The sequence below is a fragment of the Athene cunicularia genome (genome assembly GCF_003259725.1).
Source record: "Athene cunicularia isolate RWA chromosome 6 unlocalized genomic scaffold, athCun1 chr6_part1, whole genome shotgun sequence".
NCBI lineage: Eukaryota > Metazoa > Chordata > Aves > Strigiformes > Strigidae > Athene > Athene cunicularia.
Genome location: NW_020799105.1, coordinates 21,785,317 through 21,846,931, shown reverse-complemented (window position 1 = coordinate 21,846,931; position 61,615 = coordinate 21,785,317). Strand labels below are relative to the sequence as shown.

Genomic DNA, 61,615 nt, shown 5'->3' with positions numbered 1-61,615 from the left:
AAAAAAAAAAAAAAAAAAAAAAATTAAATCATTTTATTGTGATCAGCAACTGAAAATATTAAAGATTGAACAAAGCTCTTCCTTCTGGAAAGCAGATCTGAAATGTCTCTCAACGTTTAAATGACATTTTGCTGAGACCTGAAATGTCTCCTGGCTGAGATTCGATCTCTTGGATGAGATTTACAGTTTTGCCTGGCTTAGGATGTATGTCAATGGGAAGACTTCCAATTAATTTGACAAACCTTTAGATCAGATTGTGTGATTCAGCCTTAAATATTACAAGCAAAACACCTTTAACAGCTCAGTATCTTTTGAATTAGGATTTATTTAGTCTAGAGAAGTGAAAACTTAATGGAAAAAACATCAATCTTCAACTAGATAAACACACTTAAAGAGAAAGGGGAGAAAATTACTCCCATGGCCAGGAGGGACAGGGCAAGAGCTAATGGGCTTGACCAGCAGCAGTGAAAATTGAGGATAGACATTGTGAAAAGCCTTTTTTTCAGCAGTGGTGCTAATTTCAGTAGTGAGTCTCATTAAGCATGAGAAGAGGTTGCTTAGGCAAATTAGGGAAGAGTCCGTTGGGAAGCTGTTGGGCTGAGGTTGTGGTGCTGAGGGTGCGGGGGGAAGCTCCAGCTGATGTGATTTTGATGTTGTGGGTGAGCAGTAGTGCCCGTGGCCGAGGAGGAGGTGGCACAGGGGTGGCTGGCAGTTAGGATGGAGACAGCAGCAGTGACCTAGCAGCTCTGTGGAAAATGGGCTGCGGCGTTCATGGGGACAAGTGCTGCCACGTGGAGAGAAGAGACCAGGGTGAAATGCTAAGGCTTGGACAACAGACCCAAGCCAGTGTTGACCTATAGATGAATCCTGTATATTTTATAACTGATAACCACCGTGCTAGTAGGGACTGTACTAAGTTATAACAACCCACTTACGCTGATGTAAAAAGTGCTAAAGCATTAAAATACTGCAGCCTGAACAACGGGCCTGGCCAGGCTTTGGGTGGAATCCAACAGGAGAATGAAACCAGAAATTTTCCACTCAAAACAAAGGTGCCAGCTATTCTGGCTTGTCGATCAGTCACCGGACCCACTCACAGCGACTTTGGCAGCCTCACCTACGGGTGGACGCACCGCGTAGGATTTCCCACTTGCCGGGACGGGCTCTGCACATCCTCGCTGTAACTGGGGCTGCCCTATATCTGCGGATCTGGATGATGGTAATGTATGCAAGTGGTGATGGATCTTTCTTAATCACTATTCTCTCTCGTGTAGTAATGATTTGATGCATTACCCTGTATTCTCCTGTTTGTTGCTTTAGGTGCACTATTCTGCCTTTTCTTACTGCATGTCTTCTGTATCCAGTAAAATACACCTACTCTTTTCACTCTGGTGTCTGAGTTTAATTGGCATCCTTAATCAGCAAAACACAGGGTTACAGCAGAGATCTCAGGAGCAGGAGGCGTGTGTCATGAGGAGATAACAGACATGGAAGAAGAGCAAAAGAGCAACGGTAGTTACACTGAAATAGTTGGGGAACTTGTAGACCTCTCAGGGCGCAATGATTTCTGTGCTCTATTGATTCTCAGCTTTGCAAATGTGTCTAACATCAATGAGGAACCAAGGAGTCTTTCCAAGCCTTCCCTGTGAGGGTCGGACTTTTGTTTTACCTTTGCTGGTAGATTTTATTTTATTTTATACCCACCCTTTACAGTTTAATCTCTTAAAATGCCTTGCTGTAGCCACATACACAGAATGCACAGAGGTGTGCCCAACACTCATACAAAACAGAGGTACTTTACAACAAGGAGTGTTTCAAAATACAACTGATGGGCAGAAAGTCAAATACTGGAGGAAAAGCTTTCTCGCCAAGAACATGGAGAAACACACTGGCTGTAGAGGGCTGTTATTCCTCACTGGCATGTAGGGGAAGCTCCTCACCTTTGGCGATGCTGTGGGAACAGCAGTTGGACGTGCTAGAGTGGGAAAGGATGCTCTGGACTTGGACAGCCATCTGCTCTGGAGGGAACACAGGGGCTGGGGAAATGTAGATAGACAGGTCCTTACAAGTCCCCTGAACTATGTGGGTCATTTTGCTTTTGTGTGTGACACACAGGAGAAAGTAATGGAATACAAAAGAAAAGGCATTTCTGAATCAAGAGTCAGCAATCCGGCTTCCCGGGGCCAAGTATTTTCTGTAAATATGTACGTGCAGAAGGAAGAAGATTTAGCTCATTCCTTTTGAAGTCTACAGTAAGATATTTACAAATTCAGAAATTCCCTACGTAGTATTTCAGAAGCAGGGGCTCAGTTTGTCGCCTGGCAAATTTTTAATCCAACAGACCATGCTCTTCAACACAGTAAAACATTTGTTTGTATTTTAATCAGAGACATGAATTTGAAAGTAAAAATAGAATTATTGCTTTGTAAACATTCCTTCCTTTGATTTTAAATTACACTGCTCACATAACAGATTACTTCAGCCTGGAGATCTCGGCATTTTATAAATAAGCACAGTTTCAAAGAGAAATTTAGCATTAAAAGCCATGCTCAAAATAATTAGAATATTGTATAGCCACAATTCCAGATGCCATGGTAAGATCAATTTTTACATTTCCTTTCCAGTCATGACCTATTACTTCTCCCCAGATCAAATCTTCCTCCCTTATAATAAAGCTTGAAATATTTATCCATACCTCACTCATATTTTCTGTCCAGCTCACAACATTTCGAGGCATTAGATAAATGGTCTTAGGAGGGTGTGAGAAGAGAGTTAAAGAGGGGGAAAATGAGAAAATGGTTGTATCAAACAACCTGTGACATGAATGTGGAAAGTGTTTTTTAATCATTTAAGAGATGATAGGATTACAAAGTTATTCTAAAGCATTGTAACAGGCTAGAACTGATTGAAGATATCACAGCTTCTTACAAATGGCACATATGTGACTGTCGTCGGTGAGGTATTTTGGTCACTCATCATATGTGGCATTTGCTCTGCAGTCACTAGCAGACGGTGCTGACCTTTGATCTCACATTATCCCATGCGAAAGTATTTTCTTCGGTGCAAGTCTCGCAAGAAAACCAGCAAGAACAAAAACAACCACTGCCAGGATGGCGACAGCAGCCACGAATGGTGCGAGGGGATTGTCAGCAGCAGTGGAAGCCACCTGGGGAGGAGGCACAGAAGGGTCCAGCCCTGCGAGTGAAGGCAAGGGGGGGTTGGTCTCAGTGTATTAAAAGATAACGGCACAAAGAGCTGCTGCATTAAAAGGGGTGGTTCCCAGAGCAGAGTAGAAGTAAACAAACTTCTTAGAGAGTCATTGCTTTAAACTACATGACCAGGCTTTATAGCAGCAGGGATGACAACCTAACTATGCAAACTTCATAAGCAGAAGACAGCTGAGGGAAGGAAATGTTTCTCAAGAAGGTTGGGAGCTTGCTCCTAGTTGGCCATCACCTTACACAGGCAGACTGGGCCTAATTAGTTCAATTAGTAATTAGCAACCCACACTAAAATGGGTTACACGCTACCTGTCCCTTGGGACAGCCAAAGCAGTTGTATTTTTTTGCAGGTGAACGCAGGGAGCGTGCAAGGTGTTGAAAGAAGAAGAGATCTGTATAAATCCGGGTCAGCCAAACAATCCCTACCTTTTTATAGTGAAGTTAGCAAAAGCAGATTTCAGTGACAGAAGTCAGAAGCGCAGAGCTGTGGCTTTTTTTGAAGCCTGGAGTAGTCTTAGGGTCAATATGAGAGAAATTTATTTGACTTTACCAGTATTCCTACTCCGAGCACCCCCTCCTCGAAGCTGAAGTGGTCCGACAACCACATTCACTTTTTCCTCGGCAGAACTTGCATCTCTCTTGGACCGGGTAACGCAGCCCCGGTAGCAGCGGGAGGAGTAGTCCCCGAGCTGGCACACCACCAGCTCACACTGCAGGTAGACTAACGCGTGGCGGCTGATGAACTCGAAGGCATTAAAGCTGAACCGAGCAAAGTGGCTGTAGGGAGAGTAGTACGTGACATAGGAAGAATCTTTAACACATCTAGAAAAAGTAATAAAAAAGAGAATCAGTCTTCATGGATACACACATGTACAATCCTGCAAAAACACAATAGATTAAAAAAAAGATTATAGGCAACACAATTAAAACAAAATTATATTATAGACAGTGCTAAATACAATGGGATAAAAATGCAACTTTTATAGCATAGTATAGACTTAAAATATAGACTTATTTAAGTCCCCTGAAGCATCTAGAGCATTGGCAACTATTTTTTATCAAGAGGAAACTATAAGTGTATAATCTCTTAGTCTCTCTCTTACATATATAAGACTATAAGAAGAAGGGAGAACAGACTCTTACTAATGTCTGTGCTATACAAGGCACTAAAAAATGAGTCTAATGCTTAACCTGGCTTTACTAAAAAAGGACAGTAGATTCCTGCTGCCAGTTTTCACTATCTCATCTCATCTCATCTACCTCACTCCCACTACTTTGAATTTTGCATATCAGACAAGAATGAAGTACATGACATGAAATGATAGTAAGGTCTTAATGTCGTTTCTTATTTCCCAGTCATACAGTAAAAATAAAAAAACCCACAAATACCCCTTTTAACAGTCTGTTGATAATGAGATCTAAACCTATTCAAATTGACTCTATTATTTTAAATAAATGCAGAAAGGGTATTACAGCTATACTTCTAATGGCTTGAGAAAGCTCTTACCCATTCTTGATTATATCATAGGCCAGAGTATTAAAATCATGAGGATCAGGTGATGCCACGCATGTGTCCACAAACACCACCAAATTTGGGTCAGAGCTGTGAAGATAAGCCTGAAGGTACAAATTTTGGTTCAATTCAATGTAGTATGGAGAGTCGTGCACTGGCCGCAAGAACGATGAGGAATCATAAAAAGTGATGTTCAGGTCGTATCTTCCAAACTGATTTTCATTCACGTCTACAGTATCCTCAGCAACGTACATTATTTGCATCCAGGTGTTTTGTAGCATTTTGCAACTGATGTGTAAGTGAATATTCTTTTTCCTCTTGATTAAGTGCCCAGAAGATGTAACTTTGATCATGTTGGAATAGTTGACTGTATCATTGTTCTCCTGTTTAACACACAGTTTAAAACGAGGAATTACATTTTTGTCACGTACCATGTTCTAAGCTTTGATAGAGTAAAATGCAATTTTAAAATGTAGATCCATCTTAAACTCTTTAAATCAAGAAGCTTGATGTTGGTCTTTTCTGCTCACACATTGTAAATAAACTTGCTGAAGTATGTCATTAAACAGAAATCAGTGGAGAAAAACTGCTTGCTAAATCCAAGTCAGAGCTGACTCATTGAACATCTGTACTAAACCCCAATTGTGAGTACACAGTCATCCCAAACCTGCATTTACAAGACTTTGTCTACGTTAAACCACAAAAGTTCATATAACTTCCTCCCATGTTTTCCTCCCTAGAAGCTATTTTCTGTTAAGCATGGGGATTCCCTAAGGCATGGAAATCTAAAGCACCAAAAACCTCCCGGTCTTGTTGGTTGACTTCTTAGCACCACAGTGGCCCTTTCATGGCCCTTTCCAAAGTGGCTCCTGCAATTCAGTGTGCAAGCAGGGAACGTACCTCTCGTATCGTCCCACAGCCATTGTAGGGAATGTCGAATATCACTTCGTGCGACGTGACTGTTGGTTTACAGTAACTGTCGTTCAGGGTGACCATCTGCGCCGAGTAGCCTTGAGACTGGAGATAGTCTCTGCTAACCACTGCATGCATGTAGTCAGGCAAGCACAGAAGGGCTGGTAGAAGAAGAAGAAGAAAGAATATATTAGTGACTTCAGGAATTTGTTAATGATTAAAGTTTCTAACTGAACCAAATATTGATTATTTTTTTTTTCTTAATTTAGAAGATAGGTAGTTCACACACCAACCCATCTTATTTCACATACATCATCTCATTTCCCTAACATCTTTAAATATACTTTTTTTTTTTTTCATATAAAAGCAATAAACAGGCTTGTCCATTGACAAACATCGAGCAGGAACTTACTAGTGTTGTGATCTGCTGGAATGGAGGAGTAGTGAGCCTGAAACCCTCTGAAAGTGTATCTAGAATCGCTGTGAAAGCGAACGGTCATCATGTTTGAAGACGATATGTACGTGGGAAAGGAACCAGAACAAAGTCTCCCAAGAAGCGGGGAAGAGTGTGGAGGCCCATCATAGACTTCAACGTAGTCATACTGGCATCTGCTGCTTTGCATCCTGGTGAACAAACATCAGCACCTTGTCAAATGCATTTCAGAAACTCATTTAACTGCATAACACGTGATAAAATCTTTCAGCACTTAAAGTTTTCAGGGCAGAGGTATTATTCATTTTGTATCTAGCTGTAGCAGGAAATTTTGAGTAGAAAATACCAGTAAACCAGATTTTGTCCTTGTCTTCCAACTGCTGGATGTTATGGAAAGTATCTTCAAAACTAGGTAGGTTGTCTGTTTCAAATAAGTTTTCAAACTTCTCAGACAAGTTTTTTACTTTGTTATTTGCCCAGGGAATCAATGTTTTACTTACACAATATCTCTAAATGTGAGCATAACATGGAAATTGTTCTCTACTTGTATTTCCCACACGCAGTCAGCATTGTTTGGATAATTTCCAGGGTAGAAGGGACTCTGAAGCAACCCAGAGGAATTTGAGATTGAGCCACCACAAAAATAAGGTGCTGCAGAAAGAAATGGAAGACAATTTACTTATGATAACCTCTACAAAACTGTACATACAGCTGCTGGAAAGCAGGTCTCCCACTGACTGTAGGGGATATTCTGTATGACCCAAATCAAAACAAATATTTGTTTAATCTTTAGGTTTACTTTATTATTGGATTCAAGATTCCCTGTCACATCCATGGTGTCAGGCCACCCTCTTCAGGCCGGGCTGGTAACACTCTGATTTCTGCTCTGGTCTCTCCATTCTGCAACTGGAGTCTGATTCTGGGAGGTGTCATGACAGTCAAAATGGAAGTACCTCCCTGAACAGACAGCATCCCCTCAGTTACTCTGCTGCTTCTATTTATTCCCCTAAGGACTCTGGAGGATAAAAAGGTTGCAAGTCTTCTAGGAAACGCTGTAATTTTTGGTCTCAGACTGAAATAATCACTCCAGGCTGCTGGGCCAAGTCTTAAATATAGTTCATTTCTCCTATATGCATAGCATCAAAAAGCTTTCATGTCCCTGACAGCATGAATGACATATAACTCTTATATTAAACACACAGATAATCCTAAAATTTTCCTTATAGGAAGGTGAGCACAAACTCTGAACTTATATTCTACAAGATGTGACACATAAACCCAACACCCCCCATTTTATATTCCTGTACATGAACAACCCTCAGCGCAACACACTCCTCCCTGCCTCAGAATTTTGGGGTTCTCGGGCAATTCCAAACTTGGGAGCATCAACTGTACCCAGACACTGCACCTTCCTCTGATCAGACTGGATGGGCTATCAAGCACCTTCACTTTTGTACTGTTTTCTATTGTGAATGGTCAAGCTATAAATCTAAAATCTTTCGAAGTCAGAAATAGCAGGCTGAAGACCATAACTGCAGTAGTAAGCAGAAAAGACAAAAATTACACATGGAAATACTTGAACACCACCCTGCCAATACTGAAGTATGTGGTTAAAAGTTAGAGGTACAGACAACATTTCCTAAGCCTTGACCCAGTTGAATAGCCCAACAAGGAAACGGCTTGCCCACAGCCAGACAGCATAACTGCAAAATAAGCATCACTGAAAAGCAAGGGGATATCACAGTCTGTCTGAGATATATCATGCAAATTTAAAGTGACATTGCCATAGAATAGTCCTTCCAGTACTTAAAGAGGATCTACAGGAAAGATGGGGAGGGACTCTACCAGGGAGTGTAGGGATAGGATGAGGGGTAATGGCTTTAAAATGAAAGAGGAGAGATTTAGATTATCTATAAGAAGGATATTATTTCCTATGAGGGTGGTGAGGTACTGGAACAGCCTGACAGGAGAAGCTGTGGCTGCCCCCTCCCTGGAAGAGTTCAAGGACAGGTTGGACGGGGCTTTGGGCCACCTGGGCTAGTGGAAGGGTGTTGGGACTAGATGGTCTTTAAAGTCCATTCCAACCCAACCCATTCTATGCTTCTATGAAACAAAAATCAAATTAAACCCAGGCAAACAAGGAGACAGCCCACAGATTAAGAAGGCGAAAAGAGCCACAGAAGAGAATTACCTGAGGGAGGTGTCGGGGTGGCTGGAGGACCTGTGGGTGTGGAGAAAGAAGAGACACAAATGAGACATGTGGCTCAGGACAAATGTGCTGGGGCAGAGATATGAACTCACTGTGGGGAATAGGGTAACGTGGCAGGGATGGTGGTGAGGGGAGCATAGGGACACAGGGGACAAGGGACAGAGTGCCAGGAGCGTGATGGGAGACCTGAAACCACTGCTGCCCACGCACCTGCACAGATGACGCTGGCGTCCTCCACATGCCCGCAGTTGTGCACGCCCCAGCCCCTGTGCCTGCACATCTGGAGGGAGGGCTCGTCCCCGCGGCACTGCACGTCGTCCAGGAAGATGCGCCCGGAGCCGAGGCCGAAGCGCGCGCTGCCCGGGGCGGCCACGGCCTGGCCGCAGCCCAGCTGCCGGCACACCACCTGGGCATCCCTCAGGTCCCACATGTCGTCGCACACCGTCCCCCAGCTGCCTTCGCCGTTGTACAGCTCCACGCGGCCCTCGCAGCCGTTCCTCCCACCGGAGAGCCGCAGGCGGGGGCCTGGGACAGGGCACATGGCACTGGGTTAGGGCTCTCCAGCCTGGCACCCTGCCATCCCCAGGTGGGCCCCTACTGCAGGGAGCTTGCATGGTTGATGCAAGACCGGGGATGTGTCTGGTGGGCATGAATTACCTGTTGAATATGGCCAATCTCTGGTCGTCCTTTGAGCTACGGATTCAAATAAGAATTTGGTGTCAATGAGAAAGGCTCAGATCATAGTCAGGCACCTGTCATGCACCCCAGAGTCACCCATCTTCAAGGAACCCCTGTTCTATGACACTTCACAGCATACGGAGGTCTTTCATTCAATCGAAATGACCATCATTACTTCTCTGTTGCATGCAGCCATCTGCTCCCTGGGCAAGAACCACATGCCCATGGAGATCAAACTCGCATTGCAAAACATTTGATGCAGCAGCTTTGTCTTTTCCAGTCACATCCAAAGCCCAGAGCATGTCTAGGTAATAACTATGGAGGAACTGGAGGGGTGGAGGCAAAATGATCCCCTGTTGCAATTCCCCAGTTACAGTGAGAGGAAATCTCTCTCTGAACAGTTTCCTTCACTGGCAATGTTTACAGAGGTCCTGGCCTCAAGCCTAAGCCCCCCAGTTTACTGGCTCTTCTCCATGATCTGCTAGCATCCTCCGTGTGGACTTGGGTGACAGGAATGGCCTAACTGGAGTGGCCCAGGGATGGGAGACACCGCCCAGTGCCTTCAGTTCTGGGAAGGGAGATCAAGGGCACCAAGGAGACCAGTGAGAGTGGACAGAGTTACCTGGTGTGCTCCCCTCGGCTGTGGTAGCCGTTGCTGATGTGGTGGTCATCTCTGCTAGGGTGGTTTTCTCCGCTGTGGGGGCTGTTGGCGCAGTGGTGGTTGTCTCTGCCAGGGAGGATGTCTCCATTGGGAGGAACGTCTCTGCTAGGGTGGTCGTCTCTGTTGTAGTGGTCACCTCTGCTGGGGAGGATGTTTCTGCCGGGGAGGATGTCTCTGCTGGGGAGGATGTCTCTGCCGGGGAGGATGTCTCTGCCGGGGAGGATGTCTCTGCTGGGGAGGTTGTCTCTGCTGGGAAAGTTCTCTCTGTTATGGGGATCATTGGTGCTGTGGAGGTTGTCTCTGCTAGGGAGGTTGTCTCTACTGTGGGAGTCATTAATGCTGTTGTGGTCATCTCCACTAAGGAGGTCGTCTCTGCTATGAGGTTTGATGATGCTCTGATGTTTGTTGCTGCTAGAGAGGTCATTGGTTCTGTGGTGCCTGTCTCCGCTATGGAGGTTGTCTCCAGTGTTGAGATTATTGGCACTGTGAAGTTCATTGGCTCTGTAGTGGTGTTTCCTGTGGATACAGAGGAAAAACACACCCACATGAGTACCATGCTTGTGCAATGGGTACATCCATGTGTTAGCTACAAGCCCAGTTCCTCAAGGATGAAGTAAAACCAAGGCAAATTACTCTGATGGCATACTCCATCTTGACTGGGGTAAATGGAGAGAATGGAGGTGGGTAACAGCCAATTGAAAATTTTCTTGAAAGTAGTTACCAGGCGGTAACAGCAGGGAAAGGTACTGACTGATGTGGTGTCTGCTCCCAGCCATCACAGTCTATTTTGGCGCCCAACATGGGGCTGTGCTTCCACCCCTGGGGCAGTCGATTCCAGGTATACTGGACACCCCTCCACGTGAAAGCAAACTATTGGCCTGCACTCTTCTGCCAAAGGAATTGAAAAGAATGTATTGGCAATGTCGATTGTGGCGTACCAATTGGCTGCCTTTGACTCCAGTTCATATTGGAGCTCAAATATATCTGGTACAGCAGCACTCAGTGGTGGCGTCACTTCATTCAGGCCACGATAGTCTACTGTTCACCTCCACCCTCCATCAGACTAAATAGACTGTGATGGTTTGACTTTGGCTAAATGCCAGGTATCCACCAAGTTGCTCTATCACTTCCCCTTGCTTTTCCCCTTGTTTTCTCAACAAGGCAAAGAGGGGAAAGAAAATAAGATAGACCAACCCTTGTGGGTAAAACAAAAGCAAAGCGAAGCAAAGGTCCACGTGCGGAAGCAAAAGAAAACAGATTTATTCTCTACTTCCCATGGAGAGGAGATGTGGGACCTTCTCAGGATCAGGGCTCCTATACGTGGAGTGGTTGCCTCGGAGGACCAAGGGTGACTCCACCCCCTTCCTCCTTTCTCCCAGCTTTATACTGAGCAGACGTCATATGGTCTGGAATAGCCCTTGTGTCAGTTGGGGTCAGCTGTCCTGGCTGTGTCCCCTCGCAAGATCTTGCCCACCCCGTCCCACTGCAGGGGGGAAAATGTCGGAAGGAGCCTTGGTGCTGTGTAAGCACCACTCAGCAGTAGCCACCACACCAGGGTGCTACCAACACCCTGCCAGCTCCCAGTATAAACCACAGCACCATGAGGGCTGCTATAGGGGAAACCAATTCCAGCTCAGCCAGACCCCGTACATACAGAAAACTGAAATATATATAAAACACCTGAACAACCTGTTGCCGTCAGTGATATCCGAGTTCATGATGATCTGTTGTTAATACGGAAGAAAATACCTTACAAATGCACTACCTTTTCTTAAGAAATAAGGGGAAAGTAAAATCAGAAAACAGCAAAGTGACAGAGTACTAAAAATGGATGGCTATTTGTAAAAGAAAAGAATATTAACGGACCTAAACTTGAAGGAAGACTTGAAGAATACAGAAGCAGTGCAAAGTGAGTTGTCAGCTATGGCAGTTTAGGTTGTGCCTGTGAAATTAGTATTGCCCATAATGAATGCATTTGGGCTTGCGATGGGTTTCACCTAACCCTATTCCTCCCTGAGGAACATGACCTATCAGACATAGCTTTGCCTCTAATTTCAACTTATTTCCTTAATCTCTTTGTCACTGGAATAAAAATTCTACGTGTTGCAATGCGTATCTGATCCTTGGGGTTTTTGATTACTTTTCATGGAGTGAGCAAGCACAGTTTGTGTACTAACCTGTGAGAAAAACCTAAGTCCCATGCTGGCTCTGCAGGGTCATCAGAGTGAAAAGACAAGGCTTTTGGAAGATCAGACTCTGCTTCCTGAGAACAGGCCTTTTCAGAGGGAGTGTGCCCTTCCACAGATAGAAAATTCTTAATAATAAAGTAGAAAGCAAGATAGACATATGTCTGGTACAACTGGTATAGCTTTCAACCATATGACTTGAATGAATAAAATGTTATCTCAGGAGGAGAACGTCTGCATATCCCCATGCTGACACACGTATATTAAGTGCAATATATAGGGAAAATATTTAGAAAAGAAAAATGCGACAGCACCTGAACAGACAACACCAGCATCTTCGTAGTGGTTACAGTTGTGTATCCTCCATCCAGAGTGATTGCAGTGCAACAAGGAGACCTCACTTCCACTGCACTGCACGTTGTCCAGCAGGATAGCGCCTGAGCCTTGCCCAAAGTAAGCATGTCCTGGAGCTGCCATGGCCTGGCCACATCCCAGCTGCCTGCACACAACCTGGGCATCGGAAAGGTCCCAGAGATCGTCACAAACCGTCCCCGGCTGGCCTCTGTAGTAGAGCTCAACACGACCTTCACATCTGTGCCTTCCATTCACCAGCTGGAGACCGGTCGCTTTGGGAGAGAGGGAATTGAACACAAACGGTCAGATAAAGGAGCTGGAAGTGACCTTAAAAAGTCATCGGTTCTCTCCTCTTGCCCCATCGTTCCTACTAGGTGCTTGCCCAGCCCAACATTAAATGTCTGTGAGGACAGAGGTGATACCTTTTTTCTTCCTCTCTTCCAGATCTCAACATCAGCCACATACATTCTATGCAAGATTTCTACAGAAAACTTAGACATCAGGCTAAGCACAGTCCAATACAGCAAGAAGGGAAATTATTTAATAATAATAAAAAAAGCACAATAGGAAAGCAAAGGAGATACAATTAATTTCAGTCTCTGAATGAAATCTAAGTAAAACTGCATAAAGAAAATAGCACTTAATTTTTTCACTTTGTTAATAGGAAGAGAACGGTATGTTTTAAGAACACACTTCTTGTTTATGTATTTCTTTTATTAATTGCTCTCAGAACGTTTTATTAAAGAACAAGGAGATGCCGCAATTTGCATTGAATCCTACTGGAATTTAGGGTGTACAGCACACCTTCCCTGCCCTCCCCCTGTGTCTTACCAGAAGCATGTCTGTGTAGCACTCCTACGTGATGTACGAAGCCTCTGCTGACCTGGGTGCAGGGGGGCAGAGCAGAGCAGTGGCTCAAGCAGATCACTGAGGGACACAGCAAGATGCACCTTGGACAGCCAAGACCATGGCTCTTTCCTAAACTTCTGCTCACGGGGCAGCTACAGTGCTGCCATACAAAAATTACCAGGCAAATGAGTTGCAATTCGTGAGCTATTATGCTCTACTGAAGGACAACAAGCACTACTTTGCTTAAAATGATGCCAGAATTAGGCCAAACGAATCCTTCATAAAAACTATAGACTTTTAGAGAAAACAATAGCCATTCTTTATTTTTCTCTCCGGTTTATGTAATTTAATTAGAATTTCTCTTCTTGCTCTAAAATGTTGAGGAGAATTTTAAGAACCTAGAGTCCACACATCACAAACAAATCCTATAGTTTTTAAGAATAATTTTAGCTGAAGAATTCCGCTAAGTGTTCAACAGAACGGACAGTGGTCTCAACAGGATTATAAAAAAATTCAATAGGAATCCAGTGGCTTCATTTTTTTTTTATATGCCAGTAAAATGTTATTAGAGTTTTAAATAAAGAAACACCTAATAACCTATCACGTATCCATCTGACTACTGCATTCATTCTGATAAGGGCAATCTGCTTCCCTGTTTGATTGAGCTTGTTTAGACATTCTGCAGTGAGCAGTATAAAAATCCCGATTTTAGAGATTCATTTTTGATGAAGAAGTTTAGTAAAGACTTTACCACTAAGTGTAAGTGAGCAAATAAATGTTGTCATTTAAATTTGCAGTATTTTCACATCGGAAATTGGAACATGCGCAATGCATTTGTTATACTTTGCATTTCTGCCAAAAGCATGTTTAGCTTGTTGCTAAACACTGAAGAGGCATCCAAAGCAAAACATATTTGAGATGTTAACAGCTCTAGGATTTCTTCACCAAATCGAATTCTTTGTTGTTGGACTAGAAGAACAGTCAAACAAAAAACAGTGTCAAACCAAATTTGTCTCTATTTGTATGCATTTAACTGGCAGTTCAAAGGGAGAAGCTATGAAAGTGCCCCTTGGCTTATATCTAATTTGTTTCTTCAAATATCGACTTGGACATGCACATTTTTGAACCACACTTACAGGATTTTTGAGAAGTGAAACAGCAAACCTGGCAAAAAGTCAGAATGGGATTAGGAAATTAAAGCTGAGCTAAAACAGTTTTATTTGCTTTCATTCAGGGTCTGTCATCACTGTGAGAGCATAACCATCAGCTGGGCATGTAATTAGAGAGGTTGCGTCCTGCCTCACACTTTAAAGGTGTCAGAAAGACAAAAGCCTGTGATTAGACAAATACAGCACTTACTCTGACCCAGGAAACAGAGAGAAAAACTAGAGTGCCAGGGTGAGATGGTTTATCACCAGACAAGCAGAAGACAGATGAAGAAAAATGGATGAGGTGGCAGATGACAATATAAATTATCATAATGATGCTTAAACATCTAGTCAGAAAAATCATTTTAGGATACACATAGGACTATACACAGTCACCTAAGTCTATACATAGGACTATATGTAGTCACCTAAATAATTTAGGAGATAGAAACCAATCATACAAAAGAAAAAGCCAATGACCAAAAAAATAGTTGAACTAAAAGTGTTTCATGTCTTTCATTATTTTTAGAAGTCCCTCATTTATCCAGTGCTAAATTATGAAAACTAACTTCTTGTTATATTTTGTTAAATTGTACATAAGATTAAGAAGAATCAAATAATACAAGCAACATTGAACATATACCATATGTATGCATGCATATACCCTGGAATAAATATACATTAAAAAAAAAAAAACACGTTGTCCTGTAATTCTTAGAGCAGATTTCTGAAACTGGAAGAATTACTCATTCATAACGTACTCACAGACACAGTTCTCACAATGATACAAGGCACTAAGACAAGTACGACCGTGTGGCAGCAAAATGAGCTCCACTAAATGGTTTAAATCATTCTTATTATTCCCTATGATGATTGGTTCATAATTTTAGAACGAAACTGTCTTATCTCTTTCTTCCAATTTGCCCTTTAATCTTTCACCCAAACCGATATCAACATGACTGTGATTTTTATTTACAGAATCAACAGAGAGGACCCCAAGTAGTCTTTTTATATATATATATATATATATATATATATATATATATATATGCACTCTGGAACAAGTCAAAGTGCTTTACCTGATTTCACCTCCAGAATTGCTGGACCGAGCAAGAGTAGCCATGTCAAAATCTTTGTGGTACCCATGTCATCAAGTGGTGTTGACAGAAAGTACCGTCAGAATATATATAGTCTATTTCTGAAGGGGAGTGGCTGTATAGGTTTCTCTTTCTACAGGAGAACAATAAACCAACAAAAGTCCTATGATCCGAAACAAAAATATGTTTCATTTGTTCTTTAAGATTTTGTAACTTCCTGGCTTTTGCAGAAAGATAATATCTCAAGAGTAACATTTTCCACTGCCTTAAAGGAAATATTTATGCTACCATAGGTTTCACAATCATCTCATCTTCAAAGAAAATGAGCTCCTATCCAAAGATACCTTTCAATTCTGGTTGATTAATCTCAGTATTTTGCTTTTATGGGGAGATTCTTTGGCAGGTCTGGGGGAGCTAGTGGAATCTTGAAACTTAAATACACTTCCTCCAGCAAAGTAATAAAAAAATTCATAACTTGGTGCCAACTAGTGTGGCAAGTCTCCCTGGGGAGTCATATTCATTCTTAAAACTTTAAATGAAATAAGATAAGACCTGGTGGTCATGTTCATGACTAGGGAGTCTCCGAAGAACCTTGCTGTTGAAATCAAAACCTCCAGCTCTGTTCCTTTTTGGCACTTTTAAGTTCAGGTCAAAACTCTATTCACCGAGAGACTGTTAGACTGGAAGAAAGTGTCAAGAGAATGAGGGTCAGCTGGTAATATTTTGTGAAAACTGTGCAGAAAGATCAGTGGATTTTATGCATAGTTTAGTAAATTACACAGGCTGCGGCTTCACATTATTCTAAAATTTTCTTTGATCCTTTGAACCATTCAAAGGGGGAAATAAAGATTCAGATTTCGATTAAGAATTTTTCTTAATATATTCCTTGTTTAATTTTGCATAGTGACAATTACAGCTGCGCTATTCTTTAAAGAATGAACCCAGATCTTTTCCACGACATGAAATACTGCTTAATTATCATTCATCACTCTCTTGCCAGATTGGTTGCTTTTCTCTGTTTCTGTGTTCTAGCCATTTAATGAGAAAAAGTTGATGACCATCATAACAATGAAGAGCCAAAATATTGTTCTTGATTCCTACCTCTACAGCCATCAAGTCTTGGATGGCATTATCAGGAGTCAAAATTCATGGCACAATTGTTGCCATATATGTATTTACTGCCTCCAGGGACAGACATCAAGGATGAAGACTCAAGTCCAGAAGCCCAAGTGAAAAAAAAAGAATTACTAAGAAGGTCTTTCCACAAAGGTCAGAATTACTGGAATGGAAGAAGGAAGTACAAAACACAAGAGGCCAAAGAAAATGTTGGAAGCCTTGAAAGTGGACGTTGAGAAGGGTAAATATGTTTCATCTTTATTCAAACATCCAGATTCGCACATGAATGAGGAAATGTACGCAACACTTGGTATTCACTATTCATATTCTTCTGGTTTTGACATCTGGCAAGAAGCAGAAAAAATTCTGTATATTTGACTGACCAATCAAACACTGTAATCAGTGAAGCAAGAGTAAGTGATGGATAGCAATTCTTCTCCAAACTCTTGTAATAACTGGAAAGGGTGGGGAGGAAAGGGAACACGAAAGTGATTCCTAGGTGGTTCAAGTGAAAAAGACATGTCAAACTGCCCAGGGAAATGAACAAGACTTATTAATTAATCATTGACTACATTCTTCACTAATTAATTCTTTACTACAAAATATAAAGATCTATATATTTCTAGATATCTTGATCATCAGATAATCTCTGCACAGTAGGAATAGATAAATCCTAGAATCACAGAATGGTTTGGGTTGGAAGTGACCTTCAAGATCATCCAGTCCCACCCCCTGCCCCAGGCAGGGCCACCTTCCACCAGCCCCGGTTGCCCAAAGCCCCGTCCAACCTGGCCTTGGACCCTGCCAGGGAGGGGGCAGCCACAGCTTCTCTGGGCAACCTGTGCCAGGGCCTCACCCCCCTCACAAGGAGGAATTTCTTCCTCATACTTAATCTGAATCTCCCCTCTTTCAGTTTATACCCGTGACCCCTTGTCCTATCCCCACACCCCTGATCCAGAGTCCCTCCCCGCTTTCCCGCAGCCCCTTTCAGCCCTGGGAGGCCGCTCTAAGGTCTCCCCGCAGCCTTCTCTTCTCCAGCTGAACCCCCCAACTCTCTCAGGCTGTCCTCACAGGGGGGGCTCCAGCCCCCCCAGCATCTCCGTGGCCTCCTCTGGCCCCGCTCAAGCAGGTCCGTGTCCTTCTGCTGTTGGTGCCCCAGAGCTGGACCCAGCCCTGCAGGGGGGTCTCACAGAGCGGAGCAGAGGGGGAGAATCCCCCCCTCGTCCTGTGCCCACCCTGCTCTGGGTGCAGCCCAGCACACGGGGGCCTTTCTGGGCTGCCAGCGCACGTTGCTGGCTCACAGTCAGTTTTCCATCCACTGATACCCCCAAGTCCTTCTCCTTGGGGCTGCTCTCCAGCCACTCCTCGCCCAGCCTGGATTTGTGCTGGGGATTGCCCCGACCCATGGGCAGGACCTTGCCCTTGGCCTTGTCGAACTCCATGGGGTTTGCATGTCCCACCTCTCCAGCCTGTCCAGGTCCCTCTGGATGGCACATCCCTTCCCTCCAGCGTGTCACCGCACCACACAGCTCGGGGTCGTTGGTGAACTTGCTGAGGGTGCCTCGATCCCACTGTCCATGTCGCTGACAAAGATGTTAAACAGCGCCGATCCCAACACCCACCCCTGAGGAATGTCACTCATCACTTGTACGTTGTGACTAATTTGAATTAATTAATATAATGCAAATACCATGCACATGTTTTCATCTTTCCCATTAGCTAGCTATGTCTCTTGCAGTAATACTTTTTGTTCTCTAGGACGTCAGGCAGACTGAATTGTTTCTCAGCAAATTACTCTGAAAGCAGCTCCACTGAATTTTGAAAAGACTTTCTCTTCTGCTGACTATCGTTAGGAGACTTTTGCAGACATACTGGCTTTTGTGAGGTCCAGAGGAAAAACAGGGAAAGGACAAAGATTGATCAGCTTTCACCTGTGAACTCTCAGAAAGTTCCTACACTGAACTAAGGGTATCCACAGACTTCTGTGTAAAGGCATGATAATCTGAATTCATGTGTTCTGATGCAATGGGACAGTTTAGTCTAATTTACCGGGATCCTTGATGGTCTTTTGGGCTCTGTTGCCTGTGTCATGTGAAGCATATCATTGCAAATCGATTTGCATTTGGGGTGCAAGAGGATCAGAACTGTCTACTGCTGAGAGTTAAATCCACTGGTTATACTGGTAGATTTCCTGAATGTGGCGGGGAAGGAGGTTGGAAGGAAGGTTCTTGGTAGAGAGATCATCAGGCACTTGTACTTTAGAGCATGACCCTTTCCTCATCATCAAACCCAGTTTTCTTGAATCCTGCATTTCTATAATACTTACGAAGGAAGGTGGCAGGAAATGACAATGAATCTGAGACATCAACTACTTGAACAGTTTAGTGGTGCTTTCTATAGCAACATTTAATATGGAAACCACTGATCTTGGTACTTCCACCTTGCATTCTGATACAACCTGGGTATATCTCCATCTGGGATCCCTGGCACAGACATAGGATGGGAAGACTCAGCTCTGAATAGCATAGGCACATTACAGATTGGAGGCACCCACGTCCTAGGTCTAGGATTTTTCTGCTTGTGTGATCACAATAATATTTAGAGACTGGGAGAAGTGGAAAAAGTGCCATCAGGCTATGGCCTGAAAAATCGTGGGGTAGCAACACCACAGCAGCAAGGCCACAGCAGGAGCAGGGGCAGGAGAAAAACCAGCAGGTCTGGGAAGAGCAGAGGGGAAGGTCCTCTCCTAGAGAGGTAGGAAAGCCTGGGTCCAGGAAAGTCTTTACTGTGTTGTGCAGGTCCCTGGATCCCTCCAAACCTGGAGAATCTCTGCTCCACACAAACAGGACTAGATGAAAGTCAGGTCAGCCTCCTGGATTGCTCTGCTTTTCAATGTTGGCCATAGGCAGAGGAGAGGAGGACCCTCTATACTTGTTCCTCATGTGTAGACAACAAAATTCACTTCAGCTTTCCGTGTGCAATGCCTGTCCCTCCTCGTATAGTACCTTCTCCACAGCACAGCGGCAAGAGGCCTGCTTGGAGTCACCAGGAAAAGGCAGCTTGAAGGAAGAAATGGTACAGGATGTAATGATGATTCCTGTCAGAGCTGGCTGCATCCTCCTCGTCAGGTCAGGATGTCACCCTAGAGTAGAGCTCACCTTCCTCACACGTCACTACTTTGTCTCTGGCTCACCTGTGGCTCCTAATGAACTTCCCTCTTTCATAGCTGGCTAGAAAACAAGTAAATCTAAAGACCATTTCTCAATCAAATACCAATGACCTTTCCACCTGTAGGAAGTACCTTCTTCTAAAGAGATTCTTCCTTTACTATTGTTTTTATTTTGTTTTCGCATAGGGATAGGAGACAGGTCACCCTTACAGCAACTTACGTATATTCTTCCCCCTCTGCACCATTGCAGGTGTAGAAATGCGTAAGAACAAGAGCAGAAATCATTGACTGGCAAAGCCACTTTGTCAGAAGTCACGTTCTCCAACCTGATCATGCGCTAGCTGGGAGTTCAAACACATAGGTGGCATGCTTGCAAGTACACAAAAAAGCATTGCTCAAAAAAGTGCTTGCTTTTGTGCTTTTATTAATTACACATTTACGGAACAAATTTGGTTATGTTAATCCTCTGTCTTATAAATGGCCTACATTTTCTCAGAGAAACATGTAATTGTGAAGAACCATGCCCCCCAAAATAACAAATGCTGTACAGGAGGAATTCCTTACATGCATTTTCCCTTATGACTTGTTATGGAAATATTTTTACTGCAAAGAAACATTTTTCTTGGACTACTTTCCAGAGTATCACATGGTGCTACACGGGTGTTTTATCTTCATATCAGCAATGGCAAAAGAAGTCAGTTTTTCTTTCTCAAGACACCTAAATCAGTCTTCTCAGAAAAGACACTCAACCAGGAGCTCAAATGAGATGCTCTGAAATGTCCAGCACTGAAGACAGTAGGTTAACTGGATGCTGGGATGGAAGAATTAACCTTTCTTTAGACCTTAGGTGTGTTTGGACTTGAGGATTTTAAAGTCAGGCTCCTTTATAAGTTCAGTTCATGGTAACACCGGGTGCTATCTTGATATAGTACATTCTTCAAACAAGGTCTGCATGGTGGAAGAGTCAAGTAAGAGTTGCCCTCTACACAGATTGAAAAAAAAGCCCAGATGGCTGGTGAAAATATCCTTCCACCTGCAAGTCTTGGGTTGCCTCTCACATTATCTGGTACGGGATGGGTTCCTGCAGTTTACGCTTCAAAAGAAATCCTCCCACCGTGAGAACAGCAGCTACCAGCACCACGATGGTCACAGCCAGAGGAACGTGGGAGCTGGCAGCAGGCGCTGAGCTCTGAGACTCCCCTTTCTCCTGGATGTCAGACGCCAGCTCTGTACATAAATGAGAAAAAGAAAGGCTTACATTTGTTTTCCTGAGCTAGATAATCTCAAAGGTAATTAAGCAAAGAGAACTTGAATTAAAATCTGCGTCTGATCAGAAACCAGATTTTTATCACACATTGTTTCACAAATGATTCTGTGGCCATGCCAAACAAGTAAAGATTATGACAAGAAATTAAAGAGCAAGTAAGATTTTGTAATGATTACACTCTAAGATGATGTTTTGTGATAGGGCAAACAGCAGCTACAGGACCCTGGGTAACAACATTTCCAAGGGGACCTACAGATTGGTTGCTGATAAATAAGAGACATGCCAATCAGGCACAGACAGCTTTGAAAAATTAATATCAATCCTGCAGGGAGATGAGTTATATCTCATCCTTCTTCCCACGGAACTGAATCAATTGCCGTTTGACATGTGCAGAACAAATAATGGATCTAAACTATGATAGAAAGGACATAGCTTGTAAACCTTACGAAACAATTTTATTAAAAAAAAAATTTAAAAATCCACATAAGAATTATAGCAGTTATTAAACTCACAAAAGTATATTTCAGAGCTGGATTGCATGTCTGAACTGACGTGGAAACATACAGTAATATACTTAGTCTTATGTTACTTAAAACTTACCAGTGTTCCTGTTTTTAGCATAAGTTTCCCAAAGCTGGACAGGCCCAATAACAACATTCATGTTTTCCTGGGAAGAGCCTGCATTCCTCTTCAACCTGCTCACACAGCCCTGGTAGCAGCGGGAAGAGTAGTCACCGTACCTGCACACCACCAGCTCACACTGCAGGTAAACTGACGGGTGTCGATTAAGAAACGAAAAAGCATTAAATGCAAACCGAGCAACGTTGCTGCCTGGCGAATAGTAAGAAGAGTAGGTAGGGTCCTTAACACACCTGGAAAGATATAAAATTAACAGATTAGGTGTTGTGAATAGAAACACTATTACACTATCTCCGTGCAACATTTCCAGTTTAAACGGAAATCCTGAAGGTAAAACTATAAAAGAACTCGGAAGGTTTTTTTTTTTAAAAGTGTGGTTTTGGCAAGAAGAGAACTAGAGACAAAAATAAGCAAGAGTGGCAGTGTTCTCTACCGCAATAATGTGTACAGCACAGAAATTTCATAGATCAACAAATTTCATGTAAAGATGAATAGCTGAAAAACGTCTAGTGGATCTGCTGGCTTCTGTGTTTCAGGTGAGGATCTGTTTTGTACACACAAAAGTGTTCGTGTTCAAGGCCAAGCTGGACAGGGCTTTGAGCAGTTTGGTCTAGTGGAAGGTGTCCTTGCCCTTGGCAGGGGGTTGGGACTCCAGCTTAGCTGTAGGTTACCCCACTGCTAAGGTTACTGACGTGAACACCCTCCCACGAGGCAGAGAAATTCAGATGCCACCGAGCACAGAAGCAAAATAAACTCGTATGAGTCTTTTATTCCTGGAACAAAATGGGACACTGAGAGCTGCACTTTTATGCTCCTAGCTCCCTGTCTCTTTTGTATTCTTTACAAGAGTCCACAACTTTTCCATTTCAAACCAAAAGGCGCATTTTGTATCAAATTAAGCAAAATGTTTTAGATTGCTAGAATAGCAACGAAAGGCTAAGGATTTTCTCTTCTTTTTGAACAGACTGTTTTGGATTCTAGTTGTGATGATGCAAAACTCTAATTCTGATGCACTGAAAGGTAGAGCCATTGACATCCCTATATTTCATGCATCTAATTCAGAAAGAAATGCAGACCTGCGATTCTACACTGCCTTCTTGAATAAAATATCAGTGTTTGACTGCAACTTCTGAATGGCATTTCTCTGTCATATTATCTTTTATTCAGGCTTTACCAGAAGGTCTTTCACAGAAATGTATTTGTATCGAGAATTGCAACCAACATCTGCTGGCCTTAAATCACCTAAATTAAGCTTTCAGAACTATGCATACAGATACTTTTAAAGTAATTCTTTAGAAAGTTCTTACCCACTTCTGATCAATTCATAAGTCAGTGTTCTAAAATTGGTAGGATCAGGTGATGCCACGCATGTGTCCACAAACACCACCAGGTTCGGGTCAGAGCTGTGAAGAGAAGCCTGAAGGTACAAATTCTGATTCAGGTCCACGTAGTATGGAAAGTCATCCACTGGCCACAGGAAAGATGAGGAATTGTAGAATGTCAAGTTCACGTCGTATCTGCCGTACTGGGTTTCGCTGACATCAGTGACGTTATCAGCAATGTACATTACTTGTACCCAGGTGTCCTGGAGCATTTTGCAGTTGATATGCAAATAAAGGTCTTTTTGCCTCTTGATGATGTAACCAGAAGCAGGCACTTTTATCACATTGGAGTAGGTGATCGTTTCATTGTTGCTCTATTTGACACATGAGATGAGTACAAAATTATCACATGTAGACATGATCACAGGGTGTACTATGAACTTCTGTATACGTCAGATCCTAGTATTAGTCAGACAGAACATGTCATACTCAAAAATCCCAAGCATCCTGGATGGGATTATTTGCTTAACCCTCTCCTATACTTTGTTCTCTTGTACATCACTCTGAAATAGTTACAGGGATTACCTAAACCCTAGGAAGGATAAGTAAGAACGTTTAACAAACTTTAGCCTCCAGAAATACATGTCTCTCTTCTGTGTTTTGAATACATGTGGGCTACAACACTCTTTGCGATTCATGACAATTTTCTAAATGTCTGTTAAATTTCCATGCCCAGACATGGAGGGCCCTTGAAAATATGTTGACACCAACCTGTCTACGTGTACCACAGCCGTTGTATGGAACGTCGAATATAACCTCGGTTGAGGTAATTGTTGGTCTACAAGAGTCAGACAAGCTGATTCCCCACACCGAGTAGCCCTGTGACTGGAGATAGCTTCTGTTTAAAACTGCGCGCATGCAGGTTGGCAAGCACACAAGGGCTAGAGAAGAAAATATGAATTATTAGTGATTTCAGGTACTTGATAATGCTTGCATGTTTTGCATGTTACAACTTCAACAAATGTAATAGCTTCTACATTTGAAGTGAGAGAATTAATAAGCCAAACCAGTTATTTTTATACCTTAGACTTAGATATGAATAAGCAATAATCTCTGACAAACTTCAGCTGACCTTTGGTTACTCTCCCAACAAAAATATATAGCATACAACAGGCTTTTGCTGAGGCCTTGAGCCTGTATCACTCCTCACACAAAAATGCTAAGTGGGAGTTTTGCCTGAATAAGAATCCAAAAGCTGTTGGGAAAGGTGTAGAGGTAAGCATGCACCCTGGCTTGCAGAAACATTACTTGGGTGGGAGGGGATCCTGAAACCAATCTCCATGATGGTTCACTGAGTCCATGACATAGAAAGCAATGATCCCAGGGAGAGTTTGGTCTTTGATAAAGAGAGATATCTGATGATGGAGACCTTCTAGCAACACACAGCCTCTTGAAAGGCAGTTACAAAAACAAAAGACCCAAATGTGATGACCACTGTTTGTGCCTGAGGAGGTTGTGAGTGCGTATTAGATAAACTTTCCCATTGAGATGGCAGGACAGTACTGGAACAGGTCACTCAGAGAAGTGGCTTTGAAGATTTAATCCTTTGAATGTTTCTAGAGACTCAGCAAGACAAATTCATAATGGACCTGACCTGGTGTTTGTTATACCTCTGCTTCAAATAGTTGGGCTAGGAAGCCTCCAAAGGTCCTTTCTAACCAATGATTTGATGAAAATCTCTCCACAAAGGTAGAAAAAATACATGTCAATGATATGATAAGAAGAAATATTAATTTAGACTGCCTATTGTAGAAAAACTCTAAAGGCAATTAATTTAATACTTGAAGATTTTTTTTTAATTAAAACATTATTACTGTCTGAAAGTGATTGGTCAATAATCAGTTATGATATTCAAGTAGGAATGTAATCTCTGGGATTTCATCAACAACATTAACAAATACTTATTTAGCAAATAAAATCAGGATAGAATCATAGAGTCATAGAATGATTTTGGCTGGAAGGAACATTAAAAAATACCTAGTCCCACCCCCCTGCCCCGGGCAGGGCCACCTTCCACCAGCCCAGGTTGCCCAAAGCCCCGTCCAACCTGGCCTTGGACCCTTCCAGGGAGGGGGCAGCCACAGCTTCTCTGGGCAACCTGTGCCAGGGCCTCATCACCCTCACAGGGAAGAATTTCTTCCTTAATCTCAACTAAATCTCCCCTCTGTCAGTTTAAAGCCATTACCCCTCATCTTATCCCTACACCCCCGATCAAGAGTCCCTCCCCCTTTTCCTGCAGCCCCTTTCAGCCCTGGGAGGCCGCTCTAAGGTCTCCCCGCAGCCTTCTCTTCTCCAGCTGAACCCCCCAACTCTCTCAGCCTGTCCTCACAGGGGGGGCTCCAGCCCCCCCAGCATCTCCGTGGCCTCCTCTGGCCCCGCTGGAGCAGGTCCGTGTCCTTCTGCTGTTGGTGCCCCAGAGCTGGACCCAGCCCTGCAGGGAAGGGTCTCTTCCTGCAGAGTAGAGGGGGAAAATCCCTCTCCCTCGGCCTGCTGGCCACATTTCTCTTGATGCAGCCCAGAAGGCCAACTGTATCCTGGGCTACATTGCTGCGTCATACTGAATTTCTCCACAAGCAACACCCCTAAGTCCTTCTCCTTGGGGCTGCTCTCCAGCCACTCCTCGCCCAGCCTGGATTTGTGCTGGGGATTGCCCCGACCCATGGGCAGGACCTTGCCCTTGGCCTTGTCGAACTCCATGGGGTTTGCATGTCCCACCTCTCCAGCCTGTCCAGGTCCCTCTGGATGGCACATCCCTTCCCTCCAGCGTGTCACCGCACCACACAGCTCGGGGTCGTTGGTGAACTTGCTGAGGGTGCCTCGATCCCACTGTCCATGTCACCAAGGATGTTAAACAGCGCCGGTCCCAACACCCACCCCTGAGGAATGTCACTCGTCTCTGCTCTCCACTGGACATCAATCTGTTGAGTTGTCTCTTTGAGTGTGACCATCCAGCCAATTCTTTACCCACCGTATGCTTCATCCCTCAAGTCCATGTCTCTCCAATTTAGAGACAAGGATGTCATGTGGGACAGTGATAAATGCTTTGCACAAGTCCCAGTAGATGATGTCAGTTACTCTTTCCTTATCCACCAATGCTGTAACGCCACAGAAGAAGGTCACCAAATTTGTCAGGCATGATTTGCCCTTAGTGAAGCCATGTTGCTGACATAAAAGTTTCTGAGAAAAGAAAACATTACAAACAGGATAGAAATTTACCGGTGTTCTGGTCTGCTGGGAAGGACTGATACACAGCATGAAATCCTCTACTGAAATATCTGGAGTCACTGTGAAATCTAACAGTCATAAAGTTTGAGGATGATGTGTATGTGAGATGAGAATTAGAGCAAATTCTTCCAAGCAGAGGAGAAGTCTTGGGTGGCCCATCGAAGATCTCAATATAGTCATTGTTACATCCACCTTGCAACCTGAGGAAGAAACATGAATATATTATAAAATGCTTTTGGTAAACATTGCTTTTAAGTGCTGAATAACACTAAAATAAGATACTGCATTCACACAATTCCCATGTAAATTTATAAATCACTTATAAACATGGGAAATGTGTTTGGAAACTGTGGTAGCTGGGATGTGAGGCCCATTTATTGCCCAGGCAGGATGTGGGTTACTTACTGAATACTTCTGAATGTGAGCATAATGCGGAAATTATTCATTACTTGTATTTGCCACAAACAATCTGCATTATCCGGATAATTTAAAGGATAAGAAGGACTCTGAATTGTTCCAGAGGAATTAAAAAGTAAGCCACCACAAATATATTTTATAGCTGAAAAAAAAAAAAGGCAAATAAGATATAGATGTCTTTCATTTAAATTCAAATGAAAATACATTTTCTATTTACAAGGCATACCAACAAGACTCTAAATCACAAGACAACCTGAACTGCTCTGCTCTTCTCACCCAGGCTACAACTGTGATGATCTCCTCAGAGGATTCTGACTCTCCCTTACAATTTTGCATTTCATAGGCTTAAGGCATAGGCATTTATGAGAGAAAGCAAGAGATGCTGGCCCAAATAACTTAAAAGGTAGACAAGAAAGAAAAGATGACTTGCCACAAAACAACATGGTTTGAAATCGACCACCAGCAATAGAACTCAATGACATAAAGGACCAGTATGTAGGATTTAAAAAACTAGAACCAGTAATAAACTTTAACAAAAATATTAAAATATGTAAATGATAAAATTCTAATCTAGATATTACTAACTAATACATATTAAAAGAAAGTCACTGAACAGATGAAAAAAGCAGACGCACCAGGAGTGCTAGATGCTGGAGTTGGAACAGTAGTCGTGCTTGTGGCATCTGTAGGGGAGGAAGAGAAAGGAGAAGTGAGGCCTGTGTGGATGAAGGAGCATGGTCAGGTTTTCTCACACCACTGTGGATGTTGCTGCCACCCTGACACAAGAGTGATCAGAGACTGGATAGTTCAGAAGGGTGATCCTCCACAGTGGCAGCAATGCAGACCATGGTCTATCAACACCCCTCCAACACTTACCAAGTTGCGGCCAACAACGGACAACATTTGGAAAGTCTCCAAGAATGAGGAAGAAAAACAATAGTACCTGAGCACACAACACCAGCATCTTCTTTGTGGCCACAGTCATGGACACCCCATCCACGGTGGCGGCACTGGAAGAGGGAGGACTCACTCCCTGTGCACTGCACATCGTCCAGGTAGATACTGCCAGTGCCTTGCCCGAAGCGGGCACTTGTTGGTGCAGAAACAGCAGAGCCGCATCCCAGCTCCCTGCACACGACCTCGGCGTCCTGCAGGTCCCAGTTGTCATCACAGACAGTGCCCCGGCCCCCATAGTGGTAAATCTCTACACGGCCCTCGCACCGGTTCCTGCCATTGACCAGGGTCACGTAGGCACCTGGGAAAGGAGGAAAGAGGGAATAAGGGGGAAAACCCTGCAGCACGCGGGCACCTTCTCTCGCCGGAGCCTTGGACATGCTCTGTGAGTTCCAGAGCAACAGGAGTGGCACCCTCAGCTTAATTCGACTGGACGTGTGCCTGGCCCTGCTCTCGCAGCAAGAGCAACAAATGCACCCAGGGAGACACTAATGGTGTTGTCAGAAGTAGAGTTCAGAAAAAACAGGAAAAATTATGACCCACCTGGAGGAGCGGACATTGTGATGGTGGCTTGGGTCGTGCTTGTGGCATCTGTAGAGGCTGAAGAAAAAAGAGCAAGTTAGGGCCATTTGGATAAAGATCATGGCCAGGTTCTCTCACACCACTGCCAATGTTGCTGCCAGCGTTATACAGGGGTTGTGAGAGCTTGGCTGTGCTCCTTCTTTGTGGGGTAATTTAAACCACAGCCCTTGAACCTGTGTCAAAAATACGTTTTCTTCAGGCATACAGGTGCCCATTTCTTGTTTGCCCATAAATACGGTCAAAGGAAGCAGTGGAGGCAACTCTTTTACAAATTAATTACGAAATAGTGGCGACGAACTTACTTCTGAGGAGACATACCTCACAATGGCTCGATACACATAAAAGCTAGAAACAGATAGAACTGTGAGGAAATCTGTCATCTAGCAAACTGATTTTTCATACATGCATGTTTGGATTAACCTTCTGTCAGACTAAGACAATAGTTTGGATTGTTGACTAATATTTGAATTATCTGTGGTAATTCTCAGAGTGTATTTGCTGGCAATAATGGACAGAAGTTATGGAAAGTAAGTAAACCAAGAATTGCAGATACTTATTGTCGCCATAAAAAGAAATAGTCAGAGTTTACAGAAAAATTGTACTAAGCGAGAGTAATGTAGAATATTTGTGGTATTTCATTAGCAACTCTAATTTGAAATACCCACAGTATTTTAATTGTTGAACACATTTATCTGCAGTTGTGGGTTTTTTTTCTGTAAATTTAAATGTGTAGTGAAAACCACAGAAAACATGAATAAAGAAAACTTGCATATTTCATACCTAATAGGAAAAATATATTCATGATTTTCCCCTAAAATGAAGTATTAAAATGCTTAGCCATAATTCATGGCTGAAAAAAGCATTTTTGAACTGTTGTGTACTTCTCAAGGCTTTTTCATTTTGAGTAGCACACACAAAATACTTGGTAATTCCCACACATTCAAAAAGTGACTCGATACGTTGACACAGATATCAGACTTTAAGGTAAAATGAACAGCAAATAGCAATCACCGTATAAACTCCTCCTTCTCTTCCAGTCCGGGTCATGTAAACTCTTTGGAAAGCCAGGGTAACTTTCGTTAAGTAATGGCTTGTGCATTCTTTAATACTGTACAGCCTGATTTAAAACAAACAAGACACCCTGATGTTCCCTTCATCCCTCCCCAAATGAAGTGATTTTCTTTAAGAAGTGATGTATAAAGCCATGGGTTTGAGACACACTGTTAAGTTTATATAAGACATAGTTTATTCAAATCATCCCTCATCTGAATAATACTCTGTAATGCATTGTGGATATGTGTCAGGTTGCCTACAAAAATTTCCGACTCTGGCTTGATTTTAGTGCTACTTTTTGGGCTTCTTTGTTCTATTATTTTATTTATTTTTTTAAAATGTCTCAGGGATTCTAATTTCCTTGTTTTAATTACTGTTTCTCTGTTTTCTGTTGTTATAATTCAAGCATTTTGTGCTGCCTTTTCGAAAGCAGTGGGCAAAATAAGCAACACACACTACATCCCTCATATATCCCCAGATCTTACTTATCGCTGCAAAGAACAGTGAACAGAAAGGTGTCCCAGTCAGAAGAAATTCCTAGCAGGAGCACAACACCTCAGATCTCTTCTCTGAAAGAGGAATAAAAGTTACACCTTTTTTTTTTTTTTTTTTTTTTTTTGACTTTGTGATACCATACAGGATAGCAACTCTGTCATACTATTGTGCTTCCATTAAGCTGTATACAGTTAAATCAGTACTGGGTGGTTCCATGTGCATCTGCAAGATTGAAGTCTTTTAAAGCCAAAGATACTATATTCCCTCTATTCCATACTAAAAACGCAAGTTTTATAAGAACAAAGTATTTCAGCAGTATTTTCACGGTAGTTGTTTGGGTTTTTTTAATTTGGTTTAAACCATGCTACAAGACACTGCTGCAAAACAGAGCAATACTAATTTCATTGCATTAATTTTACTTCAACACGAGTAATAGTTAATAATGACATTGACTGGTTCATATTTTTCATAAGACAACATGGAGTTCTTCAATTTCAGTCTGTCTTCTAATCTTTGCACGAAATTCATCCTACTAGCATGTGAGCTACGTGTATGGAACCAGTGTAGAGGAGTAGGACGCCCCTTTTTCCTACCTTTTTCTGAAGAATATTCGTTAAGGGTTGTAAATGATTTATCTGAGGTGGCATCCAGGAGTGCTGCATTTAACAGGAATAACCACAGCAAGTTCTTGGTGGTACCCATCTTGTCAAGAGATGACAATAAAGCAGGGCATGAGAATTTATACTCTGCACCTGTAAAAGAGCGAGGCTCCCAAGGTCACTCTGGCCCATGATATATCTGATTTCTTAGGCAATATTTTTATGACTACCTGATCTTTACATAATGATTATATGCGAATGGTAAAGTTGCCACTTCCTGGATAATTTGTGCTACCGCTCTTATTATAAATTATCTTAACTGTGTGTGCAGGCCCAGCGTTACCTTTGGAACCAGACCAGTAAATCTACATGTTTCTTTGCACCCACCATCCCAATTTTATTTATTTACTGCTTGTAGCTAATGACTTAATTAAGCAGGCTTAATGCATTGCAAGGTGAGGCAGCAGATTTGTAGCAAGCTTTCTGATAAATCCTTCAGCAGAGAATCCTGGTCTCATAAATGTTTGTATTTCTGATGGTTTCCCCCTTGAAACTACAGGCTTATTTCTCTGTTGCTTGTACACAAACAGCACATCATAAATGGGATTCTGTCAGGTATCAAAAGTCAATTAACACCCGTTATTTGTAACATACCCTAAATGGAACTCATCTAAACTCAACTAAATGGAACTCATCTGGGGGCCTCTGTTGAGCTTGCTCTGCTTTACCAATGTCTTCCCTCAATCTACTGCTATGCTCCTTAGCTGAATTTGCCAACAAGGCTTCCTTCAATCCTTTGAATCACAAGGTTTATAAAAAGGGAAAGAATTATAGGTTGAAGTAAAATCAAAAGTCTTGTTGAACTGATTTCCTCAGTTGGTCTACGTGAAGTCTTAATGGAATTACTGATCGCTTAGGGCACAACAACCCATAATCCTGTCCTGCTAATCTGTTTGCTGCAGTCACCATATTCTATTTCTGCTGTTTCTCCTCATCTGATGAGGGCAAATACCGGCCAGCTAGAAACAGGCCAATTGTAATATTCTGTTCGTTACACTTCATCCAGACTGTACCTATCTGTTCATTTTGGCTACGACACAAATGCCAACCGAACCACAATAGCTGACATAACTCATGATTCCTGCTGGTATAATGCAACCTTCCTCCTGCAGAAAAGCACAGTTTGAGTCCGCAGAAAAAGGGAATAAAGAGTCCTCTTTCTGCAAAGGTTCACAGCACTAGAACACAAGAAGGAAAGACAAAAGGCCAGAGTCCAGAAACAGAATCAGAAACTGTCAAAGCAGTCGCTGAGAAAAGCAAACAAACTGGAGGACAATGGTAAATACAACTGATTGTATTCATATGTTAATAAAGAAATGTAATCCTGAACATTGCTATTCACAGCTCTACTGTTCCTGACTTCCTGACAAAAGCAAAAACAATGCCATGTGCTCAGTGGAGTGAACACACAGTGTCACTGGGGAAGGGCTATGAGGGCATAATCCTGTCTCTAAATTCTTGAAAAATAAAACCTTTGTACAGACCAAGGAGCCCAAGCAGCTGGAAAGCAGTTTTGGAGGAAAGGACCTGTGAGCCCTGGTGAACAAACTGACCATGAGCCAGCGATGTCCCCTTGCAGTAAGGTGGCCCGTGGCATCCTGGTGTTACGTTCAGAGAAGCATTGCCAGCAGGTCAAAGGAGGTGATTCTCCCCTTCTACTCAGCACTGGTGAGAGACTCCTGGGGTGCAGGTTCCAGCTCTGGACTCCCCAGTACAAGAGAGACATGGACATACGAGAGCAAGTCTAGCAAAGGGCCACTGAGACGATTTAGAGACTGGAGCATCTCTCATATGAGGAGAGGCCCAGAGAAGAGAAGCCTCAGTGGGATCTCATCAGTGTGGACAAATACCTGATGGCATGGAGTAAAGACACAGCTGGGCTCTTCTCGGTGGTGCCCGGTGGCAGGATGAGAAGCAATGGGCATGAAATGAAGTACAGTAAATTCCATTTATACATAAAAAAGAATTTCACTGTGAGGGTGGTCAAGCAGTGGAATAGGTTGGCCAGCAAGGTTATAGATTCCTCCATTCTTCAAGATATTCAAACCCAGCTGCACTCAGTCCTGAGCAACCTTTTTTCTCTGACCCTGCTTTGGGCAAGGGGAAAGACCAGGGGATCTCCAGATCATCCAGCCTTGTTTGGTCTGTGACACTGTGAAGAGAAAACCTATGGATGATGTCAAGGATATTCAAGAACAGAGGACTACATGTGCTGTGGTTAAATTTATCCTTAACAATTAAATCTGCTAGCACGGTTCTTTAACACAAAATTGGCTGTCAGAGTTCTTGCCAGGCCTCACCAGTTCCAGCTTACTGGTGCATTTCTGACATTTGCAGTAAATGTCCTTTAACTTATATTAGGACCTATGTCTTCAGGTTTGATAACAGGAACCTTTGATTTGCAGCTGCTAAATCGCCAGAGTCCTTTGTACAAAATACGCCTTAGATTAGCTCTCTTTTCCATTGCACATACATTAAATCAGCAGGAAGTCTGCTGCAAAATGAAGTGCCATAAAAAACTAAATAACCTGATGTGTGAGGCTGCATGCCTGATAGTGTGTCAGCGATCCCTTCCTCTTCTCGCTAGTTCCTCAGATCTTCAGCACATATCACAGACAGAATACACGGGATCAAATTTGTCTTACCATGATACAAAAAATGTCAGGCACATGAAACCTGAAGAAGTTTGTCCAAGAAAATGAGACTCGGTTAACTCATGATATATTCTATCATAGATCAGACGTGTGCTGGAACTAGTGTTCACTAAATTATACTTGGATTAAAGAAAAAATATTACCTTTTCTATGAAATTTCAATTAAAAATGCAGGTCCAAACGATCAAATATTGAATTTTTCAAACACAGTTGTCATTTTTAGTGGCACTTAGAGCTGTTAAAGACTGCAGAAAGCTCTGCCATCTCCCTTGATCAATCATTTGAGAAAAAAAAAAAAAAAAAATTACTTACTGTAACAGTCTGTGTTCTAGAGCCATGGACTGGTTTTCTGCCGTGTGCTGCTCACAGGAGGGAGCTTATACACATCAGTCTTCACACTGATCCTCTGTGTCTGCCCAGGAATTCTCTGCAGGACTTAAATTCTTAGATATGTTCCCATTCATTTCATGATGTATACAGATGGGTAATACCCCATCAGGAGAGCACCCACTATTTCTCAGACTTTACTTTTAGTCTACTTCGCTTTGTTTCTACAACAGGAGAACATTTCAGTTGTAAGTCCAAGAAAGTGACAAAAATAAATAGCAGAAGTCTTATGAAGAGCTATATACAGCTGAAATAAATCTGTACACCATCCATGCTTAAGTCTAATATTTGGGTAGTGTCCCAGTTGGGTAGGATCTCCTATCCACAAACCAATCTGGAAAATCTAAATAAATTTTGAATCGAGAGCTGGCAGCAACACTCTATTTCTTGAATGATGTTCTCCATTTTGAACTGATTCTTTCTGCCTGTAGCAGAAAAGTCAATAGCCAAGTTTTAGCTTGTATGTAACCTCATTGTCACCTCTGGTTGTCAGCACATTAGCATTTAAAATCTGGGTACAGTAATTTTTCTTCCCTTGTTCAGACTCTTCAGCTAGCTGCCTGACTGCCCCTACCTGGTATGTAGAGTTGAGTATAAGCCCTTAATCCTTTCGTAGAGATGTTTGCGCTTCATATTAAGTAGTATATGTACCAAAAGATGAACATACATTCTGCTAAATTCCCAAGTATCTTTCTATAAAGTGATGCATTACCAACTCCAGTGGTATCAAACACCATTTGATTTGGTCATGCCTAAAGCAACAGTTTGGTCTTGCCTCTTTTATTATCCCTAGCAATTACCTCCTTATTTTAAATCACCCATTTCATGCTATTTTCACCTCTCTACAGTTTTACTGCATTTGATTTCTCATGGCCCATTCCCCTATTTGATTGAAATTCTTCTGTAGATGTTTAGTCCACTCCTCTCTAATTTCTGTGCACTACTCAGCTTGCACCTCCCTCATTCGGCCCGGTAGTGTCCGGTAAGATTGCAAGACCTCTGGCAAAAGCAGGATAAAGTATGGAAGAGATGGCTGGCAACACCTAGCCAATGGCTGAGCAGGATTTCACAGTGCTTATAGCTAATTGCTGATACATAATTCATACATTTTTGGACACTCACGTTCTGTGACCTTCCCTGCACTATGTACCAGTTTCAAGGAACTTCCTACAGACTTGGACAGCCGGAGTCCAGCAGAGGTGGTTTGGGAACATGCAGCAGAGCTGCCTCCCAGTGATGTCTGGGATGTGGGACGTACAAATAGTCTTCAAGGATGCAAGTCGACCTGCAAGCCACTCTCTCATTGTATGCCCACGCCTGCCCTTCTCTTGTGCCACGATACATGTGCGTTCTTGTCACATAATGACTGAAGGGCCTCAAAAGTCAGAACAGCCTGTACTTGGAAGGTTTCTGGAAAAGACTGTGAGTACAATCTCAGTGAATGCTTCTTACAGGCCATATCTGCTCCCGTCTTGCACTTCCCTGCAGCTGCCTTCTTTCCTACTGCTTTATATCTGAGCCTCAAGCCTGGCTTTAGCCTTCTAGCCTCTTTTTATACTCATCTATTTAACCCATCCTTAGTTCTCTGAAGTATTTTTAGTTGAGTGATTTTGTCTTCAAGTAATGCCAGTTTCCTTTCCAAGCTTCACAGAAATAAAATATACCAGATGTGGGGGAGCCTGAGGCAGCTGGCTACTGAAAGAGAAGGTGTGAACGGAGAAGACAACTTGGCTCCAGGACTTCCAGCTCTATTCAGTGTTACCATCTGTTCACCTCCGTGCCCTGACCTTGCCTTCAACCCAGGAGAAGGACCAGCAGGAAGGAAATGATGCTGCTAAGCTGCCCAAGGGAATTGCTCAAGGAAAGTCATTGCTTCGTGACTTATGCAAAAATACCTAGATGCATGAAAAGCCACATGCACTCAAAACATTGCAGGTGTTGTTCTGCAGGTGTGTGCTATGTGCTTTACGTATAAACTCGAGGAAAGTATATAAGGAAGTAATACTCGTTTATTTCTGTGCGAAAGTTTATTTCAACATAAGATATAGAAGTCCGTCATTTAGCAGTTTTGCGGTGATTGCTTCTCAGCACCAATCCACTTATAATGTATTGCTCAACTTTTATTCTACTTTGCAACTGATAAACTGTGAAGTCCTCCTACAGAAAGCGAAAAGTGCCCTGTACATAACATTTTATCTAAACGCTGTTAACCATTCCTGCTCCTTTCAAGAATGTGTTTCCATGTCTGGTTTTAGCTAGCTTCCATATTTTTTGTCTTTGTTCTTACAACTTGACAACAATCGCATATTTCTGAAGCTTTTCAATGACCCCATGAACTTTAAAAATAGTTCTCTGGCCACAATATGATACCTTTGTCAAGCACTTTTTGTTTATCCTGTATACCTGCCAGAACTTGTCACCATCAAAAAAATTACTTAAGAACAATTTTACTTCTGGTTAAACACAGAAGTGCAAAGTAAAAGCTGAACTAAGCTACTTTAAAATTAATATATTTTATTTACTTGGAATGTTGCTGAATAAAAACAAGCGTCCCTAAATTTTTTGATATTCATTGTGTTTAAGGATATTCAAAAGCTCATAGAGTAAGAATTCCTTTCTGTGACCTAACTGTGGCACGGGACTCCAGTCTCGTGTCTCATCATATTTGTGTTTCCAGTATATGTATGTGCAGAGAAACACCTGTGGTTCTAAGGGAGAGAAAAAACACATTGAAGTTATTTAATGTTTTTAATCCTGAAGAAGCCAACTGAACTAAAGGTCTTGATTCCCAAAGATAGAAGTCTACAGTGCTAGCTAGTGCTGGTTTTGATGATTTCCCCACTCAGCCCCACTCATGCAAGGTCTTCCCAAAGATTCCTGAACTGGTAGCCTGGACAGCAGATGTCTACATTGTGCTGCTCCGTGCTGTTCAGACTCTTTCAGGAATTTTATCTTTCAGCCGTTAAACAACAGAAGAAACAAAGAGCCATAACGGAAAAGTCTTAGGATTACAGCTTTTAGATTTTCTCTGCTCAAGGACCCAAGCATTTATACCTTTCATACAAAAATTGTGTGCCTTGATTTGTCATTTAAAGTAGACTAGGTTGTTGTTTGTATCTATCATATTTCTTAACACTTCTTAACACTTTTAGTTGCATTTCCTCCTTGCACTAATCAATGATCTAAAAGGATCAAGCAGTTTAATTTAGGATTGTGTAGTTCTAATAGTTACAATCTACACCAAAGAAAAAACTATTAATTAAAAGAAATTCTTCGTATCTCCAGTCTAACACCCAGTGCAACATGAGCTAGTTTTCTGGGCTGTTTTATTTTCTCTAAATCACAAATACAGCAAGATAGAATGAAAAGTGCACTATGTTACATTTTCTTTTTCCTTTTTTTTTTTTTTTCCACCTAACTGAGCAGATCCTTTCTGCTAGTGTGCTTTTCATAATATGAGGGGTGCCCTACATGTGATAATCTGAAGCAACAAGAGCGTGGTGTTTACTAAATGGATGAGCAACGACAAATATAAATACATCTCATCTGTTCCCTCCCTACCTCGGTTACTGGGCATTATATAACAATTTGTAGACAGGGAGAAGAAGGGAATGAATTTTGCCATGCTGGATGAAGTCAATTTTACACATACATTGTTGTTCTAGATATTGCATAATGTATTGACATTTAACTGGGAGCCAAGATGGATCATTAAAATTAAATATCTGAATTAGCAGAAAAACTTTGCAAATGTTTAAATAACTCACGTGCATAACTTTTCTGTTATGAATAGTGTCCCAAAATCTTTGGAAATAATCGACATAGTTAAATGTTTGCCTTAACCTCTGCAAGATCAGGCCTCCAACACGCTTCTCAAAAGCCATTCCAAAGACATTTGCTGAAATACTTATTGCTCAACTGATGCATGCCGTTCAGAAACTTCATGCGGGTGTATATTGAGGGCAGCATAGCTCAACCTTCACATTGGAAAACTCCCAAAGGCCAAACCAGACTGTGCTATGCCTTTCTACAGAGCCTGGCAAAACCAGGGCATGACCACACATGCCAAGCAGTAGATTTTGTTCTTTAATATGAAGAGAAAACACAACAATGATCTTGAGTAGTCTGAACACGTGATAAAGTCTGCCCAGTGGGCTCCAGCCTGTGTTTGCTGTTACATAACTAACCAGGAATTAGCATAAAGCCGAGAAGTTGGCTATAGCTTAGTGCATGGGAAGGCATTACTGACTGCCCAAGTGTTCACCGCCTGCTGAAAAGTCTAGGCAAGGCTTAGCTGCCAACCCAGCCACTTCAGACCATGCAAACATATCTCTGTTAGATAAGAGGAATTTTGTACTGGTTTATTTGTCTAAAAAAAGGAAGAAAAAAAAAAAAAAGATTGAAAGGTGGTGGAGACACCTTCATGTGAGCCAATATCAAATATGGTTTTCTCTGACATTCAGTTTTGTTAGATCAATTGTAAGCTCAACAAACACGGTCCAAGAACAGTGCAGATCTACAGAAATGTTTACAACACTCTAAAAAGATTCTGCATTGCGTTTGCAAGTTATAAGAATCTCATACGTTTCATCCCCTGTATGAGGTATATTTTTTTTTTTCCTGAGGATTTCACTGTGCTGCAACTGCCTTTGGCTTTGCCCTTCCCTGGCTCACGTGAATACAATAACACAATGAATCTACTCTGTCCTGTCATAAGGATGTATGACTCATCTCTTAAAAAAAGAAAAAGACAATAGCCATTGACTTATTCCATTGTGCCTTCAGTAGCTCCCCCCCTACAGTGTAGGAAGACTGGTGTAGTTTTGAACCAAGAACCTGACTAAGAATAGTAATAATACAGGCTTTTACTGAACTGACAAGAAGTCCTGAAAGAGAAATAAATACCAACACAAGCCTTTGCAAATGCGAATTATCACAACACTTAAGGAAAGAATGATTAAAAAGATGTAAGAGTAGATGTTAGTTATTAATAACCAGTATTTGTATTTACTAAAAGGAATGATTGCACCATTTGACCTAAAATTTGAGATTTGGTATATAGATGGAAGAGACTCACTGTACATAAACAAGGAATGGTGGGGAAAATTTCAGACCTTAGTGCAAAGATGACAGTGTAAATATTGCTATAGGGATGCTCATATCTTTTCTATTCATTCACCAGTGTTTAATAGAGAAGAAAATTCTGGACAGTTTTGGGGGTTTGTTGCAGTTATGTAGGTTGTAGCTGCATGATAACAGAAATTACAGTTCCTTAGCTACTCCACATACTTTGGTCTTAAATATTAAGTACTTGTGAGTCATTTAACTGTCATCCAGTTCAGGCCTCCTATGTTATCTTTTAGCCCTCTTCTTCTTCAGAAACCTTACACAGGAAATCTTCCTCCAGCTGTACACAATTACATTATCACAGTGGCAGTGCGATAAGTGAAAAGACATTGAAGTCTGATCTAGGTTTTTTTCCCTTGGGAAATTTTGAACATGTTCCAAAACAAGAGGCTGTAACAGTAGCTCAGTTTACTCATTCACAGCTCCAATTACACCTAACGTTAGTCCTGCTTTCTCCAGTATCCTAAACCTTTAAATCATAGAATCATAAAATCATTTAGGTTGGAATAAGCCTTTAACATCATCAAGTCCAACCACTAACCTAGCACTGCCAAGTCCACCACAAAACCATGTCCTTAAGCACCATATTTCCAAACCTTTTAAACACCTCCAGGGATGGAGACTCCACCACTTTCTGGGGCAACCTGTTCCAATGTTTGACAACCCTTTTGGTGAAGAAATATTTTCTAATATCCAATCTAAACCTCCCCTGGCACAACTTGAGGTCACTTCTTGTTCCATCACTTGTTACTCAGGAGAAGAGACTGACACCCACCTCGCTATAACCTACTTTCAGGCAGTTGCAGAGAGCAATAAGGTCTCCCCTGAGCCTCCTTTTCTCCAGGCTAAACCCCCCCAGTTCCCTCAGCCTCTCCTCATAAGACTTGTGCTCCAGACCCATCACCATTTTTGTTGTCCTTCTCTGGACACGCTCCAGCACCTCAATGTCTTTCTTGCAGTGAGGGGCCCAAAACTGAACCCAGTGTTCAAGGTGTGGCCTCACCTGTGCTGAGTACAGGAGGACAATCACTGCCCTAGTCCTGCTGGCCACGCTATTGCTGATACACGCCAGGATGCCATTGGCCTTCTTGGCCACCTGGGCACACTGCTGGCTCATGTTCAGCTGCTGTCGACCAACACCCCCAGGTCCTTTTCCATCTGGCAGCTTTCCAGCTGCTCTTCCCCAAGGCTGCAGTGTTGTGTGGGGTTGTTGTGACCCAGGTTCAGGACCCGGCACTCAGCCTTGTTGAACCTCATACAGTCAGCCTCAGGCCATTGATCCGGCCTGTCCAGCTCCCCCTGTAGAGACTTCACACCCTCCAGCAGATCAACACTCCCACCCAACCTGGTGTTGTCTGCAAACTTACTGAGGGTGCACTCGATCTCCTCTTCCAGATCTGATAAAGATATTAAACAGAACTGTTCCCAGTACTGAGCCCTGGGGAACACCACTTGTGACCAGCCACCAATTGGATTTCACTCCATTCACCATAATTCTTTGGGGTTGGCCATCCAGCAGCGAAGAGTACAATTGTCCAAGCCATGAGCAGCAAGTTTCTCGAGAATGCTGTCGGAAATGGTGACAAAGGCTTTACTAAAGTCCATGTAAACAACATCCACAGCCCTTCCCCCATCCACTAAGTGCGATAGAAGGAGATCAGGTTAGTCAGGCAGGACCTACCTTTCATAAACCCACGTTGACTGGGCCTGACCACCTGGTTGTCCTGATCATGCTGACAGGCCTGTAGTTCCCTGGATCCCCCTTCCAACCCTTCCTGTAGATGGGCACCACATTTGCAAACTTCCAGCCAACTGGGACCTCCCCGGTTAGCCAGGACTGCTGATAGATGATGGAAAGCGTCTCAGTGAGCACCTCCACCAGCTCCCTCAGTACCCCTGGGTGGATCCCATCCAGCCCCATGGACTCGTGTGTGTCTAAGTGGTGTAGCAGGTCACTAACCATTTCCCCTTGGGTTATGGGGGCTTCATTCCACTCCACATCCCGGTCTCCCAGGCCAGGGGGCTGGGTACCCCGAGAACAACTGGTCTTACTGTTAAAGGCTGAGGCAAAGAAGTCATTAATACCTTAGCTCTTTCCTCATTCTTTGTCACTAGGTTTCCCCTGGCAGACAGTAAAGGATGGAGATTCTCCTTAGCCCCTCTTTTGTTGTGATGCACTTAGAGAAACATTTTTAATTGTCTTTTATGGCAATAGTCATATTAAGTTCTAGAGGGCTTTTACCCTTCTAGTTTTCTCCCTCCATAACCTCACAATATACTTCTTCCAAAGGTCATATATGTTGCAATAAAGGTACCAAAGGTGTATTGACTCAGGTAGAACTGACCTGAGAGCAGCCTGAGAGCTCCACCTGCCTTGGCCACAGTCCAGGGCCAATCTTGATCACACACAATCCAGCGCTAAGGATGAAAATGCACTTTTCAGAGATATCAAAGAAAAGCTGCTGTGTAATGAGGGCTCCGATGAGGTATGCTCCGTTGCCAACAGCGTCATGCTCTGCCTCTGCTGTGCCCCATCTTGAGCTGTGGTCACAAGAGGTGCAGCAGGAGAACAGCCCAGTTCATGTAGGCAGCCACAGGCAGGGGATGAGGAAGCACAGCAGTTCTTCAAGGCAACAGTTTCTTCAGAGATCTTTCTAGAAGCTGCCTGCTGATGGCCCGGTGGATGAAGATCTCCCGGTATCTCAGTCCAGTATGTACCATCCACAACATTTATTGTTATTTGGAAAAACAGGAGGAGGACACTTGCAGTTGGCTGATGGCAGCAATGGGGTTTGGCTTCTGAAAACTGCAGTCAGATAGTCAAGATTGATGCCGTGTCGGTTTATATATATAGTGGTTTGTCCTTCTCAGAGCCCAGAGGTGACCAGATGTTACGTGCAACAGTAACCTGAAGGAGCAAATCGTCCTAGGTCACTTCTGCAACCCTTATGGCGCTGACCCGGCAGAGCTGTGGATGCCCTGAGGAGGAGTCGGGGCTGTTGCAGCCTGGAGCAGGAGGGGGGCAGCCAGGCATTCTTGGGGTGACAGCCCTTTTGCCATCCTGCAACCGCCAAGATGTTTGTGCCACACAGCCCTACAGGAAGGGACTATTTGTCCTGGTGATGTTCACTTGTAGCGGTAGTCACTTCTTGTGTCTGATAGTTGTCTTTTTTTTTTTTTCTTGCAGAAAATCAGGCAGATAAATTGGTACCTTTGTTTGATATGAAGCAGGCTGTGGTATTACCTAAAAAAGTTATACTGACTTTATTTGACCTTATTTGATGGCAAACAAACAAATGAACAAACAAAAAACCCCAAAACCCCTAGATTTTAAGTTGTTTTCCAGAATTGCTTTTGGCTGACAGTGAAGTATTAGGTTAGGCTGTGGTAGTAATTATACCATCACAGTAATAATATAATAAAGATTGTCATGAATTTTACAGAGGTGTCTGGCTTAGGCAGTAAGTCACAGACATAAGCTGTCGTGCAGGGCTGATCTTGCAGCAGATCTGTACCACAAATAAAAACTTCCTGGACTTTTCCAGAACCCTGGTATGTGATGTTCCCGTGTTCTTGCAGAAGAACCTCATACATGAACAACATGTTGCTTGGAAAAATTCTTTTTTACAGATGATGCTCTTCAAGACAGCAAAACTTTGAGTTCAAATGTAGACACTTTCAGGGATCAAGACTGTAATGTACTAGAAACACTACCTTCCTGATCTTGTATTACATAATCCATATTGGAAATCAGCCATAACTGCAAATAGTTCAAATAACTAATTTTCTCAACAAGGAGGAGAATCCTAATTAACTAGTCACAAAATATTCAGACATTACGTATGAGGATCCATACACAATTGGAAGAATTTATTCTTTTTTTTCAGTCGTGCATGATTGTCTGTGTATTTTTAGCTGCATAAAACCTTCTCCATCTGAAACATTTCATTATGCTACGCAACTTTTACACAAAATTTAATCTTCACCTTAGGAAATTTGAATTGACAGAAAACAGCACTTAAAAGAAGGCTTAGCAGAGTACAACAGTAGTGCCTGAATTCAAGCTAGCACTGACTGCAGTGCAAACAGGAAACATTACAGGGGCAGTTTCAAGTGTGTGTACATTGCCTGAAGGGTAAATTGAAATATAGACATTGCATCTCACTGAGATTTATAGAAGTACCTTTCAGGGGTACGCACATAGGCTCTGATGCTGGCTATCACACAACACACAGTGTGATGCATTCACAACTGCCCTATGGAAAGGAAAGACTCTTGATTTTAATTCCTATCTGAGAAAGAGGGAAACAAACTCATGGCTGGTGTGGAGCAGGAACTGGTCATCTGGGTTCCCCAAAACGCAGTGTGTGTTTTTCACTATCAGAGTCAAGATGTTCATCTTGAGAGGAGGGTTCAGGTACTGTATAAAGATGTGAGAGCCTAATGTTGCAGGTGGCAACTAATTCAAAGGTTGTTTTGGGGCTGCAAACTTTCCCTGGTCTTCTGGCTTCCTTCAATGCTGAATTGTTATGTCAAGCCCACCTCTTCTCACAAGGTGAGCCTTCACCAGGGAAAGCCTTTCATGCTTGGATTTTAATCTTGGATTGTCAGTTCAACTCAATTCCAGGAAATTACTCAATCCATCAAATTACTCAACCAATCTGATCAGCTGCAGGCGTTTATCAAGGCTTACATGATCTGTTATGGAATTAGTTTCTTCACTTTATGGTTCAAAAGAAACCCAACAAGAGTGGAAACGGCAACCGCCAGGGGCCCAACAGCACTAATAAATGGTGCATGAGAAACGGCTGGGGCAGGAGCTGAATTCATGTTCTCCTGGATGACAAGAGTCCAACTCTGGGAAAGATGAGAGGACCTGGTTACATTTGCTCCCTCATCTTGTTATCTCCAAAACATTAAAAAATGAAAAATAATGGCATTCTAGATCAGATTTAATGACTAGTCAATTTCTTGCACTCCGATACCTCCAGGTTCAGGTTTATTTTGGTAGAGGTTGTTTATAGAATTTAAACATTTCACTTTTTCACCGTTAAGAAAACAAACAAAAAGCTGAGAGATCACAAAGTTTTCAGACTGGCTTTTTGGATGCGACAGCTCCAAGCAGCAGGCCCTTTGGGAAGAGGTGAGTGTCACAGAGCTGCCCGTGCCCATCCCATCAGACTCCCCACAGAACTGCTGAAGCAGAGTTTTTGTTAGAGGCAGATGAAGACAACTGGTGTGAAGTGGCATTAACAGGCTTGAGTCAGTAAGCACGTTCCTAATATTTATTGTAGAGCTGCTGGTAATCCAGCAGCAGCATAGTTTCTTTCAGAATTAAATTGGCATTTAAAGGTGCTATCTGTCAAAGGAAATAGTTTTATCTAAAATCACGCGCATTCCTGTTCTCAGTGCCAGCTTCCTGAATCTGTCAGCAACAACAGCCACACTTTCTTGGCCAGAATTTGCTTCTCTCTTGGATTTAGTAACACAGCCTTGGTACCATCTGGAAGAATAGTCAGAGATCCTGCACACCACTAGTTCACACCGCAGGTAAATCAATGGATTGTTACGAACAAACTGGAAGGCATTGAATTTAAACCCAACCATGTGTCTGTAGGGTGAATAATATGTAGCATAGGTAGACTCTCAAACACACCTAAAAAGAAACCAAAAACTCTCATGAATACGCACTGCAATCAGTCATTTACATGCAATATAACACATAACATGAAAAGTGTTTTTTTGAGACAGGATGGAAATGGTTCAGAAACCTGAAACTGGGAAAAGCAAGATGCCCCTTTTTGGAAGCATTGAGCCATGATACCTCCTCTCAGCCTGTCATCTGGATGCCTAGTGTTTGTATGTTCATCTGAAGGTGAATAATCCTTACCTGAGATATGGCACTGTTACCTCTTCGATAATAACAATCCATGGTGAACTGGCCACAGCCATTTAGTCTGTCATTTTAAGCTCTCTCTGTGTGTGTATGTTCTATTTTGGGTCAATCCATCCCCTTTCCTCCAGTAAACCCCAAATGCACATTTTCATTAATTAGAAGTTGACATAAATGTATGTTGTATTTACAATATCAGGAAAAGGGAAAGTGAAAAGGGAAAAGGGAAAGTGAAAAGTGAAAAGTGAAAAGGGGAAAGTGAAAAGTGAAAAGTGAAAAGGGGAAAGGGAAAGGGAAAGGGAAAGGGAAAGGGAAAGGGAAAGGGAAAGGGAAAGGGAAAGAGAAAGAGAAAGAGAAAGAGAAAGAGAAAGAGAAAGAGAAAGAGAAAGAGAAAGAGAAAGAGAAAGAAAAAAGGAAAAAAGGAAAAAAGGAAAAAAGGAAAAAAGGAAAAAAGGAAAAAAGGAAAAAAGGAAAAAAGGAAAAAAAGGAAAAAGGGAAAAAAGGAAAAAAGGAAAAAAAGGAAAAAAGAGACACAGGCGTTCAAAGGCAGTGCTATCTGTAATGGTGATACACGAAAGCTTACCCATTCCTGATTATATCAGAGGTTACTGTCGTAAAATTGTGGGGAGTGGGAGATGCCACACATGTGTCCACAAATAACACCAGGTTTGGATCAGAGCTGTGCAGGTAAGCTTCAAGGAACAAATTCTGGTCGATATCAACATAGTATGGTGAGTCATACACTGGCCGTGAGAAGGATGCAGGATCATAAAATGTAAGGTTTACATCATATCTGCCATACTGAGTTTCATTGCCTTCAAAATTGTCCTCTGCAGCATACATTATTTGTGTCCATGTGTCCTGGAGCATTTTGCAGTGAACATGCAAGCGAAGATTTTTATTTCTTGTGACTACAGTATCAGAAGAGGATCCTCTAATAAGGTTGGAATAGATTATTGTATTATTGTTTCCCTGTTTGGCATGTAAAATAAAATGCAAAATTAATTCACATAGTCAGGTTTCCTATTATGCATTCTAAACTCTTCTGTATCCTTACAGCAATGTGCACAGTAAATGCATGATTTCCTAGAAAGCCTGCTGTGGAGAAGGCTGAACCTAGTAATTCCTGTTCTCGAGATAAGAATCTGGAATCTACAGGTAATATTCAGTGCCTACAATGCAGGCCTAGAAAACTACTCACATTAAATGCAGACATAACTGAATCAACTAGAACCTGTACAATGCTTTGAACACTAAATGAAGAGGGATATGCCCCAAAATTATAAGCAGTAATATCCCTCTCATTGGCTACAACCAGGACCAAGCAATTCCTCTGCCTGCACTCGTACACACACAGCCCCAACACAAACATGAGCCCCATCTGGGGACCCCATCTCAGATGCTCCATATATGCTCTGCCTAGACATCAGGAAACACTGTTTTACAGTGAGGTTGACTGAGCATGGGCACAGATTGCCCACAGGTGGTGGATTGTCCATCCTGGGAGACAACCAAGAGCCCTGTGGACATGGTCTTGGGCAGGCAGCTCTAGGTGACCTGGCTTTAGCAGGAGGGGTGGACTAGATGGCCTCCAGAGGTCCCTTCCAACCTCAGCCATCCTGTGATTCTGTGATCAGTAACCGGGGGCGGGAGCTAGTCAGACCCTTCACATCCTCCAAATCTATTTGAGGTTGATGACACAGCGGGTGTTGAGCTGGAGCCACCTGGTGCTGCAGGGAGAGAGCAGCAGGTGAATGCGCAGCATTTTGCCCAAGAGAAACAACCCTCTGGCAGTCAGCCCTTCCCAGAGGGCTCCCAGGACACTGAAACTCCTGCGACACCACAACCCAAGACCCACAGTCACCACCTGAATGTGTGACAGGTCCCTGTGTGGCTGCACCTCAAAGCCTTCCCCCTCCATCCCACCAGTCCTGAGCACGGCTCGCATTCTGCATGTGCAATAGCTCCCACCAGCAGGGCCTCGAATGTCTTTGTTAGTCACTGGGATGATGGGACAGAGTGGATCCTCAGCAAGTTTGCTGATGACACTAAACTAGGAGGAGCGGCTGATCCACGAGAAGGTCCTGCTGCCATCCAGAGGGCTCCTGGCAGGCTGGAGAAACAGGCCAACAGGAGCTTCATGCAGTTCAACAAGGAGAAGCACCAAGTTCTGCTCCCGGGTAAGAACAACCCCAAGCACCAGTACGTGCTGTGGGCTGCCTGCTGGGAAGCAGCTCTCCAGAAAACACCATGGTGGTCCTGGTGGACACCAAGTTCAACGTGACCCTGCAATGGTTTGGCAGGGGGTGTTGGACTAGATGACCTCCAGAGGTCCCTTCCAACCTCAGCCATCCTGTGATTCTGTGACCCTGAGCAAGGGAATGAGATAACCAGAGCACTCAGCCCCTCCAGACCTACCTGTGGTTGGTGTCACAGGGGAAGTCAAGCTGGAGATACCTGGCACTGCAAGGAGAGAGTAGAAAGTGAGCGAGCAGCATTTTACCTAAGACGAAGAGCCCAACGGGAGTATCCCAGGGTCTGCCTGCAGTAAAGGCTGGAAAAATCGATGATGGCTCAGCAGCAGCACTGGCAAAGGGTGGAGAAATCCCTGTCTGTGCCCATTAGGCAAAGAAACAGCATTCTGGCAGCAGTCTGGTGGTAGTCCTTTCCAAAAAGATGCCCCTGACCCAAAATGCCTGTCAGTGGGGCCAGAGGGTCCGGATCTCCATAGGTGTCAGGAGCCATCAGAAGGCCTTTAAGGAAGAGTTTGTGCTTCTGCCCTGTCAAAGAGTAAAGGATGGCTCGGGTCTTACCTGTGGTGTAGTAGTAGGCCTGGAAACCTCTCCGGGTGATGCTGATGTCGCTGCGAAACAGGATGGTCAGCTGGTGCCCGGATGATTTGAAGACTTGATGGTCATTCCTGCAAACAGTCCCAAGAAGTGGGCTCCCAGGGGACCCCCCATCATACACCTCGATGGCGTCGTACCGGCAGTTGCTGCCTTCCAGCCTGAGGAAGGAGAAGAGGCTCTGTCTGCAACACAGGCTGCGCAGCCTCCGAGCACGAGTAGCGGCAGGAACTGCAGGGCTTAAACAACCTGACTCCTGGCCAAGACCCCCATGATGGGGACAAAGCCACCCCTGAGCCCACAGCCAGCACTGAGCACCCTGCCCACACCACAGCCACCACCCCGCTGGACTCACTCAACATCCGAAAACCGGAGCTCGACTCTGCGACCCAGGTCCCGCAGCCGTACGCGCCACACGCAGCGGGCGCTGTTGGGGTAGGAGTCGGGGTAGCCTGGGCTCTGGACTGAGCCGGACAAACCCTGAAGCAAGCCACCACAGGAGCCAGACCCTGAGGAAAAGAGTAGAGCCTGGGGATGGGCAGAGAGCTCTTGAAATCCTGCCACCAGAAGATGTCAGAGAAGGGCTCTGCCACAGTCCCACAGAGACTCGCCCTCCCAGGCACGTGGCTGCACCCCAAAGCCTTATCCCAGCCTCCCCCCCAGCCCAGAGCACAGGTTCTCTCGGCGTGGGTAGTAACCCCCAGCAGGGCCGGGCTGTCCACGGGAACACCTGGAGCAGGAGACAGCCAGACCCCTTAACCCCTCCAGGCCTAAATGTGATCAATGACACAGCGGCAGTCGAGCTGAAGCTACCTGGTCCTGCAGGGAGAAATCAGCATGTCAGTGAGCAGCATTTTTCCTCAGAGGATTAACTTGCTGGGAGACAAACCTCACCAAAAGCCAGGCTCTTTCCATTGGTGCCCACTGATGGCACAAGTGGCCATGAAACACAGGAGGTTCCTCAGAACATCAGGAAACACTTTTTCACTCTGAGGGTAACTGAGCATGGGCACAGGTTGCCCACAGAGATATTGGACTCTCCATCCGTGCAGATGGCCAAGAGCCTTCTGGACATGCCCTTGGGCATCCAGCTCTAGGTGACCTGGCTTTAGCAGGGGGTTAGACCAGATGTCTTCCAGAAGTCCCCTCTGACGTCAGCCATCCTGTGATTCTGTGATCCATAACTGGGGGCAGGAGCTAGACAGACCTCTCAAAACCTCCAGACATACCTGTGGCCGATGACACAGGGGGAGTCAAGCTGAAGCTATCTGATGCTGCAGGGAGAGAGCAGAAGGCGAACAAATAGTGTTTTGCTATGAGAAACATTTTGTTGGGAGCCACCACTCACCAAAGGCAATCCCAGGACAATGAAACACAAAACAAACAGTTGGCAATGCAATGTGGCAGGACTGAGCAAGACAGCAGCAGTACCCACGACCCCAGCACGTGCTCAAGGGCATCACTAGTGCAGCACCATGAAGACCAGGGCCAAACCTCTCCCACAAAAGGGGCACCTGTTCAGTTCCAAAGGATCTGAAGCAATGTATTAACCACATCCCGCTGCCACTCCTCTGCAATCAAGTGATCCCTCAAATCCCTGAGCATCGGGAGCATTGCCCAGGGTCTGGAAGCACAGCCCATGTTTGCCTCTTGAGCTCTGACCACAACAGAGCATCGCAGGGTCAGAGTACCCCATGGAAAAGGAAACAGAAATCTCTGCTTACCTGTTGGCGGAGGCACTGTTAGTCCCGAGTCTGGAAAAGGAGAAAAGCCGAGGGTGTGAGGCACTCGGATCCCCCGGCTCCCCTCACACCACAGGCTATAAGCTCATGGACAGCTATGGAGGGACCCGTGGGGAGGAGGGTCTGGCTCAAAACCAACGCCCTCCTCGCACCCTGCTCTGCGTGCGAGCCATCGCCAATCCTCAGGTCTCCCGAGCACAGTCTGCAAGAGCAGCCACGGTGCCCCCTCTGAAACACGGGACCCTGCGACAGGGACACGGACCCACGACCCGCTGCTGCCCTGCAGACACGCAGCAAGGGCTGGCCAGCCTTCGCCTAGCCTCACACTAACTCCCGACGGGGCGTCTGCAGGAAAACGCCACCAAAACGCAAAAACCCACCTGAGCATATGACTGAAGCGTCCCCGGACTCACAGTCCGAGTACTCTTCCTTGTAAGGGCACTGCCACAAATAGTCTTCAGAGCCCGTGCAATCCACCTCCGTCATCATGTACGGGTACCAGCCGCCCGACGGGAAACGGTGCATCACACCAAGAGCCGAGCCGCAGCCAAGCTGCCGGCACGCAACCTGGGCGTCTTGCAGGTCCCACAGCTGCCCACACACTTTTCCCCAGCCTCCAAAGTAGAAGACTTCCACGTTGCCTGCACATCGGTTCGGCCCACCGCTCAGCTGCACCAACAGCTCTTGGAGAGACACAAACCCCCCGGTCAGGCCAGCAGTGCTCTGCTTGCAGGCAACAACAGTGAACGGGAGAGCGCAGGCTCCCACGTCCTCCCCGGGCACGGCTGCCCCTGACACCCAGCGCCATCCGCCCACAGCACGGCCCAGGGCCCCCAGCACCTTCTCGGGCTCCCACGCTGGGGGACGCAGAGGCCGGGGCAGCAGCGTGCACACACGGCCCCCTGCCCTGGGACACGGTGACAGCCCTGGCAGACAGACTCACCATCAGCTATGATTCCAACTGTGGACGAGAACAAGCAGAAAAAAACACACGGGGAGAAAGCGAGTTAGGACAAATCCCTTGGGGGCCATCAGTGCCCTTTACCCTTTCCCAGTGAGTCAAGTCAAGTCCCCGGCGAAGGGCACAAGCGACAGAAGATCGCTTCCTCCTACCATGGATGCTGGTTGCCAGGGACCTGAGCAACCCCTGAAATCCTGGCTCCCAAAGAACTAGTCCCTCATACACATCCTTCACCTCAGCATGAAGGATACGTGCTGTTTTTGATCATCACCTTTCTTCCCAAGAATACATATGACGTCAAAAATATAAAGCTATCGCTACCATATAAATTAAAAATCCAATAGATTCTACTTACTAGTAGTGGTCTCAGTTGTCATTGAGGGAGCTGTTGTTTCCTCTAGAGAAGAAAAAAATATGCACGATGCCATATGGTGAGATCAACAAGGCAAATATAATTTAAAACTTCCCCAAGCACTGTTCCAGCCTCTAGTAATTTGTGGGTGACAAACTTTAGATTCAAGAACTTTATATTTCAGTAAACTTCGGCAGTTTTTCCTCCATTAGACAACAAATCTTTTTGAACCTGCACCTGGCCCAGAGGGTCCTGTGTGCCCTCGAAGTGAGAAGACTCTCTCTCTGTTTGCTTTGAACAAGGTAATGCTGGTTTCACCTGATCTGATCAGAAGTTCATGGCTCTGCTTCTTGCATGAGATTTATTGTGAACAGCTGTCTCCTCCTCCCTTTCTCCATACCAAGAAGAAAAAATCTACCCTAAAAATCTTTACAGCAATGAATATGACAGAAAACTATCTGGGGAGCAGTCAGAGAAAGGCTGATATGGAAGGGAGGCTGCACATCCAACTATCCTTCTTCATTTTGCACAGCTGCAGACAAAAACCTAAATGTGACAGGTTTTGCTCACATTCCCACCACATTTAAGCTACTCTTGTTCCCTTCAAGATTTCATCATTCCTTGCTGCTAAAACCAGCTGGTGGCAGAAACTCCGGCTCGGAGTTTTCCCTGCTAAGGCTCCTGTGCAGGACACTCGATGGAGAGCCCTCCAGGTGGCACCAGCAGATCAGAGGTGTCCTGTGGGACACGGCTCTTGCAGGCCCAGGAAGGTGATATCTTCCCAGTGCTTCCTTTCACCTAACCTAGAGCTGTTTCCTGAGATAGGGTTTTATGGGGTTATTCGAACCCTGGGCACAGGACAGTGTATAGACCACCATTACCCTTCTCCATCAGGGCTGACAACTCTCCCAACGTCCTCTCACAGAAATGTTTAAAAAGGATTTAAAATAGGTGTGTTTGGCTGTTTAAAAAACAGTTTTCAAATATAAACAAAGTTGTTCCAGTGTTTGACTTATTTTAATAACTGCAGTTACTGAAACAAAAGTGGTTTCCGTATTGCCTTAATCACAGTGTCACTATATTATTTTGTAAGAACTGCAGTTTGGGAAAAGATGAGCTGATGGGTCTTGTAAGAGGAGAGCGAGCATAGATGAGGCTAGAAAAATTAGGCCACCAGGTCAGGTGACAGCACCAATCTTATAATCGAATAAGAGCATTTCACAGGGCCAGTGAGGTCCTGCTCTGTCTCTGTATAGGTCAATGGAAAACAGTCTACAAAATTGTATTCCATTAAAATTTGTCTGTTCGAACTGCGGATAACTTTCCTCTGGGCTTTCAGATACTCAGAAACTGCTGCATAGATACAGCCTCCCCTTTTTACATGGCATTATTATTTTTAAGGTTTTAACCCAAGCACTTATTTATTTATGCTCTTCCTTGCACCAATGACTTCCATTCTTTCTTGGAGAGGAGTGATATATATCCAATTACATGTTGCATTTTAATTGCCTGCACATGCTACCATATAGACTGTGTATGGGTGGTGCATCTCAGCATTTAGGCCAGTCTGAAGGACACTGAACCCTGGACTATAACGGTAGGTTGGCTACGTTGTCTACAACTGTAATAGAAAAGTTTTCAGCTGCAAGCATCAACCTGCAGAGAATATTTCGCAATGCCAACTCTATAAACTATGTGCATTTTTATATAAATTCTAACCTACACATTCTTAGAAGTGTTTCTTCTAGAAACTGCAGACATTGCAATCACAAGCAATCAAAAAAAAAAAAAAGTTTGAAAGGCAATTACATGAATTAAATAAAGTGGATGGAAAGTTTGCATGCACGGGATCCCCTGGTGACACTGATAAAGGGATGGCTGCTGATTGACAGCTGGGTAGATCAGGTCCAACTACTGTTGGACATAGAAATCCTGCTCCATGGGCAGCCTGAGAGGTGGGAACATGCCTTCACTGACTCATATCATGTACGACAAGGCCTGTAACAGTGGCCCTTAAAACACGCAGTTTCTGTATTTAAAGTGATTTCTGGATGTAGAAGATCCTAACAGGGATTTGACATTTATTCAGTGACATTTATTCAGTGAGCAGGGAACTTTTCAACACATCCCACCACACTGCTCCTCATGCATGCAGGGATTTACAGCTGAAATGTACGGATTAAAACCTCAGTATTTTCCAGCTCAATATCAGCATTCCATCTTAGTTTTTTGATATCACTAATTGCACTTCAAATATTTATGGAGGGAGTAAATAATAAGAGCATTAAAAACCTGACCCCAGAAACAGCCGTGAACGCTTCTATCTTTCCATTGTGTACACGGATGTGTGTGGGAGCACAGAAAGGCAAAGCAGGTTTTTGCTTTTGGTTCACTAGTCTAAGCCAAGTTCATTTCAGAACTTTACATCTGAAAGAGGAAGGGATGGAAAAACAGCAGCTTTGGCAAACGCTTTTGATCTTTTTTCTGTTCCACCCTCCTCAAAAAAGAATGTGACACAGCTGCTTGAAAATGTATGCCTTGTTTCTCACGGCACCATGCTGGCATTCTGCTCAGCCAGGGGAGCCTCACCTGAAAAAGGGGAAAGTGTGTTTTGAACACAGGAAGACCATTTTACCCTGTTTGAAGCATCCTCCCTCTCATCAGATCCCCCTGATATTTGTACTGGTCCCCAAAGGGACAAAAGTGGCTGGGCAGATGCAACCAAATCAAATTACACTCGTAACAGGCATTAGACTATGGGAAATCAGAATAATATAAAATGACAGTAATTCTTATTATATTCTAATAATTACAATATTAAGAGGAACAGGGACAAGTGCCGTCCTGGTTTTATCTAGGGCACTCTGTTATTAAACACCAGTGTGTCAGCTGTAACAATATACTTAATCAAATACAAAATATATGGTTCAAAGAGCACCTCAAGCTCTTTAAAATAAACATGCATTTCACCCCAAAAATACATATTAGTCTTTAAATTCATTATCCCAATACAGAGATTTGGAAAATTATACCATTGGTTTTTCAGTATATTCAAATGAATTTGCTTTACTAGTCTCCTTACAAAAATATACAAAAATTCACTGAGCAGTTTTAATAAAAGCTTTTGAATTAATAACAATTTATTTGCTCAGTTCATAGGTTTGACTTGCTTATGGTTTTTGAAAGAGCTAAGCCATGCTGCTAAGTCCTCTTTTACCCTTAAATCTCAACATTAGCCTGATGTGAAATATCGTCAGGAAGGGGATCAGAAGTGAGACGCTTTACCTGCATCCACCTGAACCTGAAGACTCATCATTACCATCCAAGACAAGATCACGGCGGCAGCCATCTCCCTGGAGCTCCTGATACAGGAGGGCACCGGAATTTATAGGCAGAGACACTGAAGGGTGTAGCCCAGCAGCCCAATCTGATCCTTTGGTAAGTCAATACCAAACACATTCCTTTACTGCATTACTTCCCTAACTTTCATGACCCAACTGTTTATAGCTTCCTGGTTCTACAAGAAGACAACACCTGCTGTTTTTCTCAGGAAAGGTGGAGATCAAAAGTGGTTGCAGTAGTTGCTATTTTCCCATCGTGTCTCTCTTCCAGCTGTGAAGTTCTGTTGATGTCACTAATGTAACACGTCTTTTTTTTTTGGATCTGAGAGGTATCTGAGCTAAAGTTGCCTTTTAAGTATGTGTTGTAGAGCCTTCCCTTTTGTCACTGCAGATGTGGAAGGGTAAGAGCATGGTGGGAAACAACCGAGAGGCTGATGGAGACCTTTCTGACTGGGCTGGGCTCCCCTGGGAGACCAGAAAAGCAAAAATAGGATTAAAAACATTGAAAACTCAACAAAAGCTGTTAATATTTAAATGGAAAAGGAGAGCATGTGAGACAACTCCAAAGATTAAGTCTGAGGCAAGTCAGAGTGCTGGTCCACACAGGTCCCAAGAGATTCCAATGGCAAGTATCACTTCATGGCCACCCTGCTTGAGGACTGGCATTTGCTGCTTGGAAACCAGCATCTCAGTTCTTCCGTCTCTAGATTAAAAGAAAACAAGTGCAGTGGATCTGCCTTAGCAGGCTGCAAGGCACCCACCCAGCTCCTCTCTCATTCCTCCTCCTCAACAGGGCATGAAGAGAAAATAAGGTGAAAAAGCTCATGGGTCGAGATAAGGACAGGGAAGTGATTTCTTATTGTTACAGGGGAAACAGACTCAACTTGGGGAAAAATAATTTAATTAAAATAAATTTGGATAGTGAGAAACAAAACAACGCCTCCCTTACTCCCCATTTTCCCAGGCTCAGCTTTGCTCCTTCATTTTCAACTCCTCTACCTCTCCCCTCCCTGAGCAGGGGGGCTAAGGGGAATGGGGGGCTGAGGCCACTCCACAGCAGTTTGTCTCTCCTGCTCTGTCCACCTCGCTCTTTTCCCCTGCTCCAGGGTGGGTTCTTCCCATGAACTGAAGTCCTTCAAGATCAACCTGCTCCAGCATGGGCTCTCCATGGCCACTGCTCCTTCAGGAAATGTCCCCTTGCTCCAGCACAGGGCCCTCCACGGCCTGCGAGGCAATCTCAGCTACAGCACCTGGAGCACCTCCTCCCCCTCCATCCTCTCTGACCTTGGTGTTTACAGGGCTATTCCTCACACTTTTTCCCTCCCTGTGTGGCGTTTTGCTCTTTCTCAAATATATTTTCCCAGAGGTGCCACCAGTGTGGCTCAGCTATGCCCCGAGGTGAAGCTGTTGCAGGGCTGGCTGGAACACAGCAAAGTGCCAGAGACACTGGGTCAGAGACCAAGATGCCAGCTGGCACCAGACAGAACCACCCTTTCTGTTTACCGTACTGCTTCACATGTTTCGTACATAAAAATGTACAAAAAAAGTACATTTGCTTCATACAGTGGTCACTACATTGTCCCTGACACTGCAGAAAAAACCACAAAGAGCCAGTAGCAAAATAGTACTCTAGTATTGACCTGTTTTTTGCACAAAATGACCTTTCTTCCCACCAGGTTGGATGGCTGATGGGGTGAGTGATTGGTTGTTGACTCGTGGCTCCTTTTGCCAGAACTGGAACTGGAAGAGGGCGTGTACAAATATTAGCTTCAGTTTGGATCCATACAGGGTTTATAAGTCAACTATGCAATGAAATGTTTGTCTTTTGGGTGGCAGAAATGATGCAAGTTGTTCACATTTTTTTTAAATTAATTATTATTATCAGTTACCATGAACTCCTGTAAATTCAACTGATACCATTTCTACTGCAGGGTCAAACGGGGCTTCCACAGCCTGGGACACAGCAAGGGGCAGAAAGCACATCCCACTCACTCAGCCCAAGCTGAGACAGCCTCCATGGCACCCACCTTCCCCTGCCTCCTTCCTCTCTCCCCATTTGTTCACTTTCCTTGCACCTCTGTCCAAAGCTTTTGTTCACACAAGTGTTACCAAAGCAAATTGCAAGGCTGGCATGGCTTTGTTGCACAATGAAATCAAGACACGATTAAGCTATGTTTGCTTGGAATGGTGAAGATTAAATGATTCAGTCAGCAGCTGGAACAGCCATGGGAATACTGGCTTCTGTCCACATAGAGGACGTAGATGGCCTCCTACCCTCCCTCTGATGCACTTCCTTCCAGTAATGGTCATTTCTCAGTGGCCATTAGGGAATAAATGTTTACAAGTACAGTGGTGCGTCTGACAATATGTAAACAAGAGAAGATGGAGTCAAATTGACTTTTCTTGTAGAAGACTTGCTTGCACTCCTTGGTCCCTGTCCTCTGGCTGCTTTGTTCAGCCATACAACCCTTCACCTCATACTCTACAGATTCCCTTAGCACCAATCCAGCCAGCTTTCCTTCAGCCCACCCTGTTTTTCTTGTTACACAGCTCTGGCTGTGTTCACCGTGGAGGTCTGAGAGCCCAAGCACAGCTAGAACAGAACTGATTAAAGATTGATCTTGATTGCAATGTACCAGCAACAGAGAAGTCACAGCTGTGGGCAACCACATAGACACTGCAGTCCCCACCACATGACTACATGGGGGTCTACTCTCTTCATTCCTCTCATACACCCTCTTTCTCTGGGCTTACCGTTCCTTTCCCAGCCCCGTCCTCTCTGCTCCGCTGCTGGCTCCTCCTTCCTCAAGAGGAATGGCACTTAGATCCACACTAGCAGCTCACAGGAGGGCACCCAGCAGGAAAGCAGTGAGCGTTTGGCCAAGACCTGTGCCTGGTCTTACAGGTGAGAGCATGCAGGTAAGCAGGTAAGGAGAGTTTTCATGAGTCAAGAGCTGCATAAGGAAATAATCCCACTGATTTTATGATCCTTAGAATCTACGACATGTTCCTGAACAGTAACTGTGCCCCTGACTGGAGTGAATACTGCTGAAAAATGGGGAGAAAAAAAAGGCTCATCGCAAATTCAGGTTGAATTCAACAAATTATTTCCTTTGAGAAAAATGCTAAAGTGTAAAAAAATTGTGTTCTGTAACCTGTCAGAACAAATGTTTCAGATAAAGTTGTTGGAAATTGACCCAATCTATTTTTTTTAAAGCTTGAAGAACTCAAGAGCAAAACAACACTGCTCCTTTGAGGCGGTGTAAGATTGCAACTGAAAAATTTACTCTTCACCAGCTCTGCTAATATTGAACTGCTTGCCCATGCCTGAGATGGGGAACTGCTGAGGAAGAGAGGGGATTTGGGATTATCTGTGAAAAGTGTGAAGCAGGTGGCTATGAAAGACACGAAACTTGTGTCTAGTGTCCATTTTGTGTTCCTGTTGGTTGCTCCTCATCTGCTTCCAGCTCCCCTCCCTCTCCCGGACCTCGACTGTCTCCAACCTACCTCAGCTAACAAACACCAACCTCTCTGTCACATGCAAGTGAGGTACACAAGCTCGTTGCCACATTTGAATGCAACAAGATCTGTTTACCAAAGGTCTTTATGAGATAACAGAAATCAAATGCCTTTATCTTACAAAAAGAGGACATCTTGCAGAGCAGGAACTGTTGGATCCCTGTTTACTTTCTGGTAACAAACACCCCAATATATTATCCAGCATGTTAGAGTACAAGATACTCCTTATATGAAGATTCACTTCTCCCTCCTTAAATCAACACACTCAGACCTGCAGCTGGTACAGATTGATAAAGGCTCGATGGCAAAGGAAAAAGAAACTAAAAATGTAATATCAGAGAATATCGCTGTCACTATGAAGTCTCAATACCCAAGGCTTACATAAACAATTATTGGAACAGAGACAATAATGAGACCTAGAGCTGGGACTAGGACTGAGGCTTGCACGCTTTAAGCAGCCTTTAGTCACTGCTAAAAAGCTGCTCCTTACCCTGCAATTCTTTGTGTCTGGCACTACGGAGGTAGAAGCAGGGAGACTTCTCCTACCCTGGCTGACAGTCAAGTGTTTAGACTGGTTTTCTGGGATGAGATCGAATTGATCCCTTTTCATCTCGGGCATTTCCTTGCTGAACTCTTAAGCTGCTATAAAATGGGAAACACCCATGTGCAGAAGAAAATGGCTGCTTCTTTTCCATCTGTAAGTAGCCTCATCCAGTCGCAGCACGAGGGGCACTTGCTGAGATCACCCACCATTTCAGACCTTTCAGGCAGGTACTAAATGTCTGAGTCCCAATAATCAAATTTAAGTGCCTCCAAAGTTGGTGGCAACTGATGCCAGCAAGAGATGGGGAACAGCAGTTCAGCTTCCATCCACCTGAGATCTCCCTTGAATCATCCCTTCAGCTTGTTGAACAAGCTTTATCTTGTTGAACAAACTCGATCTAATGCCCTACAAACCAGCAGAATTTGAAAAAGGCGAGCAGTGGCTTGCAGGAGGATGGATCTGAAACAAGCTTATTGTTTGCTGAACACAGAAAGAAAAAGAGTAGAATGATCCATTAAGCCACAATCTCATAAAACTTCACTGAAAAGTAAAAATGTTACCATAAACTTAAGGATAACCAGATGCGTTTGACAGATGTCACAGCTTGAAAATTTATGTTGTCTTGCAACCGGGAACTCCAAACCCAAAGGTGGTGCTAAAGTTCACAACCTGTCATGAATTGCTTCACCTCCAAAACCGACAAAACATTTTGTTCTGTCATTAATTAGTTTAACGCTGCTTTTACACAAATATTGACAATGCTCCCATATTGTTTATGCAGAAGGAGATAAATTAACATTGCTATATGTTATTAACGCATACTTTTGCCTATACAATTTGGCTGACTTCCTAAACAATCCATCTCACCTAGTTTTGAATTTAGGGCAACAGTTTCATGAATGTGGCTGGGCCGGGTGGGTCACTGCTAGTTCTAAATGTACCAGTTATTCCTCCTTTTTCCAATATGACTTGTAAATGCATCAAATACCTCTGACATCCTGACAAAATAAATAAGCCCACAGGCAGACAAAAAGTCAAAGCCAAGGGCATTTCTATCAAAAAGGAGAGAGACTGTACCCATAAAGACATTTAAAAGAAAAAAAAAAGGAAACCAGAAAAATATGCTCCATGAGAGGAACAACTGTTTGACCAGCACAAACACGACTGAATTCTGCAGTTGTGTCCTCCTTCATTGCTGTGACCTGTTTTCCAAAATACTGCACAGTACTTGCCAAGCGTCCGCCAGCATCCTGAGTTCTCAGAGCAGTATTTGAAGGAAAAACTTACTTCCAACACCAAATGCCAGAAACTCAGACATTTAAGGCTGCATCCTGGGAGTCTCCCGCTCAGAGAGGCCCAAGCGCTTCCCAAAGCCATGAAGGACCAGCAACACCCGAATGCATGTCCCTGCTCTGAGGGACCAGCCGCCAGCCGTGGCTCCAGCCTGGCCCCGATGCTCTCAGTGGAGACAGCCCCAGCCCTCCTTACACCTGCACTGCCCTGCTACAGGACGTTTAGGATCAGATCAGGCAGCTTTCTCTGCCTTGCGTTTCCGTACCACTTCCCATTCCTTGTTCTTCAGAGTCATTGCAGTGTCTGGAAGTAATATTCTGTGGCTGTTGTTTCAAATAAATTGGTTATATTTCTCTGCTGAAGCAGACTCTCCCAGAAGCCCAATTTCCCTGCTGTGGCAAAGGATTGGCAAAGGTCTGATTCAGAAACAGAAAATCCCCTAAACCAGATCCCACCTCGATTCCCTGCAGGGCAGCAGCTATGGGAATTGCAAACACCATTTTATAAAAATCATACAGGCAGCATATCACACTAATGAGGTGTCAGGCAAAACTCAAGAGGCAAAATCCTCCCAGAATATCATGTTTCTTACCCACACCCAGCCCCACTGGACCCTTCGAACAGGACTCTGAGTCCCAGGTGAACTCCAAGGTGGTGCCACCCCGCTCCTTGCACCAGCCATCTGCCCAGCATCATGCTGATCTACTTCACTTTCAATGACACCTGCAACAATAAGACACCTTTGCCAAGTTCCCGTTCAAAATCTACCACAAAATGGCTCAACATAAAAAGGAAAAAAAAAAAAAGTCTTAATACGATGCATTTTTGTAAATACAATGCTGGTTGACTCCTATGAAGCTCACCCCAGACTGTACATCTTGCTGCCTTTCTCAGCAACACCCACTTCCACAGAAGAACCTATTCACACTTGACTTGGACATCAGTTCATCTTAGAAAGATTGTATTAACCCTTCTGGGTTCCTATTCCCTGGGAGAAATGCAAGCAAAGAAAACAGACTTAAGAAAATTAATTGCCATAAAAGAAATTTTAATGTAGACATCCTGATACCCAGAAGCTAACCTCATGCTGCTTGAACTGTTTTCCTCTAATGAGTGCAAATTTCAAGTTCTAGTAGTGACAGCACAGTTAGCATAACATAACGGTGCAGGTGTAATTTTGACCAAAGGACTTTGCACAGGCAGTTATCTTATTTTATTATTAATTGGTTGATTCGAAATAAAAGGATTTACAGTTAAATAAGTGGTTAACAGCACGTTATAGTTATTTGAATGGCTATATGAAAAGATTTCCCTACAGTAACATCTGGATATCATGACTTCTACCTCAAGATAGATAAAATAAGTAACCCTTTCCATTTTAGCAATAAAGCCTCTACTTTTTGATTTCTGTTTAAGCAAGTCCAGCACTTCAATGATAAAGATGAGAAAGTACAGTCTTCAGTTTATCTGATGACCAGCAACCGCGTGGTGTACGTTGTGTCTAAAGATTTTCTAATACGGGAGATGGTGTGCGATGCCAAGAAGCAAGAGTGGAGCTGTAGTATTTAGCATTTCTAGTAACTAAACAAGTTGCTGCATGGAAGAGCTAAGCCATTTGAGCCACGTCTGTGCAACGAGTCCAGATGAACCAAGCGGTTGCTGTTGCATGGTGCTCTGAGCCCACAGAGGGAGGCAGACACGTTCCCTTCTTGATGCATCGATAGCTTTGTACCCAAACCCACAGCAAGATGGTAATTCACGTAAGCAGCAGTTTTCTAGCAGGTTCAGGAGATCAGTTAATGGCAACTACTTAGAGTAGCAGAAGCAGAAACCTGATGGAGCGTGTTCCAGCAGCAGGACACCGCTGTAACACAGCCCACTTCCCCCAGATACATTGCCAACTGTCTGAAAATCTCTGTACTCTGCATAAACACCCAACAGAAAAGGAACGAACAGAAAAAATATTTGATTTTCTTCTCCAGCATGTTATGCAGTATTTCTAAGCTACTAAAGTTAATTCTTTACCAAATTTAGTAAATTTGACTCCCATACTTTAGCTCTGACTCATCTTCTCTCTAATCAATTCCTAATTATCATCCAGTTCCTCAGAGAGTTTATGGGGACAGACACTGCAGTACCATGACTACTAAACAAAACCATGAAAAATTGGAAGAAAACTTTCCAGAAAATGCAGATAAGATTAAATTGATAAGCTGCTCTGGTAGCTTTCTTGCTCACTTTCTCTGTCCAATTGGTCAAATTACATATGCACTGGTTTTAGCAGTAGTTTTGTGCAATAAGTAACACTTAGTAAATCAAGTTATTGCATATTCACAGAGTAACAGTACAAAGAGGCTAAACTGGCTGGGGCCCAGTGGCTCCAGACCTGAATTCCCAGGATCTTGCACAAGAGAATGAATTTTGGGGGTTGAAGGGAACAAAAATAGATGGAGTGTGTGTCAGACATCTGTACAGCACAGCTGGACACACAGTGCAGGGTGTAGAGATTTACCACGTACTTGCGCTGAGAATGTAAAATCAGCAAAGGTTTCTGCTACCCATTTCTGTACAATCAAGAATGGCACCGGCCTTCTGTGTGATGTTACCAAGCCCTTCATCGCCAGATAAAGTTATCAGATGCTGGTCAAATTCTGGGGTCCAGATGGGAGGTTGCAGAGCTGAGGTTTTCATCTTAAAGCTGAGGGTACAGCAAGATGAGGCAGCCCTTCAGGCACCA

At 43.7% G+C, this 61,615-nt stretch overlaps 1 protein-coding gene across 1 annotated transcript; it reads right to left on the bottom strand.

The window, feature by feature from the left end:
• Nucleotides 1-1,446: 1,446 nt before the first annotated feature.
• Nucleotides 1,447-50,218, bottom strand: DMBT1 (deleted in malignant brain tumors 1). Its single transcript, XM_026851248.1, has 20 exons — nt 50,185-50,218; nt 49,812-49,829; nt 49,249-49,551; nt 48,851-48,880; nt 48,356-48,400; nt 47,482-47,635; nt 47,094-47,287; nt 27,420-27,731; nt 24,933-24,944; nt 12,128-12,439; nt 9,589-10,143; nt 8,946-8,981; nt 8,499-8,813; nt 8,271-8,300; nt 6,580-6,730; nt 6,059-6,270; nt 5,635-5,807; nt 4,729-5,117; nt 3,772-4,043; nt 1,447-3,195 (listed from the first exon to the last, which is right to left on the bottom strand). Exons 1-20 carry the CDS (start codon nt 50,204-50,206, stop codon nt 3,029-3,031), a joined length of 3,702 nt encoding a protein of 1,233 aa, XP_026707049.1. The 5' UTR covers nt 50,207-50,218; the 3' UTR covers nt 1,447-3,028.
• Between the last annotated feature and the right edge of the window lie 11,397 nt (nt 50,219-61,615).

Excerpts from the sequence above, each read along its gene's own strand:
- DMBT1 (XM_026851248.1), bottom strand. The coding sequence starts at position 50,206 with ATGACAACTGAGACCACTACTA. Across the intron at positions 27,732-47,093 it reads GGCCTACTACTACACCACAG|GTGCCTACGTGACCCTGGTC; the intron begins GTAAGACCCGAG and ends CTCCTTTCCCAG. Across the intron at positions 5,118-5,634 it reads GCTGTGGGACGATACGAGAG|GAGAACAATGATACAGTCAA; the intron begins GTACGTTCCCTG and ends TGTGTTAAACAG.